Below are 62,605 nucleotides of genomic sequence, written 5' to 3'. Positions count from 1 at the left end.
GTCAAAAAAGTTAGACATATTCATAGAACTAGACATTTTAACACATGATTGTACATTTTTATATATGCATTTTATCATATTGGTCATTTTACAGCTAATTCCTGTTTGTATAAGTTTTGTCCACAGTGCATCTCTATTAACGGTATCAAAAGCTCTTTGATAGTCAATAAAGATGCACCACAGTTAAGACTTTTTTGATAACACTTTTTGTATAACAGCATGTAATATGAAAATAGCATCTGCCGTAGACCGACCATCACGAAAGCCATATTGGCTATCATTAAATATATGTTCACTTTCGCACCATTTATTGATACGGTTTCTTAATATCAACGAGAAAATTTTTCCAATGACATTTACTAAGGTAATTCCTCTGTAATTTGAGGGGATATTTTTATCACCCTTTTTATAGATTGGACAGATGACACCCTTAGACCATGCCTCAGGATATATACAATTATCATAAATGTAGTTGAACATTGTACATAAAAATGGCGATATTACACTATTTGCATCTATAGGTTAAAGGTCAGTAATTCAAATCCTTCTTTGTTTCATATAAAAAAACGACAACTTCAGGTCGTCTTTACGTATCTTTAGAGAACATCACTTTTTCCTACACCTATTTTTCATGAAAGTTCTATCACAAATTAACGAAAAAATGAAAAGAAAATAGGGGGTTTTGTAGTTCCTAGTGAAATGCCAGTCAGTTGTGGTCTGCTACCCTAAAAATGGCGCATATTTGCTCTCGTCCGCGCAATAAACACCTACTTCCGGTTTCGATCTGCAAAACTTGCCATGTGGGGTGTATGAACATGAAAACCGTCTCATTTCATGCAGAATGTATTCTAGTAGTGAAAAATGGTGATTAAAGCACTCGTTCTAGGACGGATTACACCAAACCGGAAGTGACTACTCAGTGTTACATGTGAAGTAGTCCAAAATGTAGTTCCATGCTATGGATGAAATCTGGTATAATGAGTGACATGAGGAGGTGACAGTTAAATTTTTGGCTTATGTTTATTGCTTATAGTATTGAGAATAGATCTAGACCATTTTCATTGTAAATTTCTTGGAATAAGTTTTATTCTTTGCGAAAAATGTCTACCTACGCGTAACTGCTAAACGGCTGTTTTCATGGGGGCATTTTTAGAGGGTGATGTTTCTCAGAACAGATTATTTTTCTTATATTCAACATAACATGTCAATATTTTTCTATTTTTGATAAGAAGACATGTTATACTAAATGACCATATATGGTTTTCATATCATTGAAATGCTCTAAAGTGCTGAAAATGAGGTCTGAATGTTTTGTTATTAATATGAAATAAATAAGGACTTGAATTGGTAGAGTGTAACCTATAAGTTGTGCAGGGGTAAAAATTTAAACTTGTTTAGATGTGGCTGTAAACAGGCTAGTTTGGCCAGATTATGATAGAAGATGACAATTTCAGTGCAATTTAGCAGAGAAAAAGAAGAAAAACTAAAAATATTTCAAAATCACTGTTTTGGGTGTATTTTTTTCAAAAAATGCATATTTATTGACTAAATATTGGTATGTTTAGGTGTCAGGGGTGAGTTTGGGTATATTTTACAGTAACAGTGTGTGATTTGAGTGCAGTTTATGGTAAAACTTGATAAAATATGGCAAAAATAAGCTCAAGCAAGGAAAAGTGGTCAAAAATGATGTCGCGACAGCTTTTTTCCAGGAAATTTGGCGCGCTAGCATACGTTACTGAAAAAGCCATAAAACCTTGAAAATTGATTGTATCAAACTGAAACTGGTATTTTTTTCATGCATTTAGGTTACTGGTACAATTTAAGTGAAAATAACACATTTTTTGTATGAAAAATGTTTCTTTAAGGACGGATTACACCAAACCGGAAGTGACTACTCAGTGTTACATGTGAAGTAGTCCAAAATGTAGTTCCATGCTATGGATGAAATCTGGTATAATGAGTGACATGAGGAGGTGACAGTTAAATTTTTGGCTTATGTTTATTGCTTATAGTATTGAGAATAGATCTAGACCATTTTCATTGTAAATTTTTTGGAATAAGTTTTATTCTTTGCGAAAAATGTCTACCTACGCGTAACTGCTAAACGGCTGTTTTCATGGGGGCATTTTTAGAGGGTGATGTTTCTCAGAACAGATTATTTTTCTTATATTCAACATAACATGTCAATATTTTTCTATTTTTGATAAGAAGACATGTTATACTAAATGACCATATATGGTTTTCATATCATTGAAATGCTCTAAAGTGCTGAAAATGAGGTCTGAATGTTTTGTTATTAATATGAAATAAATAAGGACTTGAATTGGTAGAGTGTAACCTTCTACACGAATTTGCGCAAAAAATGGGAAAATTAGGATCTATTTATTATGGACTTCTTTCGACTACACCACGGAAGCACATTTTCGACCGAATTACTGACCTTATTCCTATAAAGAAATCAGAAACATTTTTGTACATAAAAATGGCGATATTACACTATTTGCATCTATAAAGAAATCAGAAACATTTTTATCCAAGTCACAGCTTTTATAACGATTCAGAAGACGTATAGTTTTTTTCTACTTCTTCGATAGAAATAGTTCTATCAAGACATTCAATATTAACAGGCTCATCACGTACATTGTTTATCACATCATCAGTCACATGGCCCTGATTTTTATTGGATATATTTTCGAAATGATTTTTAAACTCCTCTAGACTAACACTGGAATCAAGACTATTAGTTGATTTATACTTTTTAACATACTTCCAGATTTTACGTGGTGCTTTTTTACTCAAATTAGCCATATTTGCTTTTTCTTTATTATAGAATTTATATTTAGCATCTCGTTTAACCTTTGAATATTCATTTCTACACTCAAGCATACCTAATCTGTTTTCATCAGAATACAGATAAGAAGTATCAAATACAGTATCTGAAAAACATTTCATACATTGATCGATATTATATTCTCCACTCAACAATTTATCGTTGATTTCTTGAAAAGTATCACATTTATTTTGTACGCTATTAATAAACTCATCTGTTCGGGACGTGTCCCATATAATTCTATCAAATTCAACGTATTCATTATAAATGACATTCATACAACAACACAAAGAAAACGTCAAAGGACAATGATCAGAAAATTCATTTATATCAAATACACACATATTATTTACATTTTTTATAACAATCAGGACTTGAAAGTACATAATCCACTAAGCTAGATACCGGTTTATTCCGGTATATAGTATTGTAAGTACACCTGCCCTCCTCTTGACGACCATTTAATATGATAAGATTATTCTCTTTACAAAGAGTCAAAAGTTTTGACCCGTAATTATTAAAACCATTATCAAGATTTTCACGGTCGGGTAAGTCATACGCAGACACGGTTTCGGGAATATCAACGAATCGGTCTAAATTTAGGTCATCTGTATAATCAGGGTCAGTGCGGGTACGACTATTTAGGTCACCAAGAACGTAAAGGTCACCTTTATCAGAATAGAGTCGTATATCCGAATTCAAGAGTTCAAAAAAGTCAACTTCATATAGCAACGAGTTAACATTTCTATAGACCGCAGAATCCTCTGGCGGAATGTAGCAAATACAAAAATATGAATCTTTGCTGGATTCTAAAAACCCTTTATCTAATTTGAGCCAAATAATACCCCTATGGTCAATTTTATCAACACTGAAATGACTTTTATAACATGTTTTGTAATAAACAATTACGCCACCACTATAACGTCTAGCATTTTTATTAGATTTGGGGCGTGGACAATTTATACATTCATACCCATCAATATTAACATCTTTAAAAGAAGCGTTCCAAGTTTCAGTAAAAAGCAATACATCATAGTCACAAACAAATTTTAAAAAATCATTATCGTGTAATTTCGCAGAAATACCCTGCACATTCCACAATAAGAAAGTTAAATGTCCCTGATCTACTTCCTAATAAGATCTTTAACAGATCCTTTGGAAGCATAGATCGAGCGAACTAAGCAAAGAAACAACAGACTGTTTTATTGGGTCTATTCACGAGAGGTAAGGAAATGCGCAACACCCATCAATCCCCCCTCCCCCTATCGCCAGCTTAAACGGAAATCCTGTTACACACGTACATTGAACTCCATGATCCCAAAGAACCACAACATATAACTACACTGAGCCCAAGTACGGGAAGACTCGGAAAAAAACGAAAAAAGAATATTGAATTAATCTTGTAAGACCACCAGTTGCCTGCTTTCAGTCTGTTTACAGACAGACTATCAAACATCAGGTAATTCATCAATTTGGGAAAAAATGTTAGTAAAAATGCACTACATTTTTTTCATCAATTTTATCGAAATATTGATGACGATGACCTTCAAAATTGTTGCTGAAATTTTGCAACGAAAAGGTATGTGTACACGTACGCACCTGAGGCTTACCTTTAAATAGTTTTTAAAACGACAGTGGCGATAACAGTCCTGTTAAGTGCATTGTCGATCCATTGATGCAGGGCATTATGTCAAGGGGACTTTACTTTCCAGCATACTGTTGGCTTTGCAATGTATTTCTTTACACTAATTCATTTGTATAGATCTAGAGAGGACAAAATCAATAAGAAGATATTTTGAAAGCATAGATTTCCAACCAAGCAAAATGATAACAGACCAAATTTAGGCTAAGGCGGACATCTATTATGCAGATATACTGAATGATACCATGCTAAAAGACGAGAAATCCCACCGTGCAATGCCTCTGGTTCCTTTTCAGTTGCGCTCAGTGGTAGTATTCCTGTTCAATCATGATTCACGTGGCATCATTTTACTTCATTTTTATCATCGCTGGTAAATTTATTATTGTTTGCTGAAGGTGCACTATCAACTGGAACAATTTCTTCTTCTTCAGTCTTATTTGAATGATTTTTGCCCTCAAAATTTAACATATTTAGATTCCACTGATTTGTCTTTATAAATACAAATGTACCAGTTAATATTTGGCCAGTCCATTGTACATTATTTGTAAAATATTTTCGTTCAGGAGTTCTTAATTGCGAAAAAAGGCACGTGCCTCACAGACGAAAATCTGCATTTTATGAATCTTGGAGTGGAAACAGTACATGTCTTTTTAGTCCCATACCAGTGAACAACAAAGAGGACTATAGGAATGAGGAATGCCCTCCGTCCGTCTGTAAATCTAGATCCTGTAATTACTCAAAAGTATTCAAGCTAGATTCATAAACTTGGTATGTGAATAGAGGACAATGTGTAGATTATGCATACTTGATTATTCTTGTAGATCTTAGATCGATCAAGGCCACTAATGAAGATTAAGTAAAAGTTGTTTCTGCGCCAAAAACTTCATATGCATTGATGGATTATCTTAGAAACGTTCCCAAACGTTCCCCATGATGAGACAGTGTGTCAACACATGATCTATTCATGTCCGTTAAAGGTCAATGTTACTGTTTAAAGTCGAGTAAAAATTTGTTTTCACTACGTAATTTTTAAATGCATTGAAGGATTTTCTTATTACTCTACAGAAATCTTCCCCATTATTAGACTATGTGTCACGCACATGACCCATGGTTGTCGGTCAAAAGTCATGGTCATAGTGAAATGTCAAGTAAAATTGTTTTACTTTCATTAATGGATTACCTTAATACTGCATACGAATGTTCCCCATGATGAGACATTGTGTCGCGTACATGATCTATGAATAAAAAGTTTCCGTTTCTTAGCTCCTAAATGCCTCGAAGCATTTTTAGCTCGACTATTCGAAGAATAAGTAGAGCTATCCTACTCACCACGGCGTCGGCGTCGGTGTCGGCGTCGGCGTCACACCCTGGTTAAGTTTTTCGTACCAGTCCACATTTTGACAAAGTCTTTTGAGATAAAGCTTTGAAACTTTCAACACTTGTTTACCATCACCATGTCCAGTTATAGGCAAGAGTACATAACTCTGTCAAGCATTTTGACTTAATTATGGCCCCTTTTGACTTAGAAATCTTGGTTAAGTTTTTCGTACCAGTTCATATTTTGACAAAGTCTTTTGAGATAAAGCTTTGAAACTTTCAACACTTGTTTACCATCACCATGTCCAGTTGTAGGCAAGAGTACATAACTCCATCAAGCATTTTGGTTGAATTATGGCCCCTTTTTGACTTAGAAATCTTGGTTAAGTTTTTCGTACCAGTCCACATTTTGACAAAGTCTTTTGAGATAAAGCTTTGAAACTTTCAACACTTGTTTACCATCACAATGTCCAGTTGTAGGCAAGAGTACATAACTCCATCAAGCATTTTGACTGAATTATGGCCCCTTTTGACTTAGAAATCTTGGTTAAGTTTTTCGTACCAGTTTATATTTTGTGTAAAGTGTTTGACATATGGCTTTGAAACTTTTATATCTTGTTCAGTATAATAGTCTCTATCAATAGGCAAGAGTACGTAACTCTCTCGTCTTTTTTGGCTGAATTATGGCCCTTTTTGAACTTGGAAATTGGTTCAGTTTTGTATATGTCCATGTTTTGTCAAGACTATTTGACATATGGCTTTTAAACTTTAAACACTTGTTTATCATTATGATTTCCATCTGTAGACAAGAGTACATAACTCTGACAACTATTTTGACTGAATTATGGCCCTTTTTGGACTTTGAAATTTGTTCAGTTCTTCTTACAAGTCAGCATTTTGTCAAAACTATTTGAACTGTGGCTTTGAAACTTTTAACAGTTGTTTATCAACATGATTTCCATCTGTAGGCAAGAGTACATAACTCTGTCAACTATTTTGACCGAATTATGGCCCTTTTTGGACTTGGAAATTAGTTAAATTTTTCATATAAGTCCATGTTTTGCCTAACATATAACTTAACATATTTGCCATCATGGTCACACATTGCCATTTAGTGCAAGACTAATCGAAGTCCACAAATACAGGAACAGTTTTTTTTTATCCGTTTTTTTGTTTAGTCTGAAAATCTATGGAAATATTTTGACCCCATTCTTCAATCAATTCTTCGAATAGTCGAGCGCGCTGTCATCCGACAGCTCTTGTTACTTTTGTCAACAATCACAAGGGACGAACAAAAACAATGCTTTACACCGGTAGGGCACTTCTATATTGCCACTGCAACACTGGGTCACTTGCAACTGCTTGATTTTCGGACCTTTCTTGGCATGATGGAAATGCGTCTTCAACATGAAATATGAAAAGGACATTTAAATTATTTTCATATTTTTATTAAATGTGTTTAAAAAATTCACTACATTCAACTGTTAGTCGCGCAATACACTCTACCAAGTTTCATAAAAATATTAAAAGGTTTTAATAAACACCAAACATATCCATAGAGTCCAAAATACCATAGAAACCCACCTGATGAAAAAAAAACAACAAAAAAAACAAGTGAACGTGCAATATTTTTAGCAAACATCCGCCGATTTGTTAGTTTGTAACCATTTCGCTCGCTGGTGTGCCCCCCATTTGAACAAACTTGCAAGAGGACCATATAACAATGCTACAGACCAAGTTTGATGAAGATCCATCAAGCGGTTCATGAGAAGAAGTCGTTTAAACGTATTTCTATTTTTAACTCTAGCGGCCCCTAAAAGGGGCCAAGGGTCCCCATTTGAAAAAATTTGATAGAGGACCATAAAATGATGCTAAAGACTAAGTTTGATGAAGAAGTCGTTTAAACGTATTTCTGTTTTTAGCTCTAGCGGTCCCTAAAAGGGGCCAAGTGCCCCCATTTGAACACATTTGTGAGAGGACCTTATATTGATGCTACAGACAAAGTTTCATGAAGATCCATCAAGCGGTTCATAAGAAGAAGTCGTTTAAATTTATTTCTATTTTTAGCTCTAGTGGCCCCTAAAAGGGGCCAAGTGCCCCCATTTGAACAAATATGGGAGAGGACCTTATAATGATGCTACATACCAAATTTGATGAAAATCCATCAAGCGGTTCATAAGAAGAAGTCGTTTAAAGTTTTTTTTCTATTTTTAGCTATAGCGGCCCCTAAAAGGGGCAAAGTGCCCCCATTTGAACAAAGTTGGAAGAGGACACAGACCAGGTTTGATGAATCTATCAAGCGGTTCATGAGAAGAAGTCATTTCAAGGTTTTTCTATTTTTAGCTCTAGTGGCCCCTAAAAGGGGCCAAATGCCCCCATTTGAACAAATATGGGAGAGGACCTTATAATGATGCTACATACAAAATTTGATGAAAATCCATCAAGCGGTTCATAAGAAGAAGTCGTTTAAAGGTTTTCCTATTTTTAGCTCTAGCGACCCCTAAAAGGGGCTAAATGCCCCCATTTGAACAAACTTGATAGAGAACCTCACCAGGATACTAATAGCGCACCCTGAACCTTTAGGTGAGCTAAAAAGGGAAACAAAAACTATAAATATCATTGTTGTATAAAAGGAACTTATTAACGAAAAGGAAACTATATAGAACATTGAAATAAAATTTTATGTGAATTAAATTACATTGTAAATCTAGGTAATGGCAGGAATATTTATGAGGAATAAAGCCCGGGAAGAAAGAGTTATAACAGTATCCACTTGACTGCGTTGCGTTTTTTGCGCGATTTTTCAGGGGGGAAAATGCTACGAGGATACGCATTTTTTTAAGAACTAGCATTTGCATATAAATTGTTTAAATAATTTGTTGATTCTGATGAGCGCTGCATATGAAGTAACAAATATTCCCCATCTCCTTCGGACTGTACAGGTGTTTGAGAAAACGGCACATATCTCAGCTAAATGATAACATGTGCTAACAAACGGACTTTCATGTACTTATATCAATGATAACCGGAAATGTGTCATTTTGTCTACATTGAGACCAACGGATTTAAACTAAATAAAACCTTTGACCATTCAGAGTAGGCGAAACAAGGGAGAAAAAAAAAGAGTTTAGATTTCAGTAAATAACCAATTTTAATGAAATGACAGAATTTGCACTGGCAAGCTAAGAACCACCTATTGCAATATATAAACCCAATGAGACCCTTTCTCTTTCTAAATGAAAGTCGTTTACATTTTGTGTAACTGCTCGACGAGTACCAGTATTTTGAATTTCACAGAGTTTTCAGTCTCAGTTATGTTGAACAAATAAACGGGCCACTGACTAGCTTTTACAAAAAAAGCTAACCTTGTTAATCTGTTTACGTTGCAACGTAGAGATAACGGGTAGAGACAAGTATATCATACGTGACAATTGGCAATGTTTGTTTATTTTCTTCATTATCAGATTATGTATATCGCGTTTGTTTTCAGAATTTTTGAGCAGTGAGTTGTCAAATCGTGTTATCAGAAATTTTAAGGAGCGTTTTTATTGTATTTCACATTTAAACAGAAACCTTCAAATTTGATATACTGGAGTATTGTCGGTAGCTAGAGGTACGTTTTCTCTATCTTATTTTTTTATGTTCTCCGAAAATGTTTTAGGGTCATATAGTTGCCGCCTTGTCCATCTGTCTGTCCGTCCCGGAATCGTTTTCCGTGTAACTCCAGCAGTGCCCAAACTAACAGAAATGTAACATACGCACATTGTTAGGACATGGATGTATCACACCCGGTTTTGGAGTGTTTGAAAGTTTACAGAATGTTGTATATTGTGCAATATAATATAAATCTTGTCCGGCTAATTACTTCTCTTACAGTTTACAATAGATCTGGCCCAAACTTACACAAACCATTATGAAATGAACGTGTGCATATTGTCAGGACACATATGTAAAAGGCTTGGTTTCGGAGTTATGGTCTTTGGAATTTTAAAGAATATTGTGTTTTGTCCAATTGTCCGGGTAACTTCTCTTATATTTTTCAAGGGATCTGGTCCAAACTTTCAGAACTGTTCCACTATAATGTGGACTTACACATATTATCAGGGCATATTTGAATCATGCCAGATTTCAGAGGTATGGACAATAAAAAGTACAAATTGCTCTATCTTACTACATGGATAACCTAGCCCAAACAAACGGAAAATGCATTGCGAATCAGTGATAAGTACCGTATATCCCAGTGTAAACGATTCACATACTAAACGTTTCCACATTCTATTTACAAAGAAAAGTAATTGTTCAGCCTTTTAAGGTAGTTAGGCACAATTGGGTCATTTTTTCTGCAATGCAGAATTTGATTAAGGTAGTTCTGCACGTTTGATAAACCGGAAGTGATAGCGTAACGTCATTTATCCGGAAAACGTAGATTAAAGCCTGGATTCGGCGTACGGAAATGAAAATAATTTGATGATTTAAGCAAAACCTGTGAGTAAATTTATTACAATGGCACTGTTGCTATATTTCTAAAGTCAAAATATGATATTAAAACATATGACACGTTAAAAAGTTTTTAAAAATGTCTTAAAATTAGCGTGAAATGTCCGGTTCACTTTAATCTTGGTCAAATATCTCAAAAATAAGCACACGGACCTATACATTTTATTTCACCAACTTATAGGTCATATGTTTATTTACAACTGTGAGAAGTTTCATCAAAATCTACATTGTAGAAAAATTTCTATTCGCGAAAACGTTATGAAAGTTATGATTTTCCCATAAACTCCCATTATGAAATATTGCGTGAGGTCCAAATTTTTTTAATCAGTCTAGCAAAAAATCAAGCACACGACCCTATCTTTTTTATTTGCTGAATTTTCTAGGTATATTCTGAAGTTTTAAAAAATCATAGTTTAATCAAATTCTACATTGTAGAAAAATTTTCGATCCAAACATGCAGAACTACCTTAATCCCTGATGTTTCAAAACTATAGAATATACTTTGAAAATCTGGCAAATAAAGATCAAACGGCATTATTTGGAATTATTTAACGTGGCAACAATTTTGTTATCAATTTTTATCTTTTGAAAGAAAGTGGTGTTGTCGTTTTTATAAATGTACACACGGTATGACATTTATAGGTAGGATGCTTGCCGGCTTATCCGGATAAATGACGTAACGTCATACGACTTCCGGTTTAACAAACGTATAGAAATCCTCACCCTATTCACAAAAAAAGAATGTTTTAGCATTTTAAGTGAAAACCGGATAAATATATATTAATAGTGAACGACAGGAACAACCGTTTTGTATATTTACAAACTTTTCATGATTGCTTTTTTTTATTCTGTAGGTGTACAATCATAAGAGAATATCTCCGCTCTTCTGGTTACGCCATGTTGATTTGATTGTCACATAGTAAATATCCATTAATGTTCTAACATCATGAAAAAAGGACAACAAAACATGCCTACTCATAAACCAGTGAAATACAGTCATTTGATAACTGTTCTTCATCGTTGCGGCCGTAGGATAACAAAGGAATTGTTTCTGAAAAGAGTACAGGACTTAACACCAGAAGGCCATGAACCATTTCCATGGACTGTCGATCAATTTCTGGAAGCAAACAGAGAAACTATTCTAAAATGTAGACAAGGAAAAGATCTGAAACGTAAGTTGTTTCCTGGATATGCAAGACAAACAAATGTAGATTATTGGGATCTGACCACGTTTTGTTTCCTTCTGTTCAACGTCTGTGATCTACGGCCAGCGGTCCGACAAGACATAAATTGTTTACGACAGTTAAGAAACAAGCTGGTTCATTTAGGAGGAGGCGACGTCACCGATCAAAAGTATCAAACATACCTTGACACAATGAAAGGTGTATTGAATCGATGTACGAACGAGTTAGATAAACCGGAGCTTATGGCAGAACTAGAAAATGTTATAGCAGAAAGTATGCAAACTGTACAAGTGGCGGATGTTGAAGAAGACGAAGAAGAATTGAAACAGTGGTACATGGAAGAGCAAAAGTTCCACGTCGGGATAGAAATAGCACAAGATGGGCAAGGTAATGTAATTCCTAAACATTGTGAGATCATAGGCCAATATTAACAGTACTAAGTTACTTCCCACCAGCTGAATCCCTTACACACGTAACAGTAACTACAGGAACACATTGTAAAACGCAAATATGCTAAATCAGAACCCAGAGAACCGTAAACGTATGTACTCATTGACTTCGCAGAATTAAGTCAGAGCACCAAAGAAAATACGATTAAGAGCATGACGAAGTAGCACAGGGGACAATTCTCAAACCAGTCTGTCTCTAAAGTTGGGTTTAAGAGCTAGCTGCCATGGAATACCGGCCGCACAAAACTGTAAAACGGCATCATAATTGAGCTTAAACAAATTATCAACTGAAGTAATCTAAACATGAAGTGTGTCTCAGAACAATACAGCCATAGTCTCTTAATAATTTTGATAATAATGGTCGGAAATGGCTTTGCCAGAGAATTTTACGAAGTTTGTAAATCACACCTCCATAAAAATCAGGTTGTGATATACCATGTTGCAGAAAGGTCTTTAAATTACTTCTGAATTTAATCCGAATAACGGCGATGAAATTTAGCAAACAAATTACAAAGTTTATGATAATGGTTAAGCAGAAATTTGGTTATAGTAATAATAAAACGTGCATGTTATGCAATTATTAAAAATGTTAAAGCAGTTGTCACTGTAGCAGTTTTAATGTATAAACAATGTAAACCTTTTGTCACAAGATTTAGTAAATATAATTGATATATTCATATTTCAGATATAGACGAAGTGAAAGCAACATTGCTGAATTTTCAAATGAAGTTTGAGGAAAATGAGATGTCGACGAAAATGGATTTATGTAAACATTACTTGATTAATATTTTGAACCAGTCATTCGATATAAAATATAATAAGTATCCTTATCTTTTATTTCAATCATAACTTCAGTATAAATAATATAAAACTTTCCTTTCAAATAAAGAAAATAAATGAATGCTTGGCTCTAAACATAATTATGTTTGATATAGTTTATAGGTTCAGAGGATGATGTCTTTTAGTAATATGCATTGTCACCTTCCATAGGCTGCCGGTGAAGAACACACTATCATGCAAAACGTTTTTCTATGACAGCAGACCAATAACCTTGAATGTAGGGATAACGCATGTTTTTTAGTGTCATGACATCTGCAGAATCCCGAGGGATTGGTAGGGCGAGGGTACCAACGTTTCTCGACGGATTCTGGAGATGTTACAACACAAAATGAACATGCCTTAACGCTATTCTAGCGTAAAAAACTAATAAACGAATAAATTATCCCTCAACGTAATTAAATTTCCATGTAACGCGCGGAACGTCTGCGTTGTTTGTCACGTTGACGTCAAGTTCCTTTTAAAATATCCGTTTTGGAGCCGTAATGCGTTTATGGTTTGCCACGGAACGTGCATACATAAAAAGGTGTTTTAACAGCATGTGAGCGCGAGAATCTCTCTGTTAACTCACGTTTTCTCTCGTGTTAAAACATCCCCGAAAAGTTACAAGAACATCTGTTTTATGCTAGAATACTAATTGTATTACTGCAGCATTTACAATTGGAATACGCGTCATAGGAATGAACAGGCAAGCAGAAGAAGTTCTTTCGGCGGCACAACAATGCAGTGCATCCGGGAAAGTCCCATTTGAAAGATCTTCTGCCAGAACGATTAGCATAGGTATCGAGAGAATCAAGGAAGATGTTCGTCAAATGGGACCAGATGTCGAAAGTGACAGTAAAGGCTCAGTTATGTTCAAATTTACATGCTTCTCCGTAACGTCTTTGATATACTTAGTCGACTATTTCACTGGTGCGACCATGCAAAGACGTGTACAAGATATCACAAAGGCAATAGAAGATATGGTAGATGACATGGTAGCATTGCAGATTTATATACCTCCGACCATCTACCAGGAAGTCATCAAGAAATTAGGTATGACTATCTTAAATTTTCGAGAATAATGAACAGTTTCTGTTAACGATGTGTTATTTTTAAAAACAGAAGCGGTACTGGCACATCCGTATCCGGATAAGGTCGGAATAAGACTTAACACGGCCAAAGAACCTGCGAAAACCCGATCAGGTAAATGTAGTGAGCTGTTGTTCCGTTTAGAGTATATCTATGCGCATATCTAATTTCTGACAGTACTTCGACGCCATATTGTTGTATAGGGATTTTCCCGCGCTTACTTCAAGGCATTCCTCCAATATTTGAAACATATCTTTGTTGTGACAATAAACCACTCTAAACGAATAATTACAATACACGTCTTGTGACGATAATCCATTCTGTATAAAAAAAATTACGATACACGTGTTGTGACAATAATCCACTCTGTATGAAAAATTACGATACACGTGTTGTGAAAATAATCCATTCTGTATGAACACACTGGTTATTCGGGTACCTACTCGTGTGAGCGATACCGCCCTCGTGTGATTTATGTACATGTTGGTGGACAGGAAATTCACACCTTTAACAGGTTATTATACCGTATTTAACTGAAGATTTGAAAAGTTTTAGTATTGAATGTGTAAGATCATACCTTAACTATATCCGTGTCAAATATCTGTCTAATATAATCTGAATAACTGTGAAAAAAATACGTTTTTTGCTGCGAAAATGAAGATATTTTAAGGCGATGGAATATATTTTAACGATTGGTGGTATTATTTCGGATTATATGAGAATATTTTTGTTAGGAAAATGAAAAGCAGTTATTCTATGTGTTAGCCGTTACTTTCATTTCACTAAAACTGGAATCACAGTAAAATTAGATCGATTTTTTCGAAGACAATGTGTAGAAAAAAAGATACCTCTGACGATGTACCATGGTACCATCCTCGTTGTTTCTGTCAATCGAGCGGATACCGTCCTCGTTATTGAAATGAGCATTACACTGGGGCAGACCCATTTTCTAATTTAGCGATAACATGCAATGACCAGCCAAGATAGAGATAAAACTTTGGTCTTTTATGCCCTCCAGCTACTGAAAGCAGCCTATCCGGAGAAAAACTTCTCACATCGCTTCAAATTCGCTATCAACTTAGTATCAAGATCCATCTACATAGACACATTCTTATGTGTATTTTCAATTGAATATTGAATATATTACCGCAAACTTCCGTACATTCTGTCTTGTTATTTAAGTTGTTACGGGGTATAAAATGTTCATAGCAAAAACAAAATTAAATTTGTTCAGAAATTCTATGATTTTTGTCAAATATTTTATTGCGATCGACCCATGTTTCTAAGCTTCGTTTTGAGGAATAAAGCCAGTAATTCGGTCGAAAAGTAGTCGAAAGAAGCCAGTAGTAAACAGATCCTTATTTCTCCATGTTTTGTTCTTCGAAAATTCGTATGACACAAGTGCTTTAATCACACATTTTACTGACTGCAAGAATACATCATGCTTGCATGAAAAGAGATGGTTTATGTTTATAGGTCTACACTCCACACTGCAAGTTTTGCGGATCGAAACCGAAAGTAGGGGTTTATTGTGCGGACATGAGCATATTTTAGGGTAGCAGACCACAGCTGACTGGCAATTTACTAGGAATTATTACACTCCCTCTTTATTTTCATCGGTACTTTAAGTTATGATAGAACTTTCATGAAAAATAGGTGTTGGAAAAAGGGATGTTCTATTAACAGGCGCGTAGCCAGGGCATTCTTCATAGTACGCAGAGGTAATGCGTAGGGGTCTTGATATCCTCACCATGATTTTTTTTCATCTGAGAACCGCAAATGGTGCATTTTGGCGTGTATATGAAACTAAACATTGCATGAAAACCTTATTCGTTCTAAATCTTTTATATAAAATGTATTATTTTACTAGGTATGCGTGTAATATTGCACGTGCAATTTGTGGTTCATTGATCCATGTTATATGTGTGCAGTATTCAAAACAGATGGTTGGTGGTAACACACCTTCAAAACATCATTATGATTGGATAACAAGAGATGTTTGTATAAGTATATATTCGAGAGTTGTTAAAAGGAATTTTGCCATAACTCCAAACTGAATACTAGTCAACAAAGACATGCTAAGTTTCATGATATTGTTACAAATATACCAAATAAGAAAGTGATGCCATTTCGTGTTTTGTCATTTTGATCTCGCGCTTCGGGTATCGCCTTCCCATGACAGAGAAGCGTGAAAGACGAAGCGCGAGATCACAACGGCGAAGTGCGAAACTATGAAAATTTCAGGCGTTAACATTAGCATTGGGCAGATTTCGTACCAACAATATTGAATCATAAAACAAGTTTTTAAACGTAGCGGGATTGTTGATATAATATTATCTAAACGACATCTAAAACCAAGTTTTACACTGAAATCTTGTTTTGATGATTTTTAAAAATGTTGTTTAAGGTCTTTCGAAATATTATACATATAATTTAGTTACAAAATACGCATTGAAAATATTAAATCACCAATTATATAGAAAGAGCATAATTATCTCACTGTGAATTGGTTGTCAAATACTGTAATATCGTATGACTTGTCCCGGTGTCAACAGCGGTAAGATTTTACTAGGTGTAATGAATGGATTTCTATTGAATTTTATTTTCTATGGAATAATAGTTGATAATTTTATACACTTGAGTACAATTATAACATATATCTATGATATCAAAGGCTGAGCGTGAAGCTATTATATCTTATTTTTTTTTATTTATATACCGTTACAGTAGTTTCGCGCTCAGCTCAAGATAAAGTAAATATTATGCGAGACAAATTACGTCTGCAGTGTTACACAAAAAGTCATATTCAAAAGCTTTTAGCCTTAAAAATGTTTTTTTTTTCCGATTTCTCAACCAACATTTTATTAATTGTTAACACTATTATAATTTTGTTATAGAACTTTCCTCCTAGACAGCGTATGATTGTAATATTTCACATGGTCAGGATTATTACAAAATAAGCAATCAGATAGTAGGATTATGAGATAAATTGCAAAACTGTACCTAAACTGTTATAAAACTACAAAGACAATTGGTGAATTTCAATGCACGTTAAATCAACTAATCATATAAATCAGTTTGCTATACAAATAATGTCTGTAAGAAACAGGTTCGCTTTATATTTATTACAAACTCAGGTTATAACGAAAACGCACTCGCTTGTCCCGATGAGTTCGCTAAAACCGGAGTTTACTGTACTTCAAACATAATATGAAGTAAGCAATGATAGTGTATGAAGCCATCTCCGTTGCATGACACTAGCCAATTAATTGTATATGGTTGCCAGATTTTCACTACGCAGCTGCGTATTTGCGTAAAGGTAGCTACGCGCTTGATTAAGATAGGTAAAGAGGACATGAAGTTTAGTAGGTTTGCAGGTTTGTCGAACAATTCAAGCATTGAGAAATTTGCTTATCATCGAAATGTTGAAAATCAGAGCTAAAAGGATGGGAAATAAAAAAAAAAAAAAAAAAACGACGAGAAATTTTGGTGAACTGGGTCCACCCTATGCTTGCTCTGGGTAACCTTTTATACATCATTTCAAAGTTATTACAGCTCGTCTGATACTTAAACTTTAACAAAATATCATCTCACCTGTCTTATCGTCTGTTGCTAATTCTGTATTGCAAATGGTGATTATGAATCTAAGGGGAGTAAGTTAAAGTATAAACAAACCAATCTGCTCTTATATTGTGCCTTTGTATTGTGCCTTTGTAGATTACAAGAAAGCGTTTGATTCTGTCGATCGTATGTGTTTATGGAATGAATTGCTGCAGCATAACATTGATGACAAAGTCTAAATATGCAATGTATGATAAAGCCAAATCTTGTGTAAAGAGTAGCCACGGTCTATCAAATTTCTTCATATAGCTCAACTGGTGTACGACAAGGTGAAAATTTATCACCGATCTTATTTTCTGTTTTCTTGAAAGATTTAGTCTCACGTCCGATCTTATTTTCTGTTTTCTTGAAAGATTTAGTCTCACGTATGCCTAATTTTTTTTTCAGTACTAGTGGAATTATCAAACAAAGTAAAGGACCTGCTAAATGATGATATTTCAGAAATGTTTTCAAGTTATTTTTTACTTTATGCAGACGATACAGTGTTATTTGCAGAATCTGAAAATGATTTACAAACTGCATTAAATGTTATGTCAGAATATTGTTATATTTGGAAACTTACAGTTTATTCCAATAAAACTAAGGTTGTTATTTTTTTCACGTGTAAAAATTCAAAATAAGCCTACCTTTTATTATAATAATGCGGCAGTTGAAGTAGTAGATGGCTTCAGTTATCTAGGAATTTAATTTAACAACAATGGTTACTTCAATAAAACTAAAATGTATTTGGTTGACCAAGCTAGAAAAAATATGTATGCTCTGTTGAAAAAAATGTAGGAAGTTGCAGCTTAGTATTGATTTACAATTACGTTTATTTGAGTCTGTGGTTCAACCAATATGGATCAGAGGTATGGGGTTGTGGTGATGTTAGCATTGTTAAAAGTTTTCAGCTTAATTTATTTTTTTTAAATGGTACTGAAGGTTAAAAAGTCAACACCTAATGTCATGTTTTTTTGGCGAGCTTGGTATATTACCAATAGATGTTATAATTAGAAATAGAATATTGAACTACTGGTGTACAATTATTAATGGTAAACAAATAAAAAGATAAACTTATACTTCACAGGTTCATGTAGAGACTCCATCAGAAAATGTAAATTATTGTTCTAAGGATTTCATATGTAAAAGAACTTTTAGAGCAACTTGGATTTGCTGAATACTGGTTGAATCAATCAGTATTTCCACCAGTGTATTTCCGCAATATTGTACAACAGAGGTTGAAGGCCAGTTTATTCAATATTGGAATGAAAAAAAACTTTGCAAAAAAATGTTTGTGTTACAGAATATTTATAACAACCTTTGAGTTTGAAAATTATTTTAAAGTTTTACCAACAAATCTCGCAATATCCATGTGTTATTTCCGATGTAGGAACAATTTGTTACAAGTTGAAAGAGTGATATTTTTTAATATTGAGCTCAATAACAGGACTTGTTATCTGTGTGATAATACAATTTCATTACATTATAGAATGTCCGTACTTAAATTTAGATAGAGTAAAATATATACCAAATGACTTTCAACAGTCAAATGTAATGTCATTTCAACGTTTATTTCATAGCAATGATAATACTCTTCTTTTTAAGTTAGCATTGTTTGTACAGAAAATACTTCAATTTTTTTTGGGAGGAATAGGTTTTTGTCACTAGCAGTTATCTGCTGGCCAGTTAAAACACTGTTTTCAAACCTGGTTAATTCTAAATGTACACCGTCTTTTATCTTTTAGCTTACAAAATATTTGTATCAGATCTATTATGACCGTTAAACTACTGTTTTATTTTATGTAGGCCCTTTAAGTGTTTGTTTTGTTAAATTTGTTGTTATTATAATACTAATGCCCGTATGGGTCGGGTTATAAATAAAATCTTGAAATCTTGAATCTCACAGATTTCCTCCCTTGACGTACATTTAACGTTTACAACCGCTGTGAGGAGTGTGTGAACAAACAATAAAAAGAGATTGGATCTGATAACCAGACTTCCCTGTCTGCTTCTTTTTCTTCAGTTAGTCACCTGTAAGACACTTATACAGTAGTGTAGATGGTATGCACTTGTAAATAAGTCGCATAATTAGCACGAACTTAATAGAGGGTGCACCTATAATTACAAGATACGATAAAAGGCAGATTTATGAAGCCGCAGCCTCTCCCTATACGAATACATGCCCAGAGAGAGGGTCCGATTTCCCTTTCAGGAAGAAAAAGAAGGTCAGTCTTAACATAAGCACTTTTGCACGGTGAGACGACAAGTTTGGTCGCTTTCATAATGATGTTACCCGTTCAGATAGTCGGGATTTGTAGGTTCTCTTCAGATCTGTATGTTAGTGACCTGAAAGGGGCACGCAAACAGCACAAATAATTAAACAACTTGAGACAAAGATTTTACGTCCTCACGTATAATCTCTCTACTGATGTGCGCATGCGTGACAAACAATTGGCGGTTAGGTAAATAACGGAGGCCCGTCACCTATATTAGATACATGTTAGTTATAGGACTCTATTGGATTTAGTGATGAAATGAAAATTATGGGGTTTATAGGAGATGAATATGAATATAATGATAAATGAAAGTGGAATATCATGATATATACCTTGATGAAACATAAATAACAGAAAAGACAAATGACCCCGTGACAATGAGACAGAAGAAAAACTCCAAGTAGGCAAGATGATAGAATGTGTAGAATAGAGGGTGGGTGTGAGGGAAGATTTGATATTGGTGAAATACTGCTAACTCACTTCTTTACATTTTTAAAGTTAACATTCTAATCAGATAGATCTACTAAAGGTCGGGTTTCACATTTCCAGTTCTTATTTCCAGATCCTCAAAGCGATTACCTTTAATTGCGTTCATTTAAGTATACCGTATTGCGGAAGTAATCGCTGCGGGTAGTTTTATAAATGTTCATTGACATAACGAGGACGGTACCCATGTACAAACGGGTAGGTATCATTGTTTATTTTCATCCATCGTCAGAGGTACCATCAAAAACAGCGACAGGATGCATATAATTGAAATTTTATCAACAAAAATAACTTGTAGGTACACGATCCATTCGTTTTGTAGTTGAGTATGCATAGTTTTACCAAGGAGAGTGCCAAATTCAGTTATCTCAACTTCGAACAAAGAAAAATACGTCTTAAAACGTCAAATTACATGAATTTCGTTACATTTCTTCACATTTTGTAGTCATATCAATATTATTGAGGACTGATATTTTCACCAGTGCGAATTAATGCATTTCCTCGGACGATTATGTCTTTAAAATGTTCAACATGCTTAAATATGTGTCATACGTTGGTATTGTTTTTATATACCCTATACAACATACATGTATATAAATCACACGAGGGTGGTATCGCTCACTCGAGTAGGTACCCGAATAACCAGTGTGATGAATAATTACGTTACACGTGTTGTGACAATAATCCATTCTGTATGAATAATTACGATACTTGATAATTAAGACCTAGTTTAAATTACTCATATGTATATAAAAGTGGCTATCAAAAGATATAAAACCAGTAAGATAGCACAGTTCGCACTTACTTAGCCTGGATTTCAGAACTGCAAACACGCGTTAAAAAGTACATAGCACTTAAAAAAGTCATAAGCACTCGATTGCAGTGGCAATTCGAAATAACTCGCTCGCTGAGTTCAAGATAATATACACTATAAATTAGAGTTTAAAATATAGCAGATTTAAAAGATTTCACAATCATGAGGGGGACACTGGGGAAAACCATATCCTATTTTGGAATTCCTTCCAGATGTCGGATGCATTTCCTATCAGCTGATCGCGGGAAAAAAATCAATATGATCGCTACCCGCTTTCCTGGAAAAGAATCCTTCTTCCTTCCTTAGTGAAGTTTTCCCTTTACGCAGGCCAGCTACAGAGTATAAGCGGTCACATTAATTTACATGGTTGCATAAAATGTGTGCTTAAATCTTTCAGAAACTTAAAATTTATGATAAAATCACTGTGCAGAAAAATTCTCCTGTCCATCCCAAGGGAGGTCACCGACAGAATAATGTATAAATATTATGTAAGTTTTTGATTGGTTAACATGATAAAATATGTTATTTACCTGTTCTATTCTTTGCTTTTACTGTAAGAATAGACCAGAAATTAGCTTTGCAGTAACGGGTAAATATCGTATTTATCAAAATTAACGTGACTTTTAACCTTTCTGCAGTAAAAAACAATTTTTGGGGGTATGGTAATAAAACGAATAAAAATATGTTTTTGCGTGATTCAATTTTTTTTTTAAAAAGTGCTTCAGTAAGTTTTAATGGCAAGTTAGCTGTTTTGTTCAGTATATTTTATACCGAAGTATTGAAATTCTAAACATTGAACTTATTAATTTTATCTAGACATCAGCAAAAGAATCTGATAATAATTTCAGTTAATAATAACTAAAATTCTTTTACATATCACATTATTTTCTAAACGTTTCAGAAAAGATATACACTTCAGATGAAGCTTGTCGGCTGCAATTCAAACAACAAATACGAAACAGAAAGGTATAAGTCATACTGGTGTTGTGGACAGGTGATCCTACGATTGTTTCTTTGGGGACGGTTTTATCAATATTTCTGTCATGCCGTCTTTCTGCTATGCACAAAATCAAAACAAACTTTGTAGTGTAACATATCCGGCCGAATTTTGACAAGAGTTATGTCCTTTACTCACAAACTTGGCGCAATATCTGCATATCTATATTTTACAAGTCGTATTTCAGCTGGTTTGTAATTTGTCTTTTCAATAAAACTTACCACAGAGTGACCTTCATATTGAGTTTCTAAATGTCGCATTCATAATGTTTCTATATTCTATTCATCGACATATGCAGTCAGGAAGTTTAAGCAATCCGTTTCTATTTTTTTCATTTCGGAGCAGGTGTTCAATGATCCAATATATGGTCAGATAGAGTTACATCCCTTGTGCGTAAAAATTATTGACACGCCGCAGTTCCAGAGACTACGATATATCAAGCAGCTTGAAACCGTTTATTTAGTCTACCCTGGTGCCAGTCATAACAGGTTCGAACATTCCATTGGGTAAGTATTTTCCTGGTTTAGAACTTAAATGTTTCATGATGTTTCGTTCTCCATTGAATACAATTTGGAGCCACTTTAAAACATACTGCTTGACTTATTAGCGGTAATATTAATCTTACTTTTATATTTACATCACGTCAGCCGAAAATGATCAAAATTAAAGAGAAAACCACTCATCCATACGTAAATTTATCAACATTGACATATAATGTCACTCATAGGAAATCTCTACACATTGCGTGTACATGTATTTTTGTGTATGAATGAAAACTTCTGCATTCAACCACAGGCCATGCTAGAGAATCTTTCAAAACATGAACAAGTAATGTAAACCAAAAGCACATGCATATCAAAGCTTGATGTTAATTGACTCTAATCATTTTAATACAGCGTTTGTCATTTGGCCGGGAAACTTTTGAGAGTATTGAAAGAACGCCAGCCAGAGTTAGATATCACAACGAAAGATATTCTATGTGTGGAAATAGCCGCGCTCTGTCATGATCTTGGTAATATGCATATTTTTCAACCATTCCTTAAATTAATTGTAATGGTCAGTTGTTTAGAATTTTAACATATCTAATGTCATTTTTTCTTTCCTTTTTTTTGTGCTCATCAGACTCTAATTCAAGCTAGAGTAGCATAAACCTCGTCGGCTACCTCATCAAATACATGTGCACCACCTCTTAAATATATATTTATTCTAAAAAACGGACCATAATTTTCTCTATATGTGAGCTGCCTAAAAGCTTGAAAATGAATTGTGCATAAAAGTTTTAATCATTTATTTTCATAATATACTTTATGTCTATTTCGTCAGGCCAGGGACCATTTTCCCATGTATTTGAACATAAATTCATACCAGCTGTTATTCCAGACACGGAATGGAAGGTAATAAGAAATTCATGTTTGATATATTTATTATCATGAATGTCTTAAGAATTATAAAAACTTATTGGCTTCAGACTTAGGATTTAAAAATAAAATAAAGTATTTTAAAATAGCTTAGTTATAATTACAAAAATGTCTAAAATGTTTTTCTTTATTTTGAAAGCTTCCAGATATTATGCGTTTGTCAGCATTTTTGGTTTTCAGCTCTAAAATCTACTATACTTCGTGGAGCACAATTTAATAATCTTTTAGCGACAATCTCATATACTTTATACGGATCGATTGCCAAGATGTACGAATTTATTACTTCTTCAGCATGAAAAGGCTTCTGTGAAAATGTTTGATTACATGTTGCGAGACAATGATGGTAAACTTCACGAATATGTCCGACAGATGATACCAGGCTTCGAAGAAAGAGATATAGAATTTATTAGGGAGCTGATATATGTTCCTTTTGATTTGAACGCTGAGGTATGCACATAAAATACATAGAGTAGATCCTTTCGACTGTTGTCTGTTAGCCTGATAAATGTAGCGTAGGGCTCATAAAAGCCGCAGGATTAATAACTAGTTTTCCGTCACCGGTATTATAACTTCTAATTGACAGAGCTAACAAAATTCTATCTAGCACAAATAAGGCTTTTAGCATTTTATAAATCTCTGCCTCCTTCTCTATTACTTTTCAGGCTGGCCTTAATCCTGGTCGGCTTCTGAGCCACCACGTGGTTGCTGTCGTTTCAGTGTAGTCCAGTAATACACAGTTTGTCTCCATAATTTTACAGATTGGTAAAATGCATAAGCAAAATTAATGAATTTTGTAAACAATAAATATATTTCCCTTCAGATATAGATAAATTGTCTCTCAAGTTACACCCTATGTCAATCAGTTTTCCGCAACACGATGGCTATTGTTTTAGTTTATTTCAGTACAAGGCCCAAAGGGGCATCTGCATGATACAAAACATTCTCTACAAAATAGTCTCAAGGCAGTTCAAACATTTCAGATACAATCATACACCAATATAGTTCTATTTTATGGTTTCGTGACTATTTATCTGAGAGAAAGCAGAAAGTTGTTCTTCCTGGAGATTCTTCTCAAACGGTTTGTATCTCAGCAAGCAGGTGTGCCACAAGGTTCTATCCTTGGCTATCTTCTTTTCATTGTCTTTATTAATGACATTGTTCTCGGTATCAGGTCAACTATCAGACTCTTTGCTGATGATACTAGCTTGTACATTGTTGTTGACAACCCGGTCACTGCAGTCGGAACCCTAAACTCAGACCTTCTGAAAATAGACGAGAGGGCAAATGAGTGGCTTGTCGACTTCAACCATAAAAAAGCAGAATCTCTTCTCATTTCTCGTAAAATTAACAAACCCCTACATCCTCCTTTTTATATGCATGGTGTTCCAGTCAACGAGCTGTCGTCTCACAAGCATCTTGGAGTTGTATTTTCAAACGACGGAAACTGGAACGAATATGTAGATAGTATCAAAGAAAAGGCATGGACACGAATCAACATAATAAGAACCTTAAAATTTGTTCTTGACCGTAAGTCTCTTAAAACTATCTATTTGTCTTTTATACGGCCTCTTCTGGAGTATTCTGATGTCGTGTGGGATAATATAACCCAGCACGATGAATTTCAACTTGAGAAAGTCATTATCACAGGAGCCACCAAACTTGTTTCTTTTGCCAATCTTTATGAAGAGACTGGCTTCAAACCCCTTCAGAAGACAAAATCATAAACTCACTCTTTTCTACAAAATGAAAAATCATTTAACTCCACAGTATCTTTCTTCATTGGTACCTGAAACTGTTGCACAAACATCCGTATAGAATCATAGATATAAACCTGCTTTGTCACACTCAGTTCTTTGCTAACTCCTTTCTGCCATCATCTGTCAGTGACTGACAACTACCGTTAGAACACAGAAATTCTCCAACATTAAGTAGCTTCAAAAGACGGCTTTTTTCTGATGTATTGAAAGTCCCAAGTCATTATTATGTATGTGAACGTAAATTCTAGATTCTTCATGGCCAACTTCTGTATCAAAAATCTTTTTTGTCAGCCTATTTTAAAATTACATTTGAGACATTTTGTTAGATACCATATAGATAAACGAAGAAACTGCAAGCAGAATATGTATGATGGATTATTTATTTTGTTACCATTGAAATTAAAATATGTATAAGGGGAGAGTTTCTAAAAAAGTTTATAGCTTCCTACTCAGTCCTCTATGTTTGTATATTTAACACTGTAACAATTGTAATTATATCAATAAAATACTGTTTAAATCAATATAATTCTATCTGAGCGTGAATAGACATATTAGGTAAACAGTTATATTATGTAGGTGAAAGGTGGTAATATTACTTTACCCTTTGCATCACATTTTAACAAGTAACGCAAGCTTTAACAAAGCCCGCCCGCTTAGCTCAGAGGTAAGAGCGTTGGTCTACGGATCTCGGGGTCGCGAGTTCGAAATTCGGGCGGGGCATTTGCTCTCCGTGACTATTTGATAAACGACATTGTGTCTGCAATCATTAGTCCTCCACCTCTGATTCATGTGGGGAAGTTGGCAGTTACTTGCGGAGAACAGGTTAGTACTGGTACAGAATCCAGGAACACTGGTTAGGTTAACTGCCCGACTGAAATACTGTTGAAAAACGGCGTTAAACCCAAAACAAACAAACAAACAAGCTTTAACAAAACAGTACTATCAGAGCTTTGGAACAGTTTTTGAAAAGATATAATATTGTGTGTTCTTGGGATGTACTTTTTTCTTTCAGGAATAAAGTGTACACACTCAAAAATATAATAAAACTCACCCCTTGAGTTATTATTACACATCTGACAAGTTCTCTGACTAAGATACTGGTAATTTATTGTTACGACATCTAAAATGTCAAAGTGATAAAACCAAGTCCTTTGGAAGTAAAGTAAAATACCTTTATAGTTATTACACTTGCTAGATGACTGTAATTGTTCATTACATGTCTGCATAAACCGATCTTTAATTCTTCACTTAGTAATAATACTAAAATGTTTTTGGTTAGGAGTCAACTAAATTATAAAAAAAATCAGCAAAACCCAATTGCTGTAATGATGTTTTGACAAACTTTATGCAAGAGCAAGTATATAAATTCTCATGATCTAGCCTGTATATCAACCTATACACAATAACGTTGATTTTGTCGGTCTTACTGTTAACAATTCTACTCCTGTAATTCAAAACCCTACTTACCAACAGTTACTGTATCTAATGATAAAACATCAAGTTCACCAAGAACCGTATTACTAGGCGTAGATTTCTTAACATTTAGTAACAATTTAAGAAACTTCATTTGAAAAGTGCATACAATACTAAGATCTTTACAGCCTCATATTTCATTACCATACAACAAGATAGGACTAACCATTGTTTCAAATGAATGCAAAATCAACTCAGTTCCTAACTGTAATTTACGACATTTCTTAAGTAAGCTAAACATTGCTTTTCTTTCTTGTTCACACAAATGCTTCTTTGTTTTATAAAAACTACCATTGTAGTTATATTTTACTCCCAAGTAACTAAAGTCATCATCAATTTCCAGTTTATTGTTATTATAAGAAAAAGATGGCTTATTGTTTTAAGAGCATTTTATGTGCACTTCGTGAGCAAAACAACATGTTTTCTATAATTTCTTGCTTATTGATTAACCTAGATTTTTCTTCGTTACTTTAAAGAATTAGGAGCAGAAAGAAATTACATCAATTTCTTTACATCTCACATGGAAACAAAGATTTTAAGTTCATTTTAAATGAAGTTAAATTCCTAGCAAGTTAAATTGCTTATAACTTAGCATAGATTCTGCTGCTCTTAGTCTCATCTTCCAACGGACAGGAAACTTTATTTACTAACATAATCATGAAGTCATTTGTAAAGAAACTATACTCAGTTCTTCACATAAAGTACTGTACAATCATGTTTTCATAGCGGATTGCACTATAATGTTTAAATCTTAAATAGTACAGTAATATTCAGTTCAAACCGATATTTTGTTTGTTTTAGGTTTGGCCGTGTCGGGGAAGAAACAAGAACAAGAGCTTCTTGTATGAGGTACTTTCATTTAAGGATCAGTGAACAAATTTAAATCGATTTTCCATAAAGCTATAAGAATCAGAGATGTTTATTTTCATATGCAAATTGATAATTATCATTCTTCCAGCACACAAAGGTTTTGTGTTTTTGTTTTATTCGCTTTATATATGCTAGACCAAATAAATGTCGGCAAATGCATGTCATTTTGTGTCACATATATTAATGGTGCTGTTACGTTTTCTGGTCGTTTGAGATCACAGGGGTTCATTCAATGTATGTGTATGTAATAGAACTCCACAAAGGCAAAAGGAGTTTTGCACATTTCATAACTTCTCATGAACCGAGTCTGCAATTATTTTGCTTAACGGCTTCTATACTTCCTAAATGATATTCTGCTAGATTTTGTTTTTCTAACTAACGTTTATAATCGCAAAAAGAATAAAAAAAAGTGGAAAAAGCCTTACATCTATTGGTATCTGTGTTAGGTTGTAGCTAATCGTGTGAACGGAATCGACGTTGACCGGTGGGACTACATTGCTCGCGACAGTTTGATGCTGGGCATGAAAACTACCTTTGAACACAACAGATTAATACAGCACGCTAGAGTTCTCATGGCAGAAGGGAGGAGACAAATCTGTTACAGAGACAAGGTAACACGACTGAGAAGTATTACCCAATCATCAGCGGTGGTTAAGATTTTTTTCATGTTCATCTTTTGAAAACTATCAAACTTATAGCCATGATATTTATTTATCGTCAAAAGGTGAAAAGCGGTTATCATATACCTGGGAATTAGGTAATGTTTACTCTGTTCTGATTGATCAGTAATATCAACAGACTCAAGAAGAAATTTTCGTCTCAAAATTGAACAATTTTACTGCGTTTACAGTTTTTTTTATACAATTTGACAATATTTGCTACACTTGGTGTGTGCTGAAGAAAAAATGGTTTTATGAAACGGTTTTTTTCCGGCCATGCCAATGATGTACAGTAGGTCATATCATTCACGCGAAAATTTCACAAATAAAAAATCAATATTCGTATGTTTTACGTCCATTATATTGAACTAAGAAACGTCTTAAAAGAAATGTGATTAGATATACATATTTCAATTTATGGAAGGCCGCACATGTCATAATGTTATAATGGAAGCGGTGGTCTCTAGCTTGTACTACGTTTAAAAAAAACAACAACAAAAACACGTAGCACTTTTTGGTTACATGCACTTAAGAGAATTTTTTTGTGCTTGTAAAATGTTCTGCTGTTTAGGTCTACTTTTCTAAAACCTGTCAGACCGATATCCTTGAAACTTGTCGCACCTTTGTATCATCATGAGGGTAGTACGTGGATAATATCTCATATATTTTGTCGGCGTAATGACATTTGTTTTTACTGAAGAAACTTGATTTCTTACTTAAACTTTTTGTTGAGGTCAATGTTGAACCCCTTACACAAATAACGGCACTAAACGACACGATATTTCAATTATAGACATGCTCATGTAAATACATACAAATCACTCTATATATATGAAATCTTGTTTCAGGCAGCTCAAGATTTGTATGACATGTTTTACGCCAGGATGACTTTATACAGGAGAGCGTATCAACACAAAACGCACAACATCATTGGCATGATGTATGTATTTTTATATACAATTGAAGAGATTTGAGCATTTTCAGTCTCCTTCTTTAAGCTTTCATTGGTTATAAATAGATATTGAAATATACATATATATTAACAGTATAAATACAACAAGCTATTTTGTTTAAACTTATTTATCATTTTGATGACATTTTGTAAAAACAATCTATATAATTTGCTTTGTATATAATCATTCCTTACTGCGCATGTTAAAGACCTGTATACTGTATAAATTTTAGGATACGCGACGCTTTGATTGCTGCTAATGATGATATTTCATTTCATGGAGAAAACGGGTAAACAATTACATATGACCCCACCCACCCCCTTGTTTCTGATTTGTCTAGAGATTTTTTAAAGTTGGAACTCAGATAAATGAGAGATAAGAACGCAAGTCTGCTAAAAGTTTACATTTGTTAAGTGTTCATCTCTGATATTATATCTATATATTACAATGCATGCATTAATTCAAAAGCTTCGTAAGACTTTTTAAACTTAAAATGAGATTTCTTTAGACTGTACTTTAAATTACGAACTTCTGACAAGCGTAATATATTGTACAAGAGCCTTCGTTATTGTAAATATTGAACAATCAAAACAAACGATATCTTACTGTGGACAATAATACACGTTGTAACATTTGTTTAAGAAATCGACTTCGGATGTCTGACACTATTCACGACATGAAGGCGTATACACATCTGACCGATGATATTCTGCAAAAAATACAGCGGTCCTCCAAACGTGGTTTGGAGAAATCTAGAGCTATAATAAACAGGATACTTTACAGAGAGTTCTATAAATGCATCACTCAAACTCAAGTAGATGTTAAACAGGTGCACAAGTATTTCTATCAGATAAAATGATAACTGGGGTGCGGAGTAATTATGCACTAATATTTACTTTCACTATACCGCTGTATGATTTGAAAAGCGTTTTTTCGTATAACCAACATAGGTGTTATAATTAATATCAAAGACGGCCCTTTCCGCGCGATTGCGCGCGTATTCACAAGAATCATGCCTACAATGGCGTCGTTCGAAAAATCCTTTAAAAATTGGACAAAAAGAACATTAAATCATAGCTAAAACTAATTTTTCTGACGGTAAAGACCAAAACTGTATCGACACGACTACATGATTTTTCACTGTATTCGAAAAGATCGATAACCTGACATTTACTTTGATTTTCTGATACTCGTGGAAGGCAAACCACGCATTGTTTTGTAGCAAGCTACTGCTAAATGTAAATAGAGGATATTACATGAGTGTCTTTTCATACTGAATAAAATAATAAAATGCGAGGCTCTTCTTTTTATCACATGTTAGCCTTTTCTGTCGGAACATCAAAAATTCTACTTTCTTTTATCATATAAACAAGTCCATTTGACCAGCGTCTCCCATACAATAAACGACGTCGACGTCAAAGCTTTATTACACTAGTATTTAGTGTTCTATCATTTTTATTCAATGGCTTTATTACACTCCCGCGACATCAAACATGTGATGAATGTAAGTATTGAACTCTATTGCTATTTTGTGCGTTTATACGGGTATTAATCTCATTGGGACTTCTTGCAAATCATCCAAGAGGTGCTAGCGTGATTCGTGGATTTGCAAGAAAGTCAAGTGTGGTTTATGTCCGTATAAAATAGCATTTATCTCTAAAATCCACAAGCGTAACCCCCTGATGTATGTAAAGAACAACAAAATATTTATTACACGGGTAGAGACAATTTCAGGTATGTGCTAAATATGTTAGACTTACAAAGTCTGTTGAGATCAAATAGTCTGTAATAATATTAATTTCTTCACACTGACACTAAATTATTTTCTCAGAAAAACATTTTCTCTCTAGGCTCATCTCAACAGACTTATAATGAGACAGAGGCAAGAGATATTGTAATTTTTTTTAGAAAGTGGTATCAGAGAGGATTGATTTTATGGCCAGGTGCTTTACATTCAGTGACTCTAACGACTGATGCCAGTCTATAAATATGTTTAACGTGTCTAATTCGTTATTAATTCAAGGTTTCCTTGAAATTACACAAAAAAACTCAAACTTAGCCATAGTTTACCGATATGTTTTGGGACTATGCATGCTTCTCAGATTTTAAACGCTGTAAACTATTGTCATGCCAAATTTTACGCTTGAACACTGACTAAATTTATTGAGTTCACACCGACATATGTCAAATAGCGACTTTCCTACTGTTGTAGTGTATGAACACGTGTGGTGACTATCAAATAATTCGAATCCTGAAATCTTATCCGTTCGTCCAAGGAGACCGCGAATTGTCTTTGTGACATCTAGATCTGTTAATATTGCAGCCATAACACGTTCTCTTTATTTACAGAAAGGCTGGATAAAGAGGACGGCCGTTCAAGAAAATTTGTTCAACAAGATTAAACAAAAACGGACTGATTTGACAGATTTATCAGAAATTGTAGAAATCGACGTGAGTACTCTTTTGATCTGGATAGAATTGCTTAGTACTAAAGAGGCCTGGATGGCGAAATATCACTCCTTAAGGATTTAGTTCATTTTCTCCCGAGCAGCATATGAGGGTAACTAAATGAAAGTTTAAGACACAAACTTTATTATGTGTTTGAATCTTTTGTTGTTCTTTTGTCCTTAGTGTTATTCATACGGCAAATAAATCTTATACTTCATACACTGCTAGCCTGTGCAACCGGAATGTGTAAAATTATATTCATTTTTGCTGGTGAAAAGAGCGGTGGTAGTTAAGTAATTAAAAATAGAAAAAATATGTTTTTAAAAAAAGAATTGAGAATGGACTTTCGGTGCCACTTTTTTCGATTCATTGAAGGGAAGGTCATTATCAGTTATTTTTCTCAATTTTGTTCCTACTTGCCTATAAAAGCTTTGTTTCTTCTAATGTGTGAGTGGAGTAGTTGCTATTGCTTTAACCTTTAACCTGCTGGAGGCAAGTGAGTCTTCCTTTGCGACCAGTGCAGACCAAGATCAGCCTGCTGGAGGCAAGTGAGTCTTCCTTTGCCACAAGTGCAGACCAAGATCAGCCTGTTGGAGGCAAGTGAGTCTTCCTTTGCGACAAGTGCAGACCAAGATCAGCCTGCTGGAGGCAAGTGAGTCTTCCTTTGCCACAAGTGCAGACCAAGATCAGCCTGTTGGAGGCAAGTGAGTCTTCCTTTGCCACAAGTGCAGACCAAGATCAGCCTGCTGGAGGCAAGTGAGTCTTCCTTTGCGACCAGTGCAGACCAAGATCAGCCTGCTGGAGGCAAGTGAGTCTTCCTTTGCGACCAGTGCAGACCAAGATCAGCCTGCTGGAGGCAAGTGAGTCTTCCTTTGCGACAAGTGCAGACCAAGATCAGCCTGTTGGAGGCAAGTGAGTCTTCCTTTGCGACCAGTGCAGACCAAGATCAGCTTGCTGGAGGCAAGTGAGTCTTCCTTTGCCACAAGTGCAGACCAAAATCAGCCTGTTGGAGGCAAGTGAGTCTTCCTTTGCGACCATTGCAGACCAAGATCAGCTTGCTGGAGGCAAGTGAGTCTTCCTTTGCCACAAGTGCAGACCAAAATCAGCCTGTTGGAGGCAAGTGAGTCTTCCTTTGCGACCAGTGCAGACCAAGATCAGCTTGCTGGAGGCAAGTGAGTCTTCCTTTGCCACAAGTGCAGACCAAGATCAGCCTGCTGGAGGAAAATGAGTCTTCCTTTGCGACAACTGCAGACCAAGATCAGCCTGCTGGAGGCAAGTGAGTCCAGTACAGACCAAGATCAGCCTGCTGGAGGCAAGTGAGTCTTCCTTTGCGACAAGTGCAGACCAAGATCAGCCTGCTGGAGGCAAGTGAGTCTTCCTTTGCGACCAGTGCAGACCAAGATCAGCCTGCTGGAGGCAAGTGAGTCCAGTGCAGACCAAGATCAGCCTGCTGGAGGCAAGTGAGTCTTCCTTTGCGACAAGTGCAGACCAAAATCAGCCTGTTGGAGGCAAGTGAGTCTTCCTTTGCGACAAGTGCAGACCAAGATCAGCCTGCTGGAGGCAAGTGAGTCCAGTACAGACCAAGATCAGCCTGCTGGAGGCAAGTGAGTCCAGTGCAGACCAAGATCAGCCTGCTGGAGGCAAGTGAGTCTTCCTTTGCGACCAGTGCAGACCAAGATCAGCCTGTTGGAGGCAAGTGAGTCTTCCTTTGCGACCAGTGCAGACCAAGATCAGCCTGCTGGAGGCAAGTGAGTCTTCCTTTGCCACAAGTGCAGACCAAGATCAGCCTGTTGGAGGCAAGTGAGTCTTCCTTTGCCACAAGTGCAGACCAAGATCAGCCTGCTGGAGGCAAGTGAGTCTTCCTTTGCGACAAGTGCAGACCAAAATCAGCCTGTTGGAGGCAAGTGAGTCTTCCTTTGCGACCAGTGAAGACCAAGATCAGCTTGCTGGAGGCAAGTGAGTCTTCCTTTGCCACAAGTGCAGACCAAGATCAGCCTGCTGGAGGCAAGTGAGTCTTCCTTTGCGACAAGTGCAGACCAAGATCAGCCTGCTGGAGGCAAGTGAGTCCAGTACAGACCAAGATCAGCCTGCTGGAGGCAAGTGAGTCTTCCTTTGCGACAAGTGCAGACCAAGATCAGCCTGCTGGAGGCAAGTGAGTCTTCCTTTGCGACCAGTGCAGACCAAGATCAGCCTGCTGGAGGCAAGTGAGTCCAGTGCAGACCAAGATCAGCCTGCTGGAGGCAAGTGAGTCTTCCTTTGCGACAAGTGCAGACCAAGATCAGCCTGCTGGAGGCAAGTGAGTCTTCCTTTGCGACCAGTGCAGACCAAGATCAGCCTGCTGGAGGCAAGTGAGTCCAGTGCAGACCAAGATCAGCCAGCTGGAGGCAAGTGAGTCTTCCTTTGCGACCAGTGCAGACCAAGATCAGCCTGCTGGAGGCAAGTGAGTCTTCCTTTGCGATAAATGCAGACCAAGATCAGCCTGCTGGAGGCAAGTGGTTCTTCCTATGCGACAAGTGCAGACTAAGATCAGCCTGCACATCTAGGAGATATAATATGTATTAGCCGGCAGCTGAAGTAGACTTTTCTTTTTGTTGCCGGCAGCTGAAGTAGACTGTTCTTTTTGTTAGCGTTATTGACATGATCAATACATTTTGTTTTCACTAACTCCAGAATATTTATTTTATTTGGAGGAGACAGAAGCGGTAAAGTGTTGTATTTAAGAATGTATGAACTTGCAGTGCCCCTCTTTCCTTTTCATTGTTGTACATTATTATATATCTGCTTTTTTCAATTAGCAGTACTGATCAGAATTTTACATAATGTGTTCCCCATTTTACTCCGGCTGTGCGTCCTTCAAGCATGACAAGGGTCAGTGAGTGGCTAAATATTAAACATAAAAACTCTGCAATGACTTTAAAAGTGGCATTTGTTTTTAATAACTCTATCGACGAACATATTTCTGCACAAAACAATTATTATCCGTATTTTGATGTCGTGCGATTCAAATTCTATGTTTATTTTTCAAAGTTGTTTTCAAAGAAAAAAATCAAACTGCAAATTGGTCCTTACTCATGTTTACGAAAATGTCATTATGTATAGCGTTGAAAAAGGCCTCTGTTTGGATCAGTATATTACGTCAGAATATTAATGGCAGGTGCACATCATTTATTTACTCTGTGATTTAATATCTCGAAATTTCGACTTGCAGAACTAATGGGCTCTTTAACTACCATATATGGAGGTGGTCCTGGCCAAGATTTGGCACTTTGTGTAGCCTTTAGGTATCCATAGAGGCTCATAAAATATTACCTCATGTTTAAGTCTGGAAGGTTTTTGAAGGCGTACCTAACAAGAACGTGTAGTTACAGTCCCTGTAATTGTTCATATTTTCGGACATGACATTTGGGTCTAGTGTACCTTTATAAGTTTAAAGCACAGAAATGAGTGCGTTATCTTAGTCATTGTGTGCAATCAAGGGTTTTTCTTTGACTGAAATTAATATACATGTATTTGGAACAAAATCAGATGTTTTTATTTTATATTTTGAATTAATTTAATGCTTTTTTTAAATTAAAGTTTGTGATTTGTAACAGGGAGTCTGCGATGAAGTAAATAGTAAAAATTAGTTCCATTTCACAGTGTTCCGGACATGTAAGAAGTATTAACTGAAGTCACTGAATGTTGACATATGGTTCTGTTTAAGACAGTAAGAGTTTTACAGTATACAACTGAAAAGTTATTAAACTTTGGTCTAAAGGCTGATAAGAATTTTTACATGTAAACTTAACTGTTGACTTCCACGTGTATGCACGTAGAGTTATGAGAAGTTATAACATAAATTTTGTGGATACCCCTTTTCTTACTTTTTAATTAATTCCAATAACCGTTCTGTTTAATTGATTTATCCCTACTTTTTGTATTTTTTTTATCTATTACTGACTCAAAGGTAGTGAACCTGGACTACGGAAGTAAGGACAAAGACCCAGTAACCAAGGTCTGGTTTTTCAAGAAAGGACAAGAAGACACAGCCATTAGAATAAACAAAGAACAGGTAATCTATCGAATTTGCAGATTTTTAAGCTATATAAAGCGCTCGTCGTGATGATTTTGAAATGTATGTATGTATGTATGTATGTATGATCTACTCGCTGTTCTTACTATTACTAAAGTGGTGACATAAACGAAAAATGACCAAAACTTATTGATTACTTTCAAATTAATCGGCAAAAACGATTTTGAATGAAACTGGAACAAAATCTGTAAGAAGGTTTTACGGAAGCATAAAAACGCAGCCAAGCAATATAATAGCAGACTCGGTTCATGAGAGGTTATGAATGTACATTACCTTTCCCCCAGCATCGGCTTAAGATCCTAAAGGACCAGAAAATATAACAACACTGAGTCCAAGTACGTAAGCCGTTTTTGGACACCAAAAAGTGTTAAAATGTCAATTGAGACTATTTATTAATGCGTTGTAATCTTACTTTTAAGATATCTTACTTAGCATAAAACAACATTTCCCTGAAATAATTTCTAAAATCACTTTTCATTCATTTTCTCAATTACCACGCCACTTGCGACTGTAACTGATTAATAGTCTGAAAAAAAAAAACATTTATGAAATAAACTTTGGTTAATTGAAGGACTAAGAAATCAGTTTCTAGCTTTTTGCAATGCTTTTCATAGGGTTTCTATTTTATACCATCCATCGCTTGTTTATAGCCGCCATCAGAAACCTATATGGGCGACTCCTCCAGAAGACTGTTAGTAACTTTTAGTTTGAGGATAGTGCAAGATACAGAAGGCTTTCCAATGCCAGAAGCTCCCCTGGTTCATTAGCGTGCTAGGTGTAAAGCACGTAATGTTATTAAGTTTTAATTGGAGAGGCGGTGTATCGAACTCACGGGCTCTGGGTCCGTAGTCAGACAGTGTTACCACTGGACCACTGCGCCCCCTCTAACTATTCATTTAAATATTCGCAGATTTGAATTGTGTTCTAATATTTATTACGATTCACTGGATATTTGACAAAAGGGATTCAGAGAAACAAAGAAAATTTCACTCGTATTGATCATTTATAGAATTCTACCAGTTGTACGGTTTATGTATGTAGGTTTCGTTTGTACTTCCGGATACGTTTGCTGAACAGTATGTTCGGGTGTACAGTAGTGTGACAGATTCCAGACTGTTCGATATCATTGAACAGTCATTCTCAGAATGGTGCAAGGAGAATGATATTCCGCAACCAAAGGTATGGTTTAGTTATATTAACCTGTAAATTAATAACATAATACAGTTAAGGTCTCGACATATTTGGAACTTCTGGTGCGTGACAAAAAAAAAGAAAAAAATTGCTTCAAAAAGAATCATGTAATTATCCTGTCTTTTTGTTTTTCTTTCCCATCAGAAAGGAACTATTCTATACATTTTTGAATTATCAGCAACAATAAATTAAAATAAAATAAATTCTTAAGTGACTCGAATGAGCTTAACAAAATACTTAAAAATATTTATGCACATAACAAGAAGGAAGAAAAATATTGAAACTAATGATGAAAGTTAAGAGATAAAGTTGGCCTATGACTTAATTAGAGGTTTGCCTTCATTTCTTCCTTCAAATTTATCTTTTATTAAATCGCTTTCGATAGTCAGCTGACAACAGCAAAAATAAAAGAACTGAATTCCAACTTAATATTCTTAAAACTATTTAATTTGTTGGTTAAATTGATTAAGAATTATGTTTCTTTATGACACAACTCACGTAATAACTTTTCTTATGAAATGAATTTAACCAACTCGATTTGCAGTCTCGAGGATGCAACTTGGCGATGAAACTTACTGGAATGTTTTGAGAAAAAGTAAGCCGGTCATCGCATCATCATAATTTCCTCCAATTCTGTTTAAAATGCCCCAAACATTATTGAAGGTGAAAAAACTGTTGATCAAGCAAGAAAATGTTTACTCGCTTAAGAGATCAACTGAAATTTGAAAAATGTGAAAAATGCGTTTCCTAGCAATGAGGACTCAAACCGGGTTCCCACACTGATTGAGAGTTTGAATATCAGAAAAGATTGGAAAACCTGAGCCGGAAACAACTAAAAAACGCAAAGATGGGACAGATTTATCTTAGAAGCAGCTGAAGAAGTGGAACGAGAAACACTTGTTATAGAGACATTCGCTTTGGTAATAAGTGTACAAGCAGGGTTACACCATGATGCAAAGACGACATAAAACAGTGATATAAACCGATATGCATATGTTACATAGGCCAAGAAATAACATTTATACCAAGGATGACTTGAAAAAGAGAAAACTGATTTCTTCTTATTTCATTGTGGTCCTTGATATTGCTGGCATGCCATAGGAAGTCATGTTATGTACATTCACAATATATATCACACTAATAATTTAAACAGTATATTACAACTTCTTTTTTAAATGACTTTTTAAATTTAAAACACATATTTGTAAATATCACGGACAGTTTCATTATTAGCTCAGCAGGGCACACCTCGTCCAGTCCGAGCTCTTGTGAAGACTTATTGTCTGTTGTCCGTTCAACATCCGTTAAATTGAAGTAAGGATGTTACTTGGATAGTTCCATTTGGAACGGTTCAGCTCCACTGCACATAGGGCCCACAAGAGCTAAAAAAATCTTCCACCGACTTCGCATAACCGCTTGTCCGATTTAAATATGACTCTCTCCAAATACGGTTCAAATCATCACGACCTGTCAAAAATGAAAACATGGCCGCCAGACGGCATGGGCACTTTTCCTATATGTATATAAAAGAAAGTTTAAAAATCTTCTTGTAAGGAACGACTGGCCAAGTTTTAGAATAATTTCACATAAATGATCCTTCGGTGACCCTCTACCAAAAACATGTTCAAATTATCGCGATTCGTCGAAATAGGGCATGTCCTTTTTCCCAGTATATGTTCAATGGAAATTCTTTTAATTGTTAACTTTTCAATTTCCAGAATTCTCACACTGTTACTGAAAAATACTGAAAAATTTGCATGTTCCCAATTACTTTATCTCTATTTTTGTTCGTAAACAGCTAATTAAAACTTGGACAAAAAGTTTTTCATTTTCCAGTTTGAATTACGTCGCATTCTTCATATTTCTGATGAATTCATGTTTTAGAAAAGAGTCAGGATAGTACACTTATTAAACGGGATAGGTTTATTGACATGTCATAAAATTTAAATTAATTTCTTAATATAAGATTAAATGTGTTTTTGACACACTCGGGATTGCAGTAACTGGACTATTTGCTGTAAAGGAAGACACTTCACTAACTGGACGAATATTTGTAAAACATATTGAATTTATTATTTGCCTATTTATCAAAATAAGATTTGTTGGATAAAAAAATAAATATATACATTTATTTTCACTTTGCCTATGTAAAAAATACTTTGTTCATAATTATATATATGAATAATAAATCTTGATTACTTTTATAACAGAACAGAACAACAGGACCTAAGCTGTTCGAAATTTTAGCAGGTGGTTAAGCTTACGGTTGATTAACGATTGGCGGTATATTTTGACATTTTACAAGTCTTAGTATAGCAAAGGTATACGTTGAGGATTATGAACACTAAAAGGTCTTTACAGTAAAATCAAAACATCAAAACCCACCAAGTCAAAAGTTCACCGGCGGTTAGTTTAACAGTCGGTTAAAGCTCCGAATAACTGGGTCCAGAACAGAACAAATCATTTATATTTTAGACCGGAACTTAAGTTTGTTATCCTATAATATATTTGTTTCGCTGAGGGATTGTTGATATATACACAGAATGAAAGGCGGCTATAGAGCATGCATCTGTATAGACGATAGGATTAATTAGTATAGTTGTAGTATTGCTGTGTTTATAATCAAGCTAATTGCAAGTAATTTTATGAGCATATTAAGAACATAATTAACACCCTAGTGTGAGAAGGATGGAAATTTTATAGTATTTTTGCTTTCCACGCATTGTCTCTGAACTGTATAGAACTAAGATAATTCTGTAGTATTTTGTACGAAAGAAGTAGAACATTGTATTGTATTTTGTACGATAAAACTAAGAGTATGAATTTTAGCTCATAACCTTGTCACGAAGTGCTAATGTTCAGATTTTTGGATCGTTGTACGTGGGTCTGCCCATTGTCGTCCACATTGGTTTGTGTCCACTTTTGCATCCACATTTCAATGAGCAGTAATAACCAAACCAAAAAGTGTCTTTCGTCATAAAATCTCGGACAAATTTTATTATGAGCCAATATTTTTTTTATGCCCCCAAAGGGAGGCATATTAGTTTTCGACTGTCCTTCCGTTCGTTAGTTCGTTCGTTCGTCACAACGTTAACTTTTTGCATGAAGGCACTTTACTCGCGAACCACTGCACCCAGGACCTTCAAACTTCACATGCTGATAGTACTTATTGAGTACACCACCCCTACTGACATTGGGGTCATCAGGTCAAAGGTCAAGGTCACAGGGGCCAACGTTAACTTTTTGCATGAAGGCACTTTACTCGTGAACCACTGCACCCAGGACCTTCACACTTCACTTGCTGATAGTACTTATTAAGTATACCACCCCTACTGACTTTGGGGTCATCAGGCCAAAGGTCAAGGTCACAGGGGCCAACGTTAACTTTTCGCATGAAGGCACTTTACTCGCGAACCACTGCACCCAGGACCTTCAAACTTCACTTGCTGATAGTACTTATTAAGTACACCACCTTTACTGACTTTGGGGTCACCAGATCAAAGATCAAGGTAACAGGGCCCAATTGTTAACTTTTCGCGTGAAGTCACTTTACTCGCGAACCCCTGCACTCAAGACCTTCAAACTTCACATGCTGATAGTACTTTATGAGTACACCACCCCTACTGACGTTGGGGTCACCAGATCAAAGGTTAAGGTCACAGGGGCCAACGTTAACTTTTCGCATGAAGGCACTTTACACGCGAACCACTGACCCAGGACCTTCAAACGTAACATGCTGATAGTACTTTATGAGTACACCACCCCTACTGACGTTGGGGTCACCAGGTCAAAGATCAAGGTCACAGGGCCCAATTGTTAACTTTTCGCGTGAAGGCACTTTACTCGCGAACCACTGCAACCAGGACCTTCAAACTTCACTTGCTGATAGTACTTACTGAGTACACCACCCCTACTGACTTGGGTCACCAGGTCAAAGGTCACGGTCACAGGGGCCAACGTTAACTTTTTGCATGAAGGCACTTTACTCGCGAACCACTTCACCCAGGACCTTCAAACTTCACATGCTGATAGTACATATTGAGTACACCACACCTTCTGACTTTGGGGTCACCAGGTCAAAGGTCAAGGTCACCAGGTCAAAGATCAAGGTGCTGCGGGGGCATTTGTCACCATTAGTGACAGCTCTTGTTGTCATTATGTTACTGTTGTGGTATTTGTATTTGTTGTATTGCATTTTTTTTTCATTTTTCAGGGGTTATCAATTCATCAAGGCAAATCACCTGTGTAGAAGGGCGGAAGACAGTGGCAGCTCTTTATGAGTTTCTATCTAGTGTGACAACTATTCTTAATGATATGAACATAGACTGTACATGTATAAACATTTGAAATGTGTTTGTGTGATTTGATTGCACTTAAATTGAAAAGCTGCGCTATATGTTTGTTTAAACAGTTGTGTTTTGATTTTGAAATGACATACTCGTATGAACTGCACCTTCGATGATTATTAATTCAACCGTTCATTCATTTTCATTGTTTACTTTTTTGCACTTCACACAGCCAGCCACTATATAACTGCATTAATACTGTTCATTCTTGTTGTGTTTGCATATGCTAATATTGGTTCTCAGACATTGATAATTTAATGAAATTTATCATTATTATCTACGCATATTTATGCCCCTTGAGAGTTTTGGGTGTCCGCTGCTTCGTATGAGCATCTAAATTTTTACCACCGGTTGTATTTCAGCGAAAGAGCGATATACATATTATCAACACAAGCCTGCCGAATCGTTTATTTTGGAGTTGTGTACTATTTATTATTATGTTGTAAGTAGCATTTTAATGAAAGTTTGTAGGAATGATTTACTCATATATTAAGTATTTCACGATTGAATGTTTTTCACTGAGTAATTATCCTTTTATTTTCAGCTATAAAATCTCTTGTACCAAGTGCTATAGTGTTTGCCATGCACTCTCCTCATTTACTTATTGTAGATATTCATTTCTTCCCAGTTACCTACACATTATCCATCTTTACCTGATTTTGTGTTTATAATTCGTTATTATCTATTTAGTCGTCATATTTTCTTTAATCTTTGTTTCATTTTTGTTGAAAAAACTAAAATTGCTTTTGAAAGACAGTACATTTTCGTATTTTATCTGAAGAGTGTTTATGTTTTTTGGTGTGCGGATTACAAATAATTCTTTTATGAAAATTACCGTGCATACTTTTAAAACACAGCAAGACTAACATCGTGTTACCATGTTTTATATAATAATTTATATAAAAGACATTTCAGAAAGCAATATTATATAACAGAATGGGCTCTCGCATTTTATTTGCCTTGGAAACAATTGATTAGACGTCTACGTATCTTTTCTAAATGTGTATGCACTTTGAAAATCATAAAAGATATCGCCAAAAGTATCGAGGTAAAAATAAAGCTAGTTTAAATTTCATTGTGGGTGCATTGTTTTTGACATTTTGGTAGAGAGAAATGGGAGAGAAATTATACATGTACTTGGTGAAGTAAATGAGCAATAATACCAGGTCACAACCGTGTGATTATGATGTGTTTTTGCAGGAAGCAAATGTGACAGGAAAAAAATCTGTTAGATACATGACCCTTGCTTTTCTCTTCATTTTATGTCAGTTTTAGATTCCTCCTTTAAATGAAATAAGGATTTGTACCCTGTTATCATTACTTGTACACTATCACTCAGAAAATAGATAAAAATAAAGGACATACATGCGTCACACTCGTATGATATATTTGGCAGCGCCATCTTTTCTGCCTGCGTCACACATCCCATCCGTTTTTTCCGTTTTTTGTTATTATATTAACTAACCTCAAATGAGGACAACTAATTTATTATTGATATTAATTATACCTACATGCACGCCGGTGCATATACATTTGCATTGAAATCTATACATGCTGTCTTGGTTAAAATACATTGAAAATAAGTTAATAAACTGTAAACAGTCTTAAAACTTACCTATTGCTGATATGACCCACAAGCTATAAGACGGAAATTTGGATCAGAAAAAGTTATGAAATAAAATATAGATTTCTGACGTGGGTCTCTAATACAGCATGCATTTTTGTAACTGTAATAAGTGTTTAAATTGAAAATTCTGTAACATGTTGCTTGATTAAATATTACTAGCTACTATTGATCTACCACTTAAGCTTCGTCTAGATAAGAGAACGACGATTCTTTTGAATAATTGACAATATATATGGACTTTGTCTTTCTAACTAGTTACATATGGAGTACATAGAACAGAATGTTTAACAAAGGTGGAATAGGTTTATTTATATGAGGACAACTTTGCCTTTGCAAAACAAACTATGCTAGTATTTCTCAGGGTGTCATCCCTGTTAACAGTCGCAATACAATTTACGCTGTATTTAAGCATGCCTACAAAACGAATACTTCTGCATACTTGTGTCTTCTGTAGTGAATAAACATAGTATTAATTAACACCGGTTTTAGTTAATTTATTTCATTACAAATTGAATTGTTAGTAGAACGCTTACCAATGTCTAAATCTAAATAGATAAAGTGAATGAAATATTACTATGCAGTATAAAGTTCCCTATTTATCTCAACTGCAGTATGATCTGTGTATAATCAATATTGTACTATGTATACAGTCAACGTTCTGATTAATTTTGCATATATAAAAATCTACAGTTGTTGATGGCTTATATAACATCTTCAAATATAAAAACATATTTCAATTTTAATAACATTTCTAAACTGATGGGAAAATATTAGAAAAATGTAAGAAATCATCATATTAAAGAAAGAATTCTGAAGAAAATACACCAATATTTTAACTGGGTCTATATGACACATGAGCTTATGTAAACTGAAGAGAAAATATCAGTGTTGACTTTTGACCTTCAAGAGTGACCTTGACCTTTGAGCTAGGGGTCTGGGTATTGTGCATGACAACTCGTCTCATTATGGGGAACATCAGTGACAAAAATTATTTAAATCCCTTGATGGGTTAGAAATATGGACCGGACAGGAAAAAAATCTATCGGCCTTTGACCTCCAAGTGTGACCTTAACCTTTAACCTAGGTGTCTGGCTTGCACACAACAAGTCGTCAAATAATGGAGAATATCAGTGCCAAAAATATTAAAATCCTTTGATTTATGAGAGAATTGTGGACTGAACAGGGATAAAAAGCCTTCTTAATTTCGACCTCAAAGTTTGACCTTGACCTTTGAACTAGTGATTCGAGTTTTGTGCTTGACACATAGTCTCATTATGAGGAACATTTATATCAAGTTATATTAAAATCCCATTTTGAATGACAGAGTAATGGTTCGAACACAACACTGGTGGCGGTTGGATGGAATGACGAAATGACGGACGGACGGGCGGAAAAGCGCAATTCTTTAGTCCCCGAAACTGGTTTCCAATAAGTAGGGGAGAAATAACCTTTTAATTGACGTTAGCGTTTGATCTTCAGCTGGCAGTATGAAAACTACCAAAACAGTGGACGTTCCAAGACAGCCTTTAGGATTTGGTCCAGTACAAATGTGTTCCCAAAGGATGAGTTCTTTTACTTCTAGCAACACTATTGATTATTGGTACATTGTATATAATATATTGTTAGCGTGCCTTACAACAGATTTAGGCAAACATCGGTAGGACAGATCTATTTCTTGGCCATTTTGCAATTCTTTAAAATGTCTTTTAATAAATGATAAAATACATGTGAATAAAATAATCACGCATGTCTGGAAAAATACCCAGGGTTAGTTTTATTTTACAGTCTTAAGCGGCACTGTTAAAATTACACGTCTATACCCCACTTGAATATGTGAATAGGTTCATAATATATGCAATACATTTATCTATTCATGTTCACGTGAGATAGTGTGATATAGTCGTATTTTCATTTCTCAACGAAACTTTCTGTAGAATTCTACTAAACTCTGATCAAATCTGTTAATGTCATACTGTGTGATTACCATATGTAGTCAATATCCGGTCGTAAAGACAGCGTCACTCGACTGCTGGAATTTGCAGCAACATATTGTAAGTGGTATATCAGCTCGTTAAAAAATTCTTGGTATTTTCTTCAGAAATTACTCCAATGTAATATGATGAAGTATTTCATTACATTTTGTTATCTTATTTTCCCACTAATTCAAATATAGCATGTTATCAAATATAGATTAAAAGCAATTAACCACTGTAGATTTTTCTTTTGTACAAAACATTGTGTATTTTGATAAATTGTATTTATAGCAAAATATTGTATAGGTATAATAGTACTATGTAGGTAATCAGTCAGCACTTCTGGGCCAGTCGGATAATGGCGGAAAGAAAAAAATCCCCTTTCCCCCAGCTAAAGTGGTATTTTCATGTTATGTAAGCCAGTTCCTGTTTTTATTTCATTGTGAACCTATACTTGACATTTTTGTAGCATTTTCAAGGAGATTTTTTTGCATTTATAGAAATGTAAACAAACCGTCTTACACATATGTTCATACCCACATTTTAGCTGTCAGTTTGGAAGATAGTGTTGACCTGTCAGACAAAAAATCTCTCTTAGATGATACATGACCCCTACTTTTCTTGGTTTTTTTGTGATTTATAGGTCATTTAAGAACATAAGGCTAATAGTTATTTTTTTAATGGGCCTGGCTATGTGTTACAGCTCTCAGAAGAGTGTTAATTTTATAAAGAACTATAGCAATTTATTTACTACTGTATTACTTATATACATCTTTGACAGATCAGATCTTAGGTTATAACAATCACTTTTGAAAAAGAGACTTTGTATTGCATAGCAAATCTTCATTCACTCAGTTGTTGTAATTACTTTTATATTAATTTAACAAATATTGACGACTTGTTAATTTCATTTACATGAATGTATTTTCAACACTGGAATAATTTATTTACAGTCGCATTTAAACGGCTTTAATGAAACATATGTTTGAAAATTATTCCTGCCAGGTAAATCGATAACAGTAAACAAGAGGGCCATGATGTCCCTATATCGCTCACCAGAGTTGATTTGGCCTACTGACCAAGTTTTTGATCCCACATGACCCAGTTTCAAACCTGACCTAGAGATCACCAAGACAAACATTCTGACCAAGTTTCATAAAGATAGGTCACAACTGTGGCCTCTAGAGTGTTAACAAGTTTTTCCTTTGATTTGACCGGGTGACCTAGTTCTTAACTCCACATGACCCAGATTCGAACTTGACTTAGAGATCATAAAGACAAACATTCTGACCAATTCTCATGAGTTTCAAACTTAAACCGTGGACTCTAGAGTGTTAACAAGGTTTTCCTTTGATCTAGCCTACTGACCTAGTTTTTGACCCCACATGACTAGAGATTATCAAGACAAACATTCTGACTGAGTTTCATAAAGATAGGGTTACAACTGCTGCCTTTAGAGTGTTAACAAGTTTTTCCTTTGATTTTACCGGGTGATCTAGTTCTTGACTCCACATGACCCAGATTCAGACTTGACTTAGAAATTACCAAGATAAACATTCTGACCAATTCTCAAGAGTTTCAATCTTAAACCTTGGACTCTAGAATGTTAACAAGATTTTCCTTTGATCTGTCCACCTGACCTAGTTTCAAATTTTACCTAGTAATCATCAAGATAAACATTCTGACCAAGTTTCATAAAGATTGGGTCACAACTGTGGCCTTTAGATTGTTCACAAGCTTTTCCTTTGATTTGACCGGGTGACCTAGTTTTTGACTCGATATAATCCAGATTCATAGTTGATTTAGAGATCATCAAGACAAACATTCTGAGTAATTCTCGTGAGTTTCAAACTTAAATTATGGTCTCTAGAGTGTTAAAAAGATTTTCCTTTGATCTAGTCTAGTGACATAGTTTTTGATCCCACATGATCCAGTTTCAAACTTGATCTAGACAGCATCAAGACAAATATTCTGACCAAGTTTCATAAAGATTGAGTCACAACTGTGGCCTGTAGAGTGTTCACAAGCTTTTCCTTTGATTTGACCGGGTGACCTAGTTTTTGACCCCATATGACCCAGATACAAACTTGACCTAGAGATCATCAAGACAAATATTCTGACTAATTCTCAAGTTTCAAACTTAAATTGTGGTCTCTAGAGTGTTAACAAAATTTTCCTTTGATATGGTCTAGTGATCTAGTTTTTGACTCCACATAACCCAGTTTCAACCTTGACCTAAAGATCATCAAGGCAAACATTCTGATCAAGTTTCATAAATATTGGGTCACAGCTGTGGCCTCTAGAGTGCTCATAAGGCCGACTGTAATAGTCTGGAATGAACAGACAAGCCTGTACTACTTTAACGATAATATCTACGATTATTTAATTTCTAATTGAGATATAAAAATAGAACGTTTATAATATACCACATCTTAAGTACCTGAGAATTCTATATTTTACATTTCCAAATCCTGCTGTAAAACGTCCAATACTGTTAAATGAATTTTTTTTCCCGAAAATTTATTAACTCATATTTTATTCATTTCTATTTAACATTTTACGGACTATTTTAGAATTTCAATAAAACGAGCACATTGCTTTCAATCATATTGAGAGTTTTTATATGTAAGTAAAACCAAAATTCATGAAATCACTTTGTTGTTTGTTTATATTTCGGAGACGCTGTAATGTTCTACCCATCTTATTGTATGACGCAGTATCATCTAAATGTTATTTGTTCAAGGTAACCAAACTATTGAAGGGTATTCAAGCTGGAGACGAACAAGGGTGTTATCTTTATAAGTCAGGGAACGAATATGATCAATTTAGTTTTTGCAAATATATCCAAATGTTATCTTAGACAGAAGTCAATCCGTTTTCCTTTGACTACAGTTGTTTGAAAGTAATCATGACTGTTAACCATGATTATGTACATTCATTAAAAAAGAGAAGTGATGGTGACCCGTCAAACATGGCAAAATATGCTGGACTTATTATGAGTTATCAACTAGTGTTCTATTCTTTCAATGCAAATCGGTAGGTTGTTTGAAAATTTTGTTGTTGGAAGTGGTTTAGAACAATGACATCGGAGAAAGTACCAACATTAACTGTCTGCAATTATTTGCTGCAAGTAACAAGTAGTAAAAACTGAAGAAAAAATGCTTTTGGTGTAGTTTGAACCCACGACTAGAAAATAAATAAACTTCTAGGCTGAAGAAGCTAGGTGATTTATAGGCGTCTAAACATTTTATATGATAATAGTAAAAATACTACTACTAACAATAATGACAATTAAAGAGTATTCTAGTCGGGGGTTAGTGTTAGTATACCCCAAGTACACTAACATTTGTTTTCCATTTTACTAAAAAATCAAATACAAAATATCTATTATGTACTTCTAATGGAATATTTAGAAACATTGATGAAATATAAGGCATCATTTCATTGTATTTATTCCTCACTAGATACAAGATACAAATTTTATTTAAAGTCGGTGTTACATAAATAGACAACATTAGCTATGTATAGCTATTGACCGACATAAATGACAAAAGCACATTTATAACATAAAACAAGTGTACCTATTAGATAGAACAACAACATTAGAACACCACAGTAACTGAGTAATACAATTTATACATACAAATCTGGTTAAACCTTAAATACATCTGTTAATCTTGGCTTAGGCCTAAAAGCTAGTTAAAAGCAAATAAAAGTTAAAACACTGACTTGAAAAAGAACACTAATTAATGCGTTTTTAGAAAATGGTTTAAGACATCTACCACATCAAATCAGTTTTGTTACTGACTGATTAACAACTGCATTTCAGAGGTCAATCTACGAAGAAGAAATACTTTTAGAGCAGATAAATCATAATAAAGGTACTTGTTACAAACTAAAATAAATATAAAGCAAATGAATGAGCAAATGAGCAACTAAGAAATGCATAATACTAAGTACACTGAAAAATAAAAAGCTTTACAGAGGGTGGAACAGAAACAAAAACTGAACAAAGCAAAAATAAATTAATTAGAGCAACAAGAGCATCTACAATTCTGCCCGCCCCACGAGCTAATCAGACTCCGGAACAGATTCAAAACCGTAACATCTCTGAAATGCTGGGGCAATGAGTTCCAGAGTCTGGGAGATGCAGGACGGAAAGATTTGAGACCGTATATTGTGCTTCTTACCTGTGGGACTTCAGCCATGTTTGTGTATCTAAAAGAATAAGAGTTATTTTTTATTTTAACTAAAAACAAAGAAAAATATCAAACAGGGAATGCCACGCACCAAAAGCGCAGCCTCCTCAAAACGAACCCCCCCAGCACGCAAACGCGTGCACCACACACACACACACACACACAAAGCTTACACATCAGGACAAAACGAACAACACACACACACACACACACACACACACACTCAAAGCCAACACATAAGGACAAGACGAACAATAAGCATACACACACGCGCGCACACAAAGTCAACACACAAGGACAAAACGAACAAACAAAGGAACACAGTGGGGCACCGCCTTGGAACGGTCAGTGGCAAAAACACCACTGGGGAGCTTAAACCGGTTTATGGTGCGCACCCAACCTCACTCTTACCCCCACCATGTTCCAAAGACATGGGACAGTGTAAATAATAGTAATCCCCTCCAGGTGAATCTCTAACACACGTAATGGAAACAAAAAGGCATGGCATGTAAAACACAAAAATGCTCGTGTATAAATATATAAAAAGCAAACCTTAAGAACCAAAAACGTATGTACTCAATGCCTTTTCAGAAGACAGAGCAACAAGAGAAACACCCTTAAGGGCCCGACGAAACAGGCCAGAAGACAAATATCAAAACAGTTCAGTCCTGGTAGGATTTAAAAACTGCTCATCATAGAGTCCTCCCCCTCCTTTGTCAGACGCAATTAAAGAGGGAAGCGTAGTGTCCAACTGTAGACGGGTTAAGTCATGGAGATAAGATTGTGACTGCTAATTAATTATCTTAAAAGTTTCTACGGCCATATATCTTAATCATCTAATTTTTAAAGTTGGTAGTTGAGATTTACTTAACAGCCCCTTAATTAGCCTAAGTAGGGTTGTCTGACAGCCGTAACCTGATCTAAATGCTGACAGATATGTATTGAAATGTTGGTAAAAAAATCGGGTTAATTGTGTATTTATTGCTCTATCAAATATTTTAGAGACAACAGACAATATACTAACAGGGCGGTAATTTCCCTTATCTAATGTACTGTTTTTCTTATGTAAATGTGTTACTTGCACTATTTTCAAATTTTCTGGGAAGACTGATGTTTCAAAAGACTTCACAACAGAGGTAATATGGCTTGAGACAGTGTGCTTTGATGATTTAAGTAACTTTTGTGAGATACCATCAACACCAGCGGCTTTCTTTATACTTGATTTATCTATTTGTTTATCTATAAAAGAAGACTCTACAGGGTGAAAGCAAAGTTCTGATTAAACATTATTATTTGATTTTATTGATGTTAAACTAGGATGATTTTCAACTACAGGTAGTGTGTTATTTCCAATTGAAATTAAACATATTTTATATATTTTCACTGGTTTTCCGGAACTATTTTATCTATCTTGGACAGTGATTTCGGTAACATTTGAAGAGAAAATGCATACAAATAGTGAAAACAACTATTTCAAGTCACAATGTTAGTTACAATCACTGCAACCCGCCTATGGCACAAATTTGAATTTACACTTATATTTTTGCAAGTGCACCTTCTTTTTAATTTGGAGGTGTTGCTAAAGAGGACTTTTGACCCAAAACATATACCTTATTGTATCCGGTATGTATACGAGCACACGTACGGCATTTAACTTCCCGGAAAGGGACATTACTGTGAAGACCGTTGCAACAAGCTATAAAGGTAACGTTTTTCATCTATTTCGAAAAAAAGACTAAATGTTTGCTGGACAGTAAAATGTAGACCTATTGTTGTTGTTTTCGCACGTTCTAAATGTAAACAAATGACGTTTTCAATCAATCATTTGTATAGTATATCTATTGTAAACAAAATATTCAAGTTTCTATAATTAGACACGTCACAACTGAAATATTTCTGCTATCATTGTAATGCGCAATACTATAGGTATAACCCACAACTTTCGATTTAACTGCTTCTTTAAAACTATTCAGAATTTGCCAATGATAATAAAAAAAACAAACATTTTTTATTATCATAGATCTAGGCAAATTCTGAATATTTTAAAGATATTAGAAGAATTAAAATCGAAAGAAAGTGTGGGTTATTTGAATTTCAAATAGCAAAAATATCGGTCCAAACACGGCGGGTAGTCAATGGAATTCTTACAGAACTGTGATAGAGAAAACGACAGTATGTCAGACAGTTCTTTTTGTTTTAATTTATGAGTTGTAAGCTACACAATAAAAGAGCTTATTAGGAAAATCGTACCGGAAGGTAGATTTCTACTTTTTATTAGGTCATGAGCCATTTTCAACATATCACATTTTGTCACTAGTTTTGACGATCTTTCAAACGTATTTTTATCTCACTATTCCTCATATGCCTTGCTTTTGTAAGTATCTTGGTAGGACATTGTAGTGAGTAAGAAATTCCATGTCAATAGTTGTGCTTGAGATTGTTAAGATGGGCTTATTGAAGTCGTGTAAGAATATGTATTGTTTTAATTTACTGTTGGTAATAAGGGTACCACAATGTAAAGGTAGAAGAATGGTTCCTTTCTGATGGGTAACATTAGTTTGAATCATAATGTTATTTTTAGAAACGACTGAATATTCTTTTTATAGTTTTTTTGTCATTCGCCGGCCTTGAAATTTAAAACGTGTTACCACCTAAAGTGTTCACTCTAATTTCTATGTTTGTTAATAAAACTCAAATCAAATTAGATATTGTTAAATAATTAGGATTTTATCGATTACAATTATAGCAACCAATATTATACTAAATTATTACAAGACATATTGTACTGTTATATATCGAACAGCATAATCATTATCTATATTCAATATAACACCAGTCTTGACGTTAAACACATTCTTCTGGAACAAAATAACATAAAAATGTTATAAGAAACGACTGAATATTTTTTTTATAGTTCTTTTGTCATTCGCCGGCCTTGAAATTTAAAACGTGTTACCACCTAAAGAGTTCACTCTTATTTCTATGTTTGTTAATAAAACTCAAATCAAATTAAATATTGTTAAATAATTAGGATTTTATCGATTACAATTATAGCAACCAATATTGTACTAAATTATTACAAGACATATTGTACTGTTATATATCGAACAGCATAATCATTATCTATATTCAATATAACACCAGTCTTGACGTTAAACACATTCTTCTGGAACAAAATAACATAAAAATGTATTGGTAGTTACTTTAATACCAGGGAAGGGGGTTAGTTAATGTGTGTGTGTGTGTGTGGGGGGGGGGGGGGTTGGATTGCTGCACTCCTCAAATCACAAAAAAACTTTCTTCCAAGTTTAAAAGTCAATACCTTGAATAGTTCAATAGTTTTGAATTTGTGATATGGACATAAAATACAAAAGACGGTTTTGAACTCAATTTGTGACCTTGAACTGGGACCTGGGACCTACTGACCAAGTTCATGCGCTATGTTCACCGTCTCATTGTCACTACCTACATGCCAGGTTCGAAATCAATACCTTGAATGGTTATTTAGTTATGCTCAGGACACAAAATATGACGGACAGATTTGATCTTGCTATAACTTTGACTTTTGAGCTAACAACCTGGTTCATGCGCTAGAAAACTAAAGCACTAGAATAAAAAGTGATTTTTAGAGGTGATACTGTGGGAGGGGAGGGGTGTTATATGGATTCTAGCACTCCTCAAATTACCTCATCCCCACCCAACTATAAGTTTGAAGTCAATACCTTGAGTGGATATCAAGGTATGCTCTCGACACAAAATATGACGGACAAATTAGACCTTGCTGTGACCCTGACCTTTGACCTATAGATCTATTTCATTTGTTCTGCATATCGTCTCATTGCCACCCACCTATATGCCAAGGTTGAAGTCAATACCTTGAATAGTTATTACGTTATGCTCCGGGCACAAAATAAGAAGGACAAATTTGCCACTTGAGCTCCGTTTGTGACCTTGACCTTTGACATATTTGACCTGTGCTCTGCACATTGTCTCGTCGAAACCTACTTATATTTGACGTTTAAAGTCAATCTCTTTAATAGCTATTAAGTTATGCGACGGACAAGAAATACGATGGTCAAATTTGACCTTTGAGCTCCATTTGTGACCTTGACCTTTGACATACTGACGTGGTTCATTTGATCTGGACATCGTCTCATCGCCGTATACCTATATGCCAAGCTTGAATGGTATTTGAGTTATGCTCCGGACAAGAAATATAACGTACCGACGGACGGACATACACACGCGCCATATCATAATACATCCGTGGCCGAGTGGTTAAGGTCGCTGACATCAAATAACTTGCCCCTCATCGATGTGGGTTCGAGCCTAACTCGGGACGTTGAATTCTTCATGTGAGGAAGCTATCAAACTGGCTTACTCAAGGCAGATGGTTCTATCCAGGCGCCCGTCCGTGATGAAATAATGCACGTAGGGGCACCCGGTGTCTTCCACCACCATCAAAGTATGACCTGTAATTGTGTCTGTGCGACGTTAAACCCAACAAAAAAGAATAAATATGGCCTTATAAATCAGTTGAGTGGCATGAGGAGTCAAACTACTGATCTGTGGAACACTCTCCTAGAAACAGGTCTGACTACAACTGTTTCACGATCAGTAGATGTATTCGCAGTCATAAAATTTGAATGTGTAGGACATCTTATAATGTGAAACTGTGTCTGAGGAGCTTACAATTAACACTTCGAACGTATGAAATACTAAAATTGCATATTTGTATTTTATAAGTAGATAAAATTAGTTATGTAATTGTTGTTTGGTCTTCTCTGTACCAAACACCAATTACACTATATATGCATTATCTAACCGCCAAATAGGGAGTTCCTTTTCACCATGTGATAGCAAGTCAGCTGTCAGCTTCTTTCTTTTCCGATACTATTTTCAACGTGAAAGCAATTTTCATTGTTCTGATTATTTTTCTCTGTTTTCTTCGAGCCGCCTCCTCCCTGTCCAACTCCTCTTAAATTTCTTTTGACACATTTTTACGTTGCCGAACATCTTTGGTTAGCGTTCAGTTATATATTTGATATGTCATTTTTTTAATATTGCTTATATACTGTATCAAGCTTTAATTGAACCTCCCGCCTATTTCGGACATAAAATGGGCTGCCTCCTTCTGTCCGTCCTTCCTGTCCTTCCGTCACACTTCGTTTCCGCACCATACCTCTGCCATCAATGAAGGGATTTTGAATTTTTTTCACAAATGTTCCCTATAATGTGGCAACGTGTCTTGCGCAAAACCCAGACCCCAAGCTCCAAGGTCAAGTGGAGGTCATAGGTTTATAGCATCTGTTTCATGTCTGGCCCATAACTCTACCGTTCATCAGAGGATTGCTCAAATATTACCAATAATCAGACGACGTGTCACGTACAAGACCCAGGCCTCTCAAAGGTCAAGTTCACATTTAGAGGTCAAAGATAATATGTCATTTTTTGGTTTGGTCAATAACTGTACTTTATTACTGATTCATATTCCAGTAACTTGACACAAACAGTCACAATAACAAATAGATTTGTTGCATCTATGTCACACTTGGAGATAAAACATTTTTTGTATTTTTTTGTCTGGTATGTGACGTTTTTATGCATGATATGATATATTCAAATAATTTGTTATAAATATTCACCATTGGAAGACAATGTGTCTTGTGCAAAGGCCATGTCACGGGCACCCATGTTAACTTTCTTTGTCTTGTTGGTGCATGAAATTACTTCCCTTTTATATAATAGAGTACAAAATATAAGTCATGTGTTTATATCAGTTTTTCGACTAATTCAAATATGAAATTGTGTTTAAAGTAAGATGATTGGTATTTTTATATATAAAAAGCTATTAACAATTCTAACTGCCCGCATGCAAACACAGGCACAAGTTATTTTTACAAAATATTATTAACACCATTATATTGCATCACATTTATAGTAATAATCCATTTTGCATTTGCTATTTCTCGTTCGAAAAGATATCGTTCTTAGAAAATGACAGTGGTATGCAATTCATTTCGTAATATCACGGGGGTATATTGATACCGCAGCTGTGATGTTCGTGTATCCATGCCTTTTATATTGAAGGCTTTCAGAAATATAAAGGGAAATGCTAGTAACCCAAACAACTCTAGACGTATTGTCTTACTAGATGTTCTATGTAAAGTTTATATAACAATTGTAACAAAATACTGACATTTTGTGATAACCCTTACAAAAAAGATAATTATGTGAAATTTGTTTCAGATCTGACTAATAACACCTCTATATGAATTCGGTAACAACTATTAAAGTATGAAAAGACTAGTTTATAGGTCCTCTTATATTGAGTGTATCTGTGAACCATCCTATATTGTATGATGCTTTAAGAAAGTAATAAAAAGCTATATAGTCAATATGTATCTCAGTTAAAGCAGTTATTAGAACACATCAGGGTATTTCTAGTAGTTTTTATGGTCCATTCGATTACGACAGGGCTATCTTGTTTGTTTAATTAATATGTCTATAAATGAGTTGCCTAGGTAAGTTGTTTTCAAAACGTCTCTTCTACTTTCTGCACTGTAACCGAACTTTATGACGAAAATTTCTGATTGAGCTAAAATGTTATATCAGGCCATTTATTACTTTTTTTGATACTGCTGTTTTTGAGCCAGTACGCTATGCACTCAAATTCAACTATTTTCACGTGTACAATTATGATAGCATTTATAGATTAGATATTGTAATGGAGAAAACAGTGCAGTGCGCAAATTTTGAAATTCTCGCACACGCCTCTCAGAGATTTAAATTTGATAATTTTGAAGTACAAGTTGGACACTTCTTCCTGCTTCTAAATGTTTGTCTTTCGTAGATATCGCATTAATTTGATATTTGTTATTTTTATTTTTTGTAACTTTCATATTTGCAAACGTGTCTCAACTTAAAACGAATACAGATGCATTATTTACTTCGTTGAAGAATAGTGAGAGAAAATTGTAATCTTTATCAATATGTAGAGATAACACGTGCAGACAAGTATCTCATACGTGGGAATGTTGAACATTTGTTCATTTTCTCAATTGTCATGAGTTTTTCGATAAGTCATAAGTTCATTATTTTTATTTTATAATGTATCAGATAATCATAGGCGAAGCCAGGATTTTCTGGAAGTGGGTGCGAATATGAGCCGTGAAAGAGCGAGTAGGGATAGGTACAGGGGGCATGCCCCCTGCTGCAGGCGTAGGTATAGGGTGATCCGGATATTTGTCCCCGGGACATTTGCCATTCAATGAAAAAGTGGAGTGCTGGACATGCCCGCCAGTTGGAATGGTAGATAGGACTCCCCAAGAAAATTATAAATGTCTGGAATGCATTTCGTGCAATTTGACGTATATATATATCAGAGCCCTTGTCGGATTAGGGCTTGAACAAAAGAATCATGAAAATAACAAAATTTAAAAAAAAATCAGATGCGGCTGACCTCTGTTGAGGTGACATCTCCTTAATTAGTGAGCGTCATTAAAATCTCAAAAACCTGAACGTTTTTGGTTGCAGTAAACAATCAACCTTGAATAGCTATCAAATATATATAATTCAAGTTGTCGATATTTTGAACATCGTGGTTGGGATGTTCAGTTCTTTTATGTGAGAAAGCTGTCTAGCTGGTTTAAGGAAGCTTATAAATCTCAAAATATAAAATTGTCGGCTTGACTTAAAACAGTTGCACAAATCCCCTGAGAAAACCTAAACAAACAAGAAAAAAAACAATGCGACCGCCTGTGATCTATATTCAATTCACTTTTCAAACCAATGTCGTCGCCATGGAATGGAAGAATATCAGATGTTTTGGGCATTAGTTATATTGTCGGCATGAACCAAAGGTGGGTCTAGGCTTTGGGTTAAGGGGACGGTGTCTCCAGAGAGGTCGGGAAAATATTGGCAAGTGTACCTCAGCTGGAGCAATCTGACTTATATTTGACATATTTGAGACAATATCCTCTTTTAAATTTCTTTTTTTTTTCAAAAAGCAATTTGACCAAACATGTGGATAGCTTTTTTATCTGGTTATTGTGTTTATGTCTGCTCCAACCACTTCAGTAGTTATAAATACTACTGATGTAAATTTTTGCGAGCGAGAATATTTGGATTAAAATGACTGACGTCTCAATTTTAGGCTATCAACAGTGTATGCTCGCCAGATTTGAGGGAGGGGACATGCACCCCACCCAATTGGAGTATTTTCGGTGGATAGGCGGTACGTTTTATTTACAGTAACTGGGGGTTTTTTTTCTTTATATTCCATACATTTATTTAATTTGAGTTTTGAATGATTAAAATACTGCCTGTGGGTAGAGTCTAACAATTTAAAAGTTTCTTTTTAAATCAAATTAAATTGCAAATACACCAGGAACTCAATTAACGTTTTAAGTAATAATTAGCGCCAGTTAGTTGTGTCTGATGCTGAGATATTTGATATGGTTTATATCGTGGTTACAGACAAATTGTTGAGTACAATCTGTGTACTTACACCTTAGATTGTTCCTATTTATATGTTTTACTTTATGCAATCTGGTATTTTGTCAATAATGTTAGAGTCTTTCTAAGTGTGTTTCTTTTTATTTACATTGTCTTGTCTGACTTTTTGAAAATAGGGTGACATGTCCCAAACGCATTTAAACCCCCAGTTTCCTTTATATAGATTACTTTAGGTTACTGACCGTTCCAATTAAGGCGGTGTTGCTTTCTGTCCGTTTGTCTCCCCTTTTGTGCGTGCGTGTGTGCTTTGAAAATTAACAAAGGCTTTATCTTTTGTGAGTGACTGATGAACAGACAGATGGACGAACGGATGCATAAAGGGACAGCATAAAATTATCTGTATAATGTGCATATTGCTTTCTATGTATATCTCAGGTTTAATGAAATAGTCTTTTGCACTTTTAGAATTACGCCAAAATCCACTATTTGTGACTGACAGGTTTTCCACATTGTCTTCTACTTGTTAACCCAATTCTATTAAAAAAGTCTCTTGTACTTTTTAAGTTATCGCAAAAGCCATGTTTTTGTCATATTAATTTGACTGTTGCCATGGCAATCACATTTATTGCCATAGCATCAAAACAGGACGTACATATTCTCCATACAGTCATTTATTCATGTGTCAAGTTCCACGAAGAATCTCTTGCACTTTGTATGTTATCGCAGAAGCCACTTTTTGTCATTTTTTTTACTATATGTTGCAATAGCAACCACAGTTTTTGCCAAAGGAACAAAATAAAAATACGGAAATATTCTACATCTTGATATCAATCCATGTTCCATGTATCAAATTTCATTAAAAAATATCGTGTAATTTCTAACTTGTTGCATGTCCCCGCTCTCCCACTGTTTTGTCATGATTTTTCGACTATTTGCTGCGATAGCAACCGCATCCTTAGATCTATAAACACCATAAATAACCATGCAGTTGATCCGTTTAAAAAACATCTACTCATTTTATTTAGAAAATGTACCTGGGCCACAATACGAAACTGGCCACTGCCACTAAAAGGACGTGCATATTCTCCATTTTGCCATCTGTCAATGTTCCAAGTTTCAAGAAATAATATCTTGTACTTTTTAAGTTATCACAGGATCCAATATTGTGTAATTGACAAACTTACTGACGGACGGGGTTGAGCAAACCAAAGTACCCTCCGGTTAATCCGGTAAGAGACTTATAAACATAATTTGTCTAAGAAGCAATATGAATATATCAACTGTTGTATTAAAGTAAATCATGCTCATTTCCCTAATCGGCAGATGAGTCTACATATTGAACTCTCATGCTTCAAAATCAGACTACACTTGATAACGCATTATAGATAATTTATCAAAATGAAAAATTTATACAACACTCTGCCTGATTGGACGAGGGCGTCTTTTCTTTTCACTCTGCTGATTGTGCAACGCTGAGTGAAATGACAGACGAAGGGTTTGTCCTTAATGACGCTGTTTATAGTTTTAAAGCTATAGCATATATATACGGAATTGTTCAGAAGCAGTAGAAAATATTTTCTGTAGAGGTCACAGTTTTCGGTAATATGTATTTTGTCTGACAACACATGTACTTTGACTGTACATGTTCTGTTTTGTAGAAGATTTCAAACTTCTTTTTCAAACATATTTTTTCTTTAAATTTGTTTTTGTTGTGTGTCTATCATACATATCTAGGTAGTCCGGGAAAGGAAAAATAGTTAACATGTATATTTTTTTAAGCATTGCAGGTTTTTGTGTCATTTTTACAGCTCTACTTTCACTTTTATTTTGCAATTTTTGCATTTTTTAAAAAATGTACATGGTTTGTAACACCTTCAACTCCCGGAGTACCTGGAGAAATATGTTAGACACACAATAATCGTTTTGAAAAAGATGTTTGACATCTTCAACAAAATAGAACGTTAACAGTCAAAGTACATGTGATATATGTTCAATAGATAATTACTTGTCTTGAAAGTTTTTCCTACTTCTTATAAACAGCTTGATATAATCTTTATGATAAACCAAGGCCTACATGGCGTAAAACACTAACACAAAAATTCACCGAAGGAAGGTTTCAAAAGGCTTTACACGAACCTTAACCAAATTCGACGTAAAACTATCAATTATAGAAACCATGTACTGCGTAGCTGCATACATGTATGAAAATCGTGTGTTTTGCACGAGCAAATCGTGCCCCTGTAAACATGAAGTCATCGGGCCAACGACGGAAAATCGTCAAAGGATAATCGTTGTTGGGCCACTGTTGGCCCAACAATGATTAATAAGTATTGTAAATACAGCGGTTGGGCCAACGTTGAACCAACCTTAAATTTCAGTCAAAGATATCTCTGCATTGGCCCAATGCTGATTTTCAGGGAAAGACTTACACAGAGAAAACATCGTTGGCCCAACGTTGGCCCATTAGAAGTAATGATATAATAATTATATATTTTACAGATCACTGTTTTATCACAAGCTCCTACAGGTAAACACCTTGTGTAGGTGTAACATGCAGTATTTAATTAATAATTAAATACTTTTCTGCACCAATTCGTAATCTGATAGTTTGGACTAATTAAACTTAATACTTATCTCCAGCCGTAATGATATTTTGAACTATTTCAGATCTACTACCCGAAGAATCTAATTTGTGAAAAAAATATTGAAGAAAAAAAACGGCTATAACAAATATCTAATTTTATACAATCATAAAATGTTTACAATAAATCTGTTGAATATTCCAGAACATGAACTCTCGTTAACCCGAGTTATGTAAGAAATCCAAGAAAATGTGGTTAATTTTACTCTCTTGGCGAGATTTCTAGCTGCATAGGCATGCGAAGTAAAGGAAACTATTATACATGTTAACAAAAACCCGGTCTACTAGCTATAAACTGTAAGTAGAAGTTTTTGAATATTTTTTGATAAAGTTGTTGAATCTTTTTATAGCCTGTATGCATGTAGTATCTATGTTGAATACTTTTATCTAAAGCTGGCGGATGGCACTAGTGTTGAGTATTTAATTCTGTAATTAAAATACCTCATATTCTTGTTAATTTTAACATATTTTTCTCGGTTAAATACAGACAAAAATAAATTTCATACAGTTTATGTCCAGAGGTTTATGTGCATCTGTATAGTTATTGATATCAATATGACGTAGATGGTTTAATCAACATTATGATTTTCGTTTTTTACAGGATGCTGTTCAAGAGAGTAATAATTGAGCGCCTAGCACTGTCGGGCACAGAAAAAAAAGAAAAGATAGAAAACTGCAACTTCAGTGAGAAAAGAAAACAATCAGACAGAACTTGGATATGTAATTAGTTAAAATACAGACAGTAATTCATTTTAATAGAATTTAATCAGTGACTGAAAAAAAGATAAATAGATTTATAAATGGCTGAAATAAATATTTGACATGTTGTAGTGATGAAATATTCGGTTATATTTCTTCAGGAAACTTGCAAACAAATGTTAGATTTCCTTTTGTTAAATGTTAAACAAAATCACAATTATTTGAAAATAAAATGTGTACTAAATAATTTTAGTTTTAGTCTATTTTTTTCAAATTTGTAATCGTTGGGATAGCGTTGGCATCCTTCTTTCGGCCAACAAAGAAACAGAGTTGGCCCAACGTAGGACCAACCATGATAGACGAAAAAATGTTGTTGGCCCAATGGAGGGCCAACGATAAGTGCAGGATACCAGTAGTTGGCCCAATGGAGGGCCAACGATAAGTGTAGGATACCAGTTGTTGGGCCAACGGTGTACCAACCGTTTGGCCAACGTTGCGCCAATTAGCAAAATGGCGTTGGGCCAACGATGGAAATCTTCGTTGGGCCAACGAAGTGTCTGCAGTTGGCCCAACCTTGGGCCAACGCATGTCTGCTATCTAGGGCGTGTTTAAATCCTGAAATTTTAGTCAGCAGCTTTATAGCCAGTAAGAATTTACATAAGAAAGGTTAGACTTCTGAAAAAAAAAGGTTCAGGTCATGGGTCTAGTTGAGGGGAACACGTCATTTTGGCAGGTAAGTTTTAGCTCCCATTTGTGTATTTTTTTATTTCTATTTTGCGGAAAGTATTAACATTTAATAAAACCATCAATTAGTGAATGATCTGTGTAATGCGATTGAAGCATTTTTATTAAGGTTTAGCACTATGCCACAAAACCACAGAAATTTTAAGAAAACGAACAACATCTTTAAAAACACCCCGTCTGTCCAATACATTTTCACAGTAGAATTGGATACTTAAACTATTCTAAGAGTTGTTCCCCTTTATTAAGAATGACATTTGTAAAGAAATAATAAAAGTAAACAATTGTCAAAAACGATGTTTAACCTAGTTATGTAAAGTTTAAGCACTGGGACATTGTTGCAAATGCATCAAAACGAAGACCTGTAACAGCTTTTAAAAATGGTGAGTTTTTAAAGGCGTTGAACTGTCCAGAAGTGTGGCGCCTTCATGCAGTCCCTTTCCGGAATTCAATATATATATGAGTAAATTGACAATGGTTTTGCAGAATGATATAAATGCTTTATATGCTGTTAAATTTTCATGTAAAACAATTCTTTCTTTCTATGATTTGGAGATGTTCGAACTTTTTTCTCCTGAACATGGACCTAACTCTTAAAATATTTTTCCGACTCACCGATTACGGTGCTTAATACAATCCGCTTAGATAAAACATAATAATTCTTTTGTCCCAAGACTATTTCGAAGAAAAAAGGGAGACATAGATACGGATGCGGCCGTTCGTCCTTCATTCCGCCCGTCACACTTCGTGTACGCTCCATAACTCCTGGCTCTAAGGTCAAGGTCATCTTAGAGGTCAAAGGTAAACAGGGTCTGTTTCGTGTCCGGATCATAACTCTGCCATTCATCAAGGGGTTTTAAAATAATTTGGCACAAACGTTCCCCATAATGAGATGACGCAAGACCAAGAACCCTAGCTTTAAGGTCAATGTCACACTTAAGAGTTTAAAGGTCTGTGTCTTGTCCGGTTCATAACTCTACCATTCATGAAGGGATATTTTGAAATAACTTAGCACAAATGTTCCCAATAATGAGACGACATGTCACATGCAAGATCCAGGCCCCTATCTCAAAGGTCAAAG

The 62,605-nt window shown here is 35.0% G+C and overlaps 1 protein-coding gene and 1 long non-coding RNA gene across 4 annotated transcripts; both read left to right on the top strand.

Annotated features, from left to right (window-relative positions):
- Positions 1 to 9,245: 9,245 nt before the first annotated feature.
- LOC123556479 (deoxynucleoside triphosphate triphosphohydrolase SAMHD1-like) lies at positions 9,246 to 42,560 on the top strand. 3 transcript variants are annotated; one of them, XM_053542704.1, is made up of 18 exons: positions 9,246 to 9,402; positions 11,141 to 11,857; positions 12,605 to 12,685; positions 13,408 to 13,791; positions 21,905 to 21,969; positions 22,346 to 22,506; positions 22,897 to 23,012; positions 23,324 to 23,394; positions 23,710 to 23,865; positions 27,450 to 27,497; positions 27,965 to 28,129; positions 29,026 to 29,117; positions 29,363 to 29,419; positions 29,773 to 29,959; positions 31,480 to 31,581; positions 35,525 to 35,629; positions 36,692 to 36,829; positions 41,055 to 42,560. In XM_053542704.1, the coding sequence occupies exons 2-18, from the start codon at positions 11,233 to 11,235 to the stop codon at positions 41,088 to 41,090; spliced, it is 2,589 nt and encodes an 862-aa protein (XP_053398679.1). In that variant the 5' UTR covers positions 9,246 to 9,402; positions 11,141 to 11,232; the 3' UTR covers positions 41,091 to 42,560. The 3 variants fall into 3 exon arrangements, with proteins under 3 accessions (XP_053398679.1, XP_045203163.2, XP_053398680.1); XM_045347228.2 differs by lacking the exon at positions 41,055 to 42,560 and adding an exon at positions 37,386 to 41,048; XM_053542705.1 differs by lacking the exons at positions 36,692 to 36,829; positions 41,055 to 42,560 and having other exon boundaries at positions 31,480 to 31,690.
- Positions 42,561 to 50,628: 8,068 nt separating this feature from the next.
- On the top strand, positions 50,629 to 61,046 carry LOC128557440 (uncharacterized). The gene is made up of 3 exons (XR_008371157.1): positions 50,629 to 50,690; positions 60,230 to 60,381; positions 60,686 to 61,046. It is a non-coding gene; the product is annotated as an uncharacterized LOC128557440 (long non-coding RNA).
- Positions 61,047 to 62,605: the final 1,559 nt, after the last annotated feature.

Source organism: Mercenaria mercenaria, chromosome 5, assembly GCF_021730395.1.
Source record: "Mercenaria mercenaria strain notata chromosome 5, MADL_Memer_1, whole genome shotgun sequence".
NCBI classification, from domain to species: Eukaryota; Metazoa; Mollusca; class Bivalvia; order Venerida; family Veneridae; genus Mercenaria; species Mercenaria mercenaria.
The sequence above is the reverse complement of the archived record's forward strand: the minus strand, read 5'-3'. Positions and strand labels throughout refer to the sequence as shown.

What these genes read in the sequence shown, in the direction of transcription:
- LOC123556479 (XM_045347228.2), top strand. Translation starts at nt 11,233, where the DNA reads ATGAAAAAAGGACAACAAAACATGCCTACTCATAAACCAGTGAAATAC. An exon ending in GTCGACGAAAATGGATTTAT is followed by an intron (nt 12,686 to 13,407) that starts GTAAACATTACT and finishes GTATTACTGCAG; the next exon opens with CATTTACAATTGGAATACGC. An exon ending in GGAAGTCATCAAGAAATTAG is followed by an intron (nt 13,792 to 21,904) that starts GTATGACTATCT and finishes TAAACGTTTCAG; the next exon opens with AAAAGATATACACTTCAGAT.